This window comes from Zea mays, chromosome 1 (genome assembly GCF_902167145.1).
Source record: "Zea mays cultivar B73 chromosome 1, Zm-B73-REFERENCE-NAM-5.0, whole genome shotgun sequence".
In the NCBI taxonomy this organism is placed as follows: domain Eukaryota; kingdom Viridiplantae; phylum Streptophyta; class Magnoliopsida; order Poales; family Poaceae; genus Zea; species Zea mays.
Window position 1 is genome coordinate 6328897 of NC_050096.1, and position 71009 is coordinate 6399905.

Here is a 71009-nt window from a genome sequence, read left to right on the forward strand (position 1 = left end):
CGCCTTTGTATTTGAATCATAACCTAATAAAAACCCTTCTACAGATTTGGGAGCAAATTTAGAGGTTCTACCTTTCTTCACAAGAATGTAACACTTGCTCCCAAATACACGAAAATAAGACACATTGGGTTTGTTACCAGTTAGCAGCTCGTATGAGGTCTTCTTGAGGAGGCGGTGAAGATAGACCCTGTTGATGGCGTGGCAAGCCGTGTTCACGGCTTCCGACCAAAAACACTCGGGGGTCTTGAACTCTCCAAGCATAGTCCTCGCCATATCAATGAGTGTCCTGTTCTTCCTCTCTACCACACCATTTTGCTAAGGTGTGTAGGGAGCGGAGAACTCGTGCTTGATCCCCTCCTCCTCAAGGAACTCCTCCACTTGAAGATTCTTGAATTCGGACCCGTTGTCGCTTCTTATCTTCTTCACCTTGAGCTCAAACTCATTTTGAGCTCTTCTTTGGAAGCGCTTGAGGGTCCCTTGGGTTTCAGACTTATCCTGCAAAAAGAACACCCAAGTGAAGCGGGAAAAGTCATCAACAATAACTAGACCATACTTACTTCCTCCTATGCTCAGATAGGCGACGGGTCCGAAGAGGTCCATATGCAGCAGCTCCAAAGGTCTTGAAGTGGTCATCACATTCTTGCTGTGATGTGCTCCTCCCACTTGTTTACCTGCTTGACAAGCTGCACAAGGTCTATCTTTTTTCGAATTGCACGTTAGTCAAACCTATCACGTGTTCTCCCTTTAGAAGCTTGTGAAGGTTCTTCATCCCCACATGTGCTAAGCGGCGATGCCACAGCCAGCCCATGCTAGTCTTAGCAATTAAGCATGCATCTAGACCGGCCTCCTCTTTTGCAAAATCAACTAAATAAAGTTTGTCGTCTAGTACACCCTTAAAAGCTAGTGAACCATCACATCTTCTAAAGACAGACACATCTACATTTGTAAATAGACAATTATATCCCATATTACATAATTGACTGACAGATAGTAAATTATATCCAAGAGACTCAACTAAAAACACATTAGAGATAGAGTGCTCATTTGATATTGCAATCTTGCCTAGACCTTTCACCTTGCCTTGGTTCCCATCACCGAATATGATTGAATCTTGGGAATCCTTATTCTTGACGTAGGAGGTGAACATCTTCTTTTCCCCCGTCATATGGTTCGTGCATCCGCTGTCGATAATCCAGCTTGAACCCCCGGATGCATAAACCTACAAGGCAAATTTAGGCTTGGGTCTTAGGTACCCAACTCTTGTTGGGTCCTACAAGGTTAGTCACAATTGGCTTAGGGACCCAAATGCAAGTTTTATCACCCTTGCATTTTGCCCCTAATTTCCTAGCAACTATCTTCCTATCCTTTCTACAAATAGCAAAGGAAGCATTTAAAGCATGATAAATTGTAGAGGGTTCATTCATAACTTTCCTAGGAACATGAACAATATTCTTTCTAGGCACATGATGAATATTTTTCCTAGGCATATCTCTACCATGCATATAGGAAGAACTGGGAGCAAACATAGCATAAGAATCATAGGCATGTGAATCAAAAGCATTACAACTCCTATGAGACTGTCTTCTATCAATGTACATAAAAGCATGGTTCTTTTTAGTACTACTTGCCATAGGGGCCTTCCCTTTCCCCTTGGCGGAGATGGGAGCCTTATGGCTTGTTACGTTCTTGGCTTCCCTCTTGAAGCCAAGCCCATCCTTAATTGAGAGGTGTCTACCAATCGTGTAGGCATCCCTAGCAAATTTTAGTTTATCAAAATCACTTTTGCTAGCCTTAAGTTGGGCATTAAGACTAGCCATTTCATCATTTAACTTTGCAATATAAGCTATGTGTTCACTACAAGCATCAATATCAAAATCTTTACATCTATTGCAAATAACAACATTTTCTACACAAGTTGTTGATTTACTAGCTATTTCTAACTTAGCATTCAAATCATCATTAATGCTCCTTAAGCTAGAAATTGTCTCATGGCAAGAAGATAATTCACAAGAAAGCATTTCGTTTCTTTTAACTTCTAAAGCATGAGATTTTTGTGCTTCTACAAATTTGTCATGTTCTTCATACAACAAATCTTCTTGTTTTTCTAAAAGCCTATTCTTATCATTCAAGGCATCAATCAATTCATTAATTTTATCTACCTTGGTTCTATCTAGGCCCTTAAATAAACATGAATAATCTATTTCATCCTCATCACTAGATTCGTCCTCACTTGAAGAAGCATAAGTAGAGTTTCGAATACATACCTTCTTCTCCCTTGCCATAAGGCATGTGTGACGCTCGTTGGGGAAGAGGGATGACTTGTTGAAGGCGGTGGCGGTGAGTCCTTCATTGTCGGAGTCGGACGAGGAGCAATCCGAATCCCACTCCTTGCCAAGATGTGCCTCGCACTTTGCCTTCTTATAGTTCTTCTTCTCCCTCTTGTTCCCTTGATCCTGATCACTATCATTGTCGGGACAGTTAGCAATAAAATGACCAAGCTTACCACATTTGAAGCATGAGCGCTTCCCCTTTGTCTTGGTCTTGCTTGGCTGCCCCTTGCGACCCTTTAGCGCCGTCTTGAATCTTTTGATGATGAGGGTCATCTCTTCATCATTAAGTCCGGCCGCCTCAATTTGTGCCACCTTGCTAGGTAGCGCCTCCTTGCTTCTTGTTGCCTTGAGAGCAAGGGGTTGAGGCTCGTTGATTGGACCATTCAATGCGTCGTCCACGTACCTCGCCTCCTTGATCATCATTCGCCCGCTTACGAATTTTCCAAGGACTTCTTCGGGCGACATTTTGGTGTACCTGGGATTCTCACGAATATTATTCACCAAATGAGGATCAAGAACGGTAAAGGACCTTAGCATCAATCGGACGACGTCGTGGTCCGTCCATCGCGTGCTTCCGTAGCTCCTTATTTTGTTGATAAGGGTCTTGAGCCGGTTGTAAGTTTGGGTTGGCTCCTCGCCCCTTATCATCGCGAATCGTCCAAGCTCACCCTCCACCAACTCCATTTTGGTGAGCAAGTTGACATCGTTCCCCTCATGAGAAATCCTAAGGGTGTCCCAGATCTGCTTGGCGTTATCCAAGCCACTCACTTTGTGGTATTCATCCCTGCACAATGAAGCTAGAAGAACAGTAGTAGCTTGTGCATTCTTATGAATTTGCTCATTAATGAACATGGGACTATCCGTACTATCAAAGTGCATTCCACTCTCTACAATCTCCCATATACTAGGATGGAGAGAGAATAGGTGACTACGCATTTTGTGGCTCCAAAATCCGTAGTCCTCCCCATCAAAGTGTGGAGGCTTGCCGAGAGGAATGGAGAGCAAATGTGAATTTGAACTTTGCGGAATACGAGAATAGTCAAAAGAAAAGTTCGAATTGACCAGTTTCCTTCTCTCGTAGTCGTTGTGGTCGTCGTCCTTTTGGGAAGAAGTAGACTCATCGCTGTCGTCGTAGTAGACGATCTCCTTGATGCGCCTTGTCTTCTTCTTCTTCCCATCTTTCCGTCTATGGCCCGAGCCCGAGTCGGTAGGCTTGTCATCCTTCGGCTCGTTGACGAAAGATTCCTTCTCTTTATCGTTGATCACGATACCCTTCCCCTTAGGATCCATCTCTTCGGGCGGTTAGTCCCTTTGTGAAGAGAACGACTCTGATACCAATTGAGAGCACCTAGAGGGGGGGGTGAATAGGTGATCCTGCAAATCTTGAAAACTTAAGCCACAAAAACTTGGTTAAGCGTTAGCACAGTAAATGCCAAGTGGCTAGAGATGAGTCTCAACAAAACACAATAACCACAAGAAATCAATCACAGAGATGGCACGGTGGTTATCCCGTGGTTCGGCCAAGACCAACGCTTGCCTACTCCACGTTGTGGCGTCCCAACGGACGAGGGTTGCAATCAACCCCTCTCAAGCGGTCCAAAGACCCACTTGAATACCACGGTGTTTTGCTTGCTTTTCTCAATTCCGTTTGCGAGGAATCTCCACAACTTGGAGCCTCTCGCCCTTACACTTGAAATTCACAAAGAAGCACGGAGCAAGGGAGGGATTAGCAACGCACTCAAGACAAGAAATCACAGCAACACCACGCACACAAGTCGCAACGAGAGCTCACAACACAACTCAATGAGTTCACCACTCAACTAGAGCTCTAATTGCTATCGCAAAGAATCAAAGGCGCGGAATCGATGTCTTGGTGCTTAGGAATGTTGTAGGAATGCTTGGTGTGTTCCTCCATGCGCCTAGGGGTCCCTTTTATAGCCCCAAGGCAGCTAGGAGCCGTTGAGAGCAACCTAGGAAGGCTGATCTTGCCTTCTGTCGATTGGCGCACCGGACAGTCCGGTGCACACCGGACAGTCCGGTGCACATCGGACACTGTCCGATGCCCGATTTCCTTCCAAAATGGCGCAGTCGACCGTTGGCAGCCTGAGAGCCGTTGGCGCACCGGACGTGTCCGGTGCACACCGGACAGTCCGGTGCCTCCTTCTAGCCGTTGGCTCGACCACGTGTCCCGCGCAGATCGCGCGGCCGACCGTTGGCCCTGCCGATCGTTGGCTCACCGGACAGTCCGGTGCACACCGGACAGTCCGGTGAATTATAGCCGTACGTCGCCGGTGAATTCCCGAGAGCGACGAGTTCGCCTGTGAACGACCCACCGGACAGTCCGGTGCACCATCGGACAGTCCGGTGAATTATAGCCGTACACCGCCGTCGAAGTCCCGAGAGCAGCCTGTTTGCTCGAGCCAGCTTGGCGCACCGGACACTGTCCGGTGCACCACCGGACAGTCCGGTGCTCCAGACTGAGCAAAGTCTTGGCTGCTCGAGCCAAGGTATTTTCAATTGGATTTTTCCTGTTTCCAGCACTTAGACACAATATATTAGTCCATAAAACAATGTACTAAGTCTGAGAAACATACCTTTATCCTTGATTTGTACTTTGTCCACCTTTTTACACTTAGGCACTTGTGTTGGACACTAAATCACCAAAATACTTAGAAATGGCCCAAGGGCACATTTCCCTTTCAAGGTCACCGAACCAAGTTGAGCTCGACTCATTTTCAACCCTAGTCGTGATTACTTGTTGGCTTGTTGTTGGCACACTGCACTATTTTTTCTATAGACAATTTTTTATTGTACACTAGTAAAAAAATTATTTTTAATATAAATCTTCTCTATTTAATATTGGAGGTAATTTTCTATATGGTATTGTCCTTAGTTATGATATCAAGGTGTTAAGTTTTATGTGAAAAAACAATTTTACCTATATTAAATAATTATGTAGGTATGAATATTTGTAATAATTATTACAATTACTCATATATATAATTACTATAATATCGTTAATTTTTATTATAGTTATTCATATATAAATAATTATTTAGATTTATATTTAATCAGGGTAAAAACATTTTTTCATATGGAAGTTAACATCGTTAGATGCCAGAACTAAATATAGTGTTATATAGGAATCAAATTTACTAACATTAGAAAAGCTTTAGATTCTGAAGGCTAAAAATAAACTAGAAGCTTTATAATGTCAAATAATAAATGTCTTTTTTCGTGCTTCGAGGGCCACCGGCAATACATAACAATATTCAGTCTACACAATGCATAAAATATTTTATTTCACTTTTTCTTCAAAGAGATGCAAAAGCGGACGTTTCGGGAATCACCTCAAGCTTATCAAGGTCAGGATTGAGATCTTATTAAAAGCACACATTCACTTTACTAGAAGAATGTAGTCAACGCTAGATCCAGAAATAGATCAAATAAGGGGCTACTAAGATTAAGCACGCTGATAAAGGCGTGGCGACCGCTTTGAGGGCACCCACCGGAGTGGGTCGAGCGAGAGTGTTGCGATGACGTCCTCACATGCCTAGCATGCTAGCGTGCTGCTACATCCATCCTATAGGTTTGCCTGGTACTGGCCGCTGGGCACTTGTGCGCTGCTAGTTGTTAGAGATGTGTTGATCGTGTGTGATGGCTCGTGGTTGTCCCGCATTAACGGCATGGGTGTATATTGCTTCCCACCACCCTCCGTTGTGGTAGTAGTACCATTGCATTGTTGCAACATGGAATGTGATAGACGCGGATACACGCGCTGCCAGGTGCTGGTATGCTGATGGCGCAGACAGAGGCCAAATGCATGTGCTAAATGTCGTGCTCAGGAATGAGGTTGTGTCCTATTTTAGTTGATTTTTGTGGGTTAAATTTCTCATATCTACTGTACTTAGGGGTGTTTGGGATGGATGTGGTTTCTAGCTCCAATGTGGAGCTGTAGTTTATAATATTAATTTAAATAGTTTTAAAAATATTTTTTGATCTAAATACTAAATAAAATGACTTATTTAAATGTCTTCTAAAGGCTTATAGCTCTAGCTCCACGATTTTTTGAAACACCTAATGACTTGCTCCACCAACTCCAAAAAAATTCTAGAGCTATCCCAAACAGGGTCTTAAAGCACCAGTTTCGACGGTCATCCTGCGTCATAATTTTACAAAAAAAAACTTCTCAGTTTTCGTTCAAAAGAACCTACAGTCCACCCCTCCATTCGTCATCCTCCCCGCTTCTCCCGCCTCGACGAACTAACCCCCCTCCCCCCGCGACGTGCGCCCGCGGCCATCTCACAACTACCACCACGCGGATCGGATGAAGACTTATTCGATGAAAGCCTTATTTGCTACGCATCTGTTATCGACGTCAGACTACAAAAGGGAGGAGGCGAGATCGTCCACCAAGGTAGTCTCGTCGGACTCGCCAAGCAACAGCGGTGTGCAACGACATGGGAGGGGAGTTAGCGTACTGGTGGTGATGGAGGACGAGGACGAGGAGTTGTAGATATCTGTGGTTTACTCTTCATCGCGCGGTTCTCAAGCAGGCAGATTCGGAGACGAGCAAGCGTTGGGGCACACTTTCTTAGCAATCGCACAATCTCGCCAACGCTAAAGAGGTAGTTTAGGTGGTGGTTCTGTTTATTCTATCTAGGGGTGGTAATGGATCATGGCTTTAATACTTTGCTTCACAAACCAACAAAGCCCTTAATTTTGTTAGTTCAAAATTGTATTGTTTTATGATCCGGCTCTAACTTGATTCGATCCGTAAATTTGCTAGGCTAAATGATCCGTCAGAATTTCTATCTTGTGCTCCAAAGTCATTGCCAGGCTAAAAGCCAAAACCTTACAATAGATGATGGATCCCTTTTATATGAAACTAAGATTCTCAAAACAACTTTCATTACATACAGGTGGACCTAGTTACATCCAGTCAGCACCACTATACTTTGGATTTGGCTTCCATGCCCTACGACTCCTTAGCTTCTGGTCTTCAGCCACTTCAGCTTATGGGACTTGTCTTCCTTCGGTTGGGTCAGTTTCTGTTGGGTAGTAGCAGAACTCGTAGCTTGAGGATGCACTGTTGCAGATTTGAATCATTTTTTTGAGCCAATTTTTGGGTAGCAGTAGAACTCGTGGTCTCGAACCTAGCTGTCTTAGGTCTCGTGGACAAAAGGCCAAGCAATAAATTTGGCTCTGGAAGAATATATTTTCCCCTAATCTGAGTTGAATGAGTGTTCGTAGGTGGAACATGTTCTTCTTTTATGACTAAAGCGTTAGAGTGTAGCTTGAGGATGTAGTGTTGCAGATTTTAATCATTTTATTTGAGTCAAAATTTGTGAGAAGAACAATATGGAAACAAGGATATACATGTGAGTGAACCTGTAAAAGATACAACGTTCTATATCCCATGATTTGAAGCAGATCATTTGTGAATCTGAGTTGAAAGGTGAAGGTCAAGCGGATCATTTGTGAATCGAGGTACCATGGCTTAGATGAAGAAGATAATACTTGCAAGATGTCGATGGACTAATCAGATTATAAAGAGTCGTGTTGTATTGAGAATCACAGCAACATTAGAAGACATGATTTGAAGTCGCTGGTCTAGTTCCTTCCGATACATGGTGGCGGTCACACCACAGACTCGGTTGATTTGGTCTCGCAAGACTCTCGTTTCACTAAGTACAATTACAACGGCTCATGGAAGAACCAAGGGGTTTGTGCGGGTTTTCTAACCTCACTCAATCTACTAGGAAAAACCTAGAGCAATAGCAGTCTAACTAATCTAAGCACTTTAAGGCACCTACGATAATCACCGAGTATGTTGATTGGGCTCCCACTCCTTCACTTGGTAATGTAGATGTGTCTCACTTCACTTGGTATGTAGATGTGTCTCACTTCACTTGGTATGTTGATTGGGCTCCCACTCCTTCAAACAGTCGGTTGGGGGTTTATACATAGCCCCAACCCCAAAGTAGCTGTGGGAGGAAAGCATACTTTTTTTGCATCGCACCGGATTGGTTCGGTGCACCACTGGACCAGGTCCGGTGCCCTCCATATCATCTAGTCGTTGGTCAGCCTAACGGATTCCCTGCAACAATGTAGAGGTCTGGTTCGTCACCGGACCGGTCCGGTGACCGCCATGTCAGATGACCGTTGTTGATCATTGAGCTGAGGTTCTGTGCACCTCCGGACTGGTCCGATGCGCCACCTAACTCAAGTGCCCAAGAACACACTCTCTACGTAATCTGTCGGTATGCCACCGGACCGGTCCGGTGCACCAGCCGACAACTCATCTTCTTGGTCTTCAATCTTTTTTGCTTGGGCTCTTCTAGTCTTATGCCCGGACTTGTACTGAATATTTGTAAGTCTTCTATTGGTCTTTTAATGTCTTCTTTGAGGTGTTGCATCCTTAGGGCCTTAGTCTAATCACTTTGCATCTTGTGAATTACAAAACACAAACACTTATAAACTCGTTAGACCACAGGTTACGTTGATCATCAAACATCAAAACCACTTAATCAAATAGGCCGGGGTTCATTTTCATTACAATTATTATTACCCAATTAGTCATGCTATCTTTTTGTCCTGTCGTCAACCACACTTGGCTCATCCTTGATTTTTGCTCACAAACCAATCATTGTTGCCCCCATTATGTTGGAACAATCTCACGTTCCCTTATTCCCACAACTTTTCAAATATTTGCCTCTTATGTTGTAACAATCTCACAGAGTCACATTTCTTTCTTTCCACAATTTGGAAGAATGTCACATTCCTTTTTTCCACAACTCTCATGGTACAAGCAAAGTTAGACTCTTTATGGATTTTTGTAGAACAAACCTTATAGGGATGAAGTTTGACCGCAATATTTGCCCCCTGCATGGCCGCCATTTTGATGGCTAGAGTTTTGGCTAGGTAAATCAAGTTGCAACAAAGCTCCACAATCTCCTTTTGTAATGGCATTTGGCAAGTATGTGGTGTGTTGTTTTTATCACTTATGGGGACATAGATTACATAACGAGCTATATAGTTATCTATGTCGGGTGAGTCTAGCTTCCAATGGTCGAAACATATTTTTCGTAGGGTCAATCATGCAAATAATTTGCATAATACTAGCGGTGCCCGGCCTTCGAATTGGGTGTTGTATGCAAACTTTGCTGTGTATATGCCATCCGCTTTTAGCTTCCAAACAATGTCATCATGGTGGTCTAGATGAATGTTGATCTTGCATACTGCTCTCGATAGTGTGAGAAACTTATTGCGGTGTTTTTATTACATTCTTCTCGACATTGAGGTCTTAGATCTAGTTGTTATTTTATAAGGAATATATGCTACAATACATTTTGTGACCCTTTAAAATAGGGTATGTGAAGACTTGGTTAGCCCCTGGAACACTTGAAAATAGCTAAATATGTATGTGATGATGGAATGATTTATCTGGCTAATTTTGTTGGATAATCCTATTAATCAGTTATGCCGAGTCATCCCTCTGCAAATAGCCACTAGTAGAAAAGAGCTCATAGCCTGCGGCACCCATAAATTATCACTGGCGGTTTCAGTTATCGCGCGCCAGTAAAAAAACAAGGTGGGCCCGGCTTAGGAACCGCCAATGGAAACCTATTTCCACGGGCGGTTATCTTAACACAACCGCCAGTGGAAATAGGGTATTTACACTGGCGGTTGGTGTAACAGAACCGCCAGTAGAAACCAATTTCCACTGGCGGTTGGTGTAACAGAACCGCCAGTGTAAATACCCTATTTCCACTGGCGGTTGTGTTAAGATAACCGCCAGTGGAAATAGGTTTCCACTGGCGGTTTTTCAAGCCAACCGCCAGTGAACTATCTGTTATAAATACCCTCTTCTTCCCCGCGACAGTGAACTGTATGCTCGCAGCCAGCTTCCATTGGAGGCGATTTTGGAGGTCCAGATTTCACAAAAATATAAGGGGGGAGGTTTTGGTCTTCATTTCTTGGAAGAAGGTGGATAAGAAAGGTTGGTTTATGTTTCTTTGTCAATTTTTGTTCATTCTTGCTCAATTTTAGCCACATTTTGGATCTAGGGTTTTACATGTGAGAGAGAAGAGTATAGCTAGGTAATTTTCTCTATTTCCTCAAATGAGGTTGCATAAGATGGTTAGTTTTTGTCTATTCCCTCTCCTTTTTCATGTTTAGTTCTCAAATAAGTTTATCCATAACACATATTTAGTTGCTTAATGAATGGTGAATGTGTTGTATGGAAGGTTGGTTTAATTATGTTTCAATTGTGAGTTATTGTTTATTTTTGCTCAATTTTAACTACATTTTGAAACTAGGCTTTCACCATGTGTTAGAGATAGGTTTGGGTATTAATTTTTTTTGTTTATTAGTTGCTAGGAAAGTTTGGCTTATGTTTCTTTCCAAATTTTGTTCATTTTTCCTCCATTTTAGCCACATTTTGGATATAGGGTTTCACCATGTGTTAGAGATAAAGTAGTCTAACTACTTTTATTGGAAGAGATAAAGTAGTCTAACTACATTTTTGTTAGCGACAAACCGAAGCATGTAATTTTACACGACTTTCTAGAGAGGAGAGGGAGAGGGAGAGAGAGCTATTGTTGCCAATGCGCTTGGAGCAGGTGCAGCACTTACCGTCCGTGCGGATGCAGCACTTTGCACATCCAGAATGCCCGTTCTTGCACTGATTTTACACAGAGCAGAGCATCATGCTGGAGTCTATCGATCAATATGTACTGTATATATACATGCATGGTAATCTGACTTGCCATGAAAACTTCGGACTGGAAGGGTAGGCAGCAGATGTCGCACTCCAACGCGTCCTTCTCCATGGATAGTGTCATAGTCGCCTCTTCCTCATCCTCCAACCCCGCCTCTTCCTCTTCCTCCATAGAGAAGCCGTGGTCTTTTTCCCGGTCATGGTTTATCACCTAGAACGCGAGGTAAAATAAAAGCAGGGAGGACTATTCGACTAATATATACATATCAGGCAGTAAGAAACAAGCATCATCTTCAAAGAACATGTTGTGAAAGAACTTGGAAAGATGTTTACCAGATCTGATACTTGTGAAAGAACTTCACACCAATGGTGATGAGATACGCGAAGCCAGGAGACGACATAGTATTTAAACACTGCAAGAGGAGAGAGAGAGAGATAGAGGAGAGAGAGAGATAGAGGAGAGAGAGAGGATAGAGAGAGAGAGAGAGGAGAGAGAAAGAGAGAGGGTTTCACATTTTAGCCACATTTTTGGATATAGGGTTTCACCATGTGTTTTATGTTACTTTTTTACAGGTGATGATGGAGAGGATATCCTGGATGTATAACTTATCAAGGCTAGATCCATCATACATATCTGAGGTCCATAAGTTTATTGTTGTCGCTAAGAACCATGCTTGGAGAACAAAGACAAAGCACATATATTGTCCATGCATGGACTGCAAAAATGTTGTTGTATTTGATGACACAGAACAAATCATATCTCATCTGGTATGCCGAGGATTTGTGAAGGATTACATAATTTGGACAAAGCATGGAGAGGGTAGCTCTTCGCCTTATACAGCTGGAAACCCTGCGAACATCGACGACAGCTTTCAGTTCGTTCACGAGACACAACAACCTCTTCCACAGAGCGAACATGTAGTGCCAAATGTTACTGATCATGGTTACGCCGGAGGAAATGAACGTGAAATAACCCATGTTCTGCCAAATGTTATGGACGAGGAAGATGCAGAGTTGTTAGAGGCAATGTTGCGTCGTCATACAGATCCATCGATGTTCTTCATGAAAGGTATGGAGTCCCTGAAGAAGGCAGCAGAAGAGCCTTTGTACGACGAGTCTAAGGGCTGTACAAAAGAGTTCACGACGCTCCGGTCTGTGTTAAAGTTGTTGATGTTAAAAGCTAGATATGGTATGTCTGATGCTGGATTCGATGCGTTCTTGAGTATTGTCGCAGACATGCTTCCAAAGGAGAACAAAGTGCCTGCTAACACGTACTATGCAAAGAAACTAATCAGTCCACTCACTATGGGCGTGGAGAAGATCCACGCGTGTAGAAATCACTGTATCCTTTATCGAGGTGATGATTATAAAGACTTGGAGAGCTGCCCAAACTGTGGTGCAAGTAGGTACAAGACGAATAAAGACTATCGAGAGGAAGAGTGTGTTGCATCTGTGTCTAAAGGGAAGAAGCGAAAGAAAGCCAAAAAAAGACTTCAAAATCCACGAGCAAATAAAAAGAAGAAGTAGACTATTATGCGCTCAAAAAGATTCCTGCTTTGGTGATGTGGTACCTCCCCGTCGTCGATCGATTGAGGTGTTTGTTCGCTAACCCTGAGGATGCCAAACTTATGAGCTGGCATGCTTCTAATGAGCACAAAAACGATGGGAAGCTTCGACATCCAGCCGATGGGAAGCAGTGGCAAGATTTCAATGAGAACCACCGAGACTTTGCCGATGAACCAAGAAATGTTAGGTTCGCACTGAGTACTGATGGAATGAATCCATTTGCTGAAAGGAGCAGCAAGCATAGCACATGGCCAGTGATCCTCACCATATACAACCTTCCTTCATGGTTGATGCAGAAACGGAAGTACATTTTGCTAACCATGCTTATTTCTGGACCTACACAACCTGGAGTTGATATGGATGTATTTTTAGAGCCCTTAATGGAGGATATGAAAATATTGTGGGTAACGGGTGTTCAAATGTTGGATGAGTATCGTAAAGATTCATTCACGCTGAGAGCAATTATTTTTGTTATGATCAACAATTACCCTGCACTCTTCACATTATCAGGCCAGTTTAAGGGAAAGGTTGGCTGCACAGTATGCATTGATGAAACTGCTTACGTGTCCCTTACTGCATCTAAGAAGATAGTGTACATGAGGCACAGACGCTTTTTATTGGAAGGACACAGGTACCGCATGCGAAAGATGGATAAGTACTTTGACAATAATGGTGAACTACATTCTACTGCTCCATCGGGTAACAATAAAGGTCATAGAGTTTTTGAAATAGTCAAGAATAGCAAGTTTGTTTTCGGGAAGAAGACAAAAGATGGAAAAACAAGGAAAGATGTCAAACCAGCTCCGGGGGCTATATTCAAGAAAAAGTCTATTTTCTTCGAGTACTTGCCTTACTGGAAAGAGTTAGATGTGCGACATGCGATCGATGGTATGCACGTTCAGAAGAACGTGTTTGAAAGCATAATTGGCACCTTGCTAGACATAAAGGGCAAAACAAAAGAAGGGCTCAATTCACGCATGGACTTGGTAAATTTAGGCATAAAAAAGGAACTACATCCTGTTCTTCAAGAAAATGGGAAGTATCATCTCCCAGCAGCAAGCTACAATCTCAATGTAGATGAGAAACATGCGATGTGTGTTTGGCTTAAGAATTTGAAAGTCCCATCCGGATTCTACTCTAGCATACGAAGTATTGTGTCAATGAAAGACCTGATAGTCACCAAATACAACTCACATGATTGTCATGTCATGCTGACTACATTCCTACCTATTGCCATCAGGGCTATAAATCCTTTGTTTTTAAAGATGGCAATCACACGGTTGTGCTACTTTTTCAACAGAATTTCACAAAAGGTAATTGACCGTGATGAGTTGGCATCTCTTCAGGAATTCGCAGTGGAGACAATAGCACAGTTTGAGATGTGTTTCCCTCCATCGTTCTTTGATATTATGGTGCACCTTGTGGTGCACTTGGTGCCACAAATAGAGGCATTGGGTCCTATGTACTTGCATGAAATATGGACGTACGAGCGTTTCATGTCAATACTGAATGGCTATGTATCAACCCGTGCTCGTCCCGAGGCATCCATGATAGAGGGGTACTGTACCGAAGAGGCCATTGAGTCCGGAGGTCCATTCTGCAATAGTATCCTAAAAGATCAGGTTGCAATAGGTCTGCCTCCGTCACGACACGAGGGTAGATTGTATGGAAGCGGGAGGATGGGACGGAAATCTTTCATCCCACCAGATTACAATACAGTACTTGAGGCACATCACAGCATCCTACATCAGCTAGCGATAATAGAGCCATTTATCCAACAACACATCAATGAGCTTCACGAGCAAAATCCTGGGCATACGGCTGATTGGGTAATGAAACAACATAAGCAGCGGTTCAACACATGGCTAATGGTGAAGGACATTCCACGTGGTGAAACAATAGAAGAAAAAACCATCAAGGGGTTGGCATCTGGACCTTCACGCCAGGTCACAACATGGCAAACCTATGACATTAGTGGATTCACATTTTGTACAAAGTCCAAGGACAAAAAGAGCATGTCACAAAACAGTGGTGTTCGACGCGAGGCCATAGATGATGAAACTGGTGAGATTATTACATATTTTGGCTTTATTGAGGACATATGGGAACTAGACTATGGTACATTTCAGATCTCGGTTTTCCGATGTCAATGGGTTGAAGACAAACATGTCACGATAGACAACTATGGTGTCAGAGTTCTTGATCTAAGTAAGGTAGGTTACAAAGATGACCCATGGATCCTTGCTAATCGTGCTGCACAGGTCTTCTATGCTGAACAGATCATTTCTAACAATGAGAAGAAAAGCACCGACAAACCGAAGCATGTAGTTTTTCGTGGAAAACAACAAGCTATAGGAGTTGATGGTGTATCTGATTTAGAGGATTTTAACCAGTTCAACGACATGTCTCTTTTCATAGACCATCCAACCAAGATAAGGAACGTTGAGCGAAGCATCCCACGCAATTCGATGCCCTGGGTACGCCACGATGGACAAGGCAGAACAATAGCTCCCTAGATTATATAGTTGTCATGTAATTGATTATTGTTAGGACATGTCATGTAATTGATTATTGTTAGCGACAAACCGAAGCATGTAATTTTACACGACTTTCTAGAGAGGAGAGGGAGAGAGAGCTATTGTTGCCAATGCGCTCGGAGCAGGTCCAACACTTACCGTCCGTGTGGATGCAGCACTTTGCACATCCAGAATGCCAGTTCTTGCACTGATTTTACACAGAGCAGAGCATCATGCTGGAGTCTACCGATCAATATGTACTGTATATATACATGCATGGTATATATACATACATGAGGGAGAGGGGAGAGAGAGGAGCTAGGGAGAGGAGAGAGAGAGGAGAGAGAGAGGAGAGAGAGAGAGGGAAGAGATAGAGGAGAGAGAGGAGAGATAGAGGAGAGATAGAGGAGAGATAGAGGAGAGAGAGAGGGAAGAGAGAGGAGGGAGAGGGGAGAGAGAGAGAGAGGAGAGAGAGGGGAGAGAGAGAGGAGGGAGAGAGAGAAGTAATATATAAATATATATATATTATGTATACTAAATATATATATATATATATTTATATAATTAATATGTATAAAAATATATATAATTAATGTATGAATATACAATAAAAAATAATATACTAAAAACATTACTACTGGCGGTTCACAATGAAAACCGCCAGTATAAATTATTTCTACTGGCGGTTGTCGATGAAAACCGCCAGTAGAAATGGCCTCCACAGTCTGTGGATGGCATTTCTACTGGTGGTTCTCTATGACAACCGCCAGTAGAAATGATTTCTACTGGCGGTTTTCGTTGTGAACCGCCAGTAGAAATATCTCCTATATAAAGGAGCGCGCGCGGGGCCGAAAATTTTCACTAAGTCTCTGGCGCCCTGTCTTTCCATCTTCCCGCCGTCAGGCTGCCAAAAATTCGCCCGACGATTTTCTCCGCCGTGCGCCGCCGTCGTTCATGCCGTCGTCCACGCCGTCGTCCCCGCGCCGTAGGTAAGTTCTTCTCTCTCTCTATCCCTTTCTTCGACTATTATCGCTCGGGCATGCGCGCCGGCGCCGCCGTGCAAGCGCCACCGCCGTGCAAGCGCCGCCGCCGTGCATGCGCCGCCGTGCACGCGCCGCGGCTAAACCCTAAGCCTAGGAAGAGTGAGAGAGTGAGAGGGAAGAGAGAGGAGGAAGAGGGAAGAGAGGGAGACCCTGCGCGCGTCTCTGCAGAGAGAGAGAGAGAGGGAGAGAAGATAGAGGAGGGAGAGGGAAGAGAGAGGAGAGGACCTCTCCCTCCTCTCTCTTCTCTCTCTCTCCCTCCCTCCACTCTCTTTCCTCTCTCTTCTCTTTCCCTCTCTCTCCGAAGAGAGAGGGAAAGGGAAGAGAGAGGAAAGAGAGTGGAGGGAGGGAGAGAGAGAGAAGAGAGAGGAGGGAGAGAGAGTGTATATATAGGAAAGAGAGTGGAGGGAGAGAGAGGGAAAGGGAAGAGAGAGGAAAGAGAGTGGAGGGAGGGAGAGAGAGAAGAGAGAGGAGGGAGAGGGAGTGTATATATAGGAAAGAGAGTGGAGGGGGAGAGAGAGGAGAGAGGGGGAAAAGGGAAGAGAGAGGAAAGAGAGGGAGAGGGAGCGAGGGAAGAGAGAGGAAAGGGAGGGAGATTAGAGAGAGAGAGGAGAGAGCAACGGAGAGAACAACATATTCTATTGTATTTTATTGTAAACAATGTATTCCATTATAAACAACATATTCCATTGTAGTACTATTAGCTAGTGAAATTAGAAGACGACGTATGACACACTTGCGTTGTTTCGATTAAGAGCAACTCATCAGAACCCCACTTGACCAGAGCGAGTTCTCATCACCCCTCTCCCTCTCTCTCTCTCTCTCTCTCTATACGTTCTATACGACTCTCCATCTCCCTCTCTCCCTCTCTATACGTCCTATACGACTCCTCCTCTCTCCCTCTCTCTCTCTCTATACGTTCTATACGACTCCTCCTCTCTCCCTCTCTCTCTATACGTTCTATACGACTCTATACGTCCTATACGACTCCTCCTCTCTCCCTCTCTCCCTCTCTATATGTTCTATACGACTCTCCATCTCCCTCTCTCCCTCTCTCCCTCTCTCTCTCTATATGTTCTATACGACTCTCCATCTCCCTCTCTCCCTCTCTATACGTCCTATACGACTCCTCCTCGATAAGGGTTAGGGTATTTGTTAATACAAATTTAATTATTGCTTATGTTAATATGTAGCTCAATGAGTTCTCCAACCAAGGACCAAGGATTAGGGCCCGACCACATGGACAAGAGTGTTGCTCAAGAAGAATCCAGCAGTGAAGGATATGAAACGCCTAGCGACCCTTTTCCTACCACTAGGATAGATAGGGCCGCTGCGCGTGAGTTGCAACGTGACCCTACTTATGATCCACAAGAACATGAGGTAAATTACACATCCTTAATTTCGTGTGTGTACCTAATTAATTAGCTGATTTCACAATGTCTATTACACATGCATGATTTCTTGTGCATTTTATTACATGAATAGGAGGTCTTGTCTGAATTTCGTGCGATGCTCGAAAAAGCTGCGACACGATACCAAGACGCACCGGAACCGATCCAAGGCGCACCGGAACCGACCCAAGGTGCACCAGAATCGACCGAGACAACCACCGAGAGGTCAAGGAAAAGGAAGCAGAGCGATCGGAACAGAGGTGACAGGGGGCTAAACAAGTTTCCTGACAAGACATATAAAATCACAGACGTGAGCCCGAATGGTCAGCCCCTAGCTCCAGAAGAGGCACTGCCTAAGTTTCGGAATGCACTTGGGTTCTTAGTTAGAGATAATCTTGACATCACAATCCGACAGTGGAGAGATGTATCAGATGATGTCAAGAATCAAATGTGGAATAAGCTAGTAACGAGGTTCGTTTTGCCTGGGGGTTCAGAAGAACTCGTGAAAAAATACACGATGAAGCAGTTTGCAATAAATTTACGAAACTGGAGGTCTGAGATGAATACAAAGTTTGCAAAGAAAGGCCTAGACCCGACGAAAAAATATAAAATCTCAGCAGGTCAGTGGGCAGTATTTCTAGAGCAGAGGAGCAGCCCTGATTTCATATCGCTAAGTGAGGCATATTCAGAACTGTCTAAGAAGAACAAATACCGCCACCACCTTGGCACAGGTGGTTACAAGCGTCAGGTTCCTAAATGGAGACAAGAAGACACCGAGAAGAAGGTTGCAGGGTTGCCGACGCTGTCCGAGCAACTCGGTGAAAGGACAACTAATTGGATCCGTGCTAGAAAACCAAGGGAAACTGAGTCTGGTGTATCTTTTGATGATCCCGCTGTCGAAGAAGCGGCAAAAAACATATATGCAATTGCAGCTAAGCAGAGCGAAGGAACATTTAAGCCGCAAAGGGAGAAAGACATTCTAACGGCTGGTCTCGGTAACCCTGAGCATCCTGGTCGTGTACGAGGAATATCATCTAAGGAAGGATGGAAGGAAGGATTCGGACCACAATGGGAAGGTCTGTACAAGAAACGTGATTGATACAAGGAAGAGATGGCAAATTATTTTAAGGAGGAGGCCAAGAAAGAGTTTAAAGGCCTGATGTCTGAAATGCTATCGAATCCTCCTCCAGAATTGATGCAGCAATTGGCGATGGCGAGTGCGATGTCTGTTCAACAGATGACCACTCCACAGATGCAAATAATTCCAGCAGCTCAAACACCGGCTGCCACCGAGGGTACGCCCATCCCAAGCTCTGTCGCGTCAACGAGAAATAAGGTCCGCTATCCAGTTGATGACATCACAAGGCCTGTGGCATGCACACTAGTTATAAGATATGGTATTAACAATCAGCGTACAAGGAAAGTAGCCACAGGCCTTGTGAAAAAGAATTAGGCTTACACCTAGTCCCTAATTAATTTTGGTGGTTGAATTGCCCAACACAAATAATTGGACTAACTAGTTTGCTCCAGTGTATAAGTTTTACAGGTGTTAAAGGTTCACACTTAGCCAATAAAAGACCAAGAGTTGGATTCAACAAAAGAGCAAAGGGGTCAACCGAAGGCACCTCTGGTCTGGCGCACCGGACTGTCCGGTGTGCCACCGGACAGTGTCCGGTGCACCACCGGACATGTCCGGTGCACCAGAGGACTCCAACGCAAACTCGCCACCTTCGGGAATTTCCAGAGGCGACTCCGCTATAATTCACTGGACTGTCCGGTGTACACCGGACAGTGTCCGGTGCGCCAAGGAAGAGCGGCCTCAGGAACTCGCCGGCTTCGGGAATCTCCAACGGCTAGTTCGCTATAATTCACCGGACATGTCCGGTGTACACCGGACTGTCCGGTGCAACTCCGGAGCAACGACTATTCGGCGCCAACGGCTACCTGCGACGCAATTAATGCGCGCGCAGCGCGCGCAGAAGTCAGGCGCGCCCATACTGGCGCACCGAACAAGGTACAGTGCATGTCCGGTGTGCACCGGACATCCAGGCGGGCCCACAAGTCAGAAGCTCCAACGGTCAGAATCCAACGGCAGTGATGACGTGGCGGGGGCACCGGACATGTCCGGTGTGCACCGGACTGTCCGGTGCGCCATCGAACAGACAGCCTCCCAACGGCCACTTTTGGTGGTTGGGGCTATAAATACCCCAACCACACCACCATTCATTGCATCCAAGTTTTCCACTTCTCAACCACTTACAAGAGCTAGGCATTCAATTCTAGACACACCCAAAGTGATCAAATCCTCTCCAATTCCACACAAAGCCTTAGTGACTAGTGAGAGTGATTTGCCGTGTTCATTTGAGCTCTTGCGCTTGGATTGCTTTCTCTCTTTCATTCTTTCTTGTGTTCAATACTCACTTGTAACCGAGGCAAGAGACACCAATTGTGTGGTGGTCCTTGCGGGGAGGTTTTGCTCCCGGTTGATTTGAAGAGAAAGCTCACTCGGTCCGAGGGACCGTTTGAGAGAGGGCAAGGGTTGAAAGAGACCCGGCCTTTGTGGCCTCCTCAACGGGGAGTAGGTTTGAGAGAACCGAACCTCGGTAAAACAAATCCGCGTGTCTCACTTCATTATTCACTTACGATTTGTTTTGTGCCCTCTCTCGCGGACTCGATTATATTTCTAACGCTAACCCGGCTTGTAGTTGTGATTATTTTTGAGAATTTCAGTTTCGCCCTATTCACCCCCCCTCTAGGCGACTATCAATTGGTATCAAAGCCCGGTGCTTCATTAGAGCCTAACCGCTCGAAGTGATGTCGGGAGATCACGCCAAGAGGGAGATGGAGACCGACGACAAGCCCACTACGAGCCAAGGGAGCACTTCATCGGAAGAGTCCCGCACCAAGAGGAAGGAGAAAAAGAAGGACTCCTCCAAACGGAAGGAGAAAAGATCTTATTCCTCACACCACAAGGAGAAGAAGGAAAAATCTTCTTCCCACAAGTCGCATCGGAAAGGCGACAAGCACAAGAGGATGAGGAAGGTGGTCTACTACGAGACCGACACTTCATCAACATCCACCTCCGACTTCGATGCACCGTCCGTAACTTCTAAGCGCCAAGAGCGCAAGAAGTTTAGTAAGATCCCCTTACACTATCCTCGTACATCTAGACATACTCCATTACTTTCCGTTCCATTAGGCAAACCGCCAACCTTTGACGGTGAAGATTATGCTAGGTGGAGTGATTTAATGAAATTTCATCTAACCTCACTCCACAAAAGTATATGGAATGTTGTTGAGTTTGGAGCACAGGTACCATCCGTAGGGGATGAGGATTATGATGAGGACGAGGTGGCCCAAATCGAGCACTTCAACTCCCAAGCCACAACCATACTCTTGGCCTCTCTAAATAGAGAGGAATACAACAAGGTGCAAGGGTTGAAGAATGCAAAGGAAATTTGGGACCTCCTCAAGACCGCGCACGAGGGTGATGAACTCACCAAAATCACCAGGCGGGAAACGATCGAGGGGGAGCTCGGTCGCTTCCGTCTTCGCCAAGGGGAGGAGCCACAAGACATGTACAACCAGCTCAAGACTTTGGTAAACCAAGTGCGCAACCTCGGGAGCAAGAAGTGGGATGACCACGAGGTGGTTAAGATTATTCTTAGATCACTCATTTTCCTTAACCCCACTCAAGTTCAATTAATTCGTGGTAATCCTAGATATACTCAAATGACCCCCGAGGAAGTTATCGGGAATTTTGTGAGCTTTGAATGTATGATCAAGGGCTCCAAGAAGATCAACGAGCTTGAGGAGCCCTCCACATCCGAAGCACAACCGGTGGCATTTAAGGCAACGGAGGAGAAGGAGGAGTCTACACCAAGTAGACAACCAATTGATGCCTCCAAGCTCGACAATGAGGAGATGGCCTTAATCATCAAAAGCTTTCGCCAAATCCTCAAGCAACGGAAGGGGAAGGATTACAAATCCCGTTCCAAGAAGGTTTGCTACAAATGTGGTAAGCCCGGTCACTTTATTGCTAAATGTCCTTTATCAAGTGACAGTGACAGGGATAACGACAAGAAGGGCAAGAGGAGAGAAAAGAAGAAGTACTACAAGAAAAGGGGCGGCGATGCCCATGTTTGTCGGGAGTGGGACTCCGACGAAAGCTCTAGCGACTCCTCCGACGACGAGGACGCCGCCAACATCGCCGTCACCAAAGGACTCCTCTTCCCCAACGTCGGCCACAAGTGCCTCATGGCAAAAGACGGCAAAAGGAAGAAGGTAAAATCAAGATCCTCCACTAAATATGAGACCTCTAGTGATGAGGATAATGCTAGTAATGAGGAAGATAACTTGCGCGTTCTTTTTGCCAACCTTAACATGGAACAAAAGGAAAAACTAAATGAGCTAATTAGTGCCATCCATGAAAAGGATGACCTCTTGGACTCCCAAGAGGACTTCCTAATCAAGGAAAACAAAAAGCATGTTAAGGTTAAAAATGCTTACGCTCTAGAAGTAGAAAAATGTCAAAAACTATCTAGTGAGCTAAGCACTTGCCATGAGATGATTGACAACCTTAGACATGAAAATGCTAGTTTAAATGCTAAGGTTGATTCACATGTTTGTAATGTTTCGATTGCCAATCCTAGAGATAATAATGATGATTTGCTTGCTAGGATTGAAGAATTAAACATTTCTCTCGCTAGCCTTAGAATAGAAAATGAAAATTTAATTGCTAAGGCTAAAGAACTAGATGTTTGCAATGTTACAATTTCCGATCTTAGAGATAATAATGATATATTGCGTGCTAAGATCGTTGAACTTAATTCATGCAAATCCTCTACATCTAATGTTGAGCATGTTTCTATTTGTACTAGATGTAGAGATGTTAACATTGATGCTATTCATGATCACATGGCTTTAATTAAACAACAAAATGATCATATAGCAAAATTAGATGCTAAAATTGCCGAGCATAACTTAGAGAATGAAAAATTTAAATTTGCTAGAAGTATGCTCTATAGTGGGAGACGCCCTGGCATCAAGGATGGCATTGGCTTCCAAAGGGGGGACAATGTCAAACTTAATGCCCCTCCTAAAAGATTGTCCAACTTTGTTAAGGGCAAGGCTCCTATGCCTCAGGATAACGAGGGTTACATTTTATACCCTGCCGGTTATCCCGAGGACAAAATTAGGAAAATTCATTCTAGGAAGTCTCACTCTGGTTCTAACCATGCTTTTATGTATAAGAGTGAGACATCTAGCTCTAGGCAACCAACCCGTGCTAAGTTGCCTAAGAAGAAAATTCCTAATGCATCAAATGAACATAGTCTTTCATTTAAAACTTTTGATGCATCTTATGTATTGACTAACAAATCAGGCAAAGTAGTTGCCAAATATGTTGGGGGCAAACACAAGGGTTCCAAGACTTGTGTTTGGGTACCCAAAGTTCTTGTGTCTAATGCCAAAGGACCCAAAACCATTTGGGTACCTAAAGTCAAGAACTAAACTTGTTTTGTAGGTTTATGCATCCGGGGGCTCAAGTTGGATACTCGACAGCGGGTGCACAAACCACATGACAGGGGAGAAGAAGATGTTCTCCTCATATGAGAAAAACCAAGATCCCCAACGAGCCATCACTTTCGGGGATGGAAATCAAGGTTTGGTCAAAGGATTGGGTAAAATTGCTATATCACCTGACCATAATATTTCCAATGTTTTTCTTGTAGATTCTTTAGATTACAATTTGCTTTCTATATCTCAATTATGTCAAATGGGCTACAACTGTCTTTTCACTGATGTAGGTGTCACTGTCTTTAGAAGAAGTGATGATTCAATAGCATTTAAGGGTGTGTTAGAGGGTCAGCTATACTTAGTAGATTTTGAAAGAGCTGAACTCGACACATGCTTAATTGCTAAGACTAACATGGGTTGGCTCTGGCACCGCCGACTAGCCCATGTTGGGATGAAGAATCTTCACAAGCTTCTAAAGGGAGAACACATTTTAGGATTAACAAATGTTCATTTTGAGAAAGACAGGATTTGTAGCGCATGCCAGGCAGGAAAGCAAGTTGGAGCCCATCATCCGCATAAGAACATAATGACGACCGACAGGCCACTGGAGCTCCTACACATGGATCTATTCGGCCCGATCGCTTACATAAGCATCGGCGGGAGTAAGTACTGTCTAGTTATTGTCGATGATTATTCTCGCTTCACTTGGGTGTTCTTTTTGCAGGAAAAATCTCATACCCAAGAGACCTTAAAGGGATTCTTGAGACGGGCTCAAAATGAGTTCGGCTTAAGGATCAAGAAAATTAGAAGCGACAACGGGACGGAGTTCAAGAACTCACAAATAGAAAGCTTCCTTGAGGAGGAGGGCATCAAGCATGAGTTCTCTTCTCCCTACACTCCACAACAAAATGGTGTAGTGGAGAGGAAGAATCGAACTCTATTGGACATGGCAAGAACCATGCTTGATGAGTACAAGACACCGGATCGGTTTTGGGCCGAGGCGGTCAACACCGCCTGCTACGCCATCAACCGGTTATATCTACACCGAATCCTCAAGAAGACATCCTATGAACTCCTAACCGTAGAGCAAGTTGATTTTGATGAGATAGGTAATGAAGAGGCTCCATGCATCGCACTAAGGAACATGTCCATTGGGGATGTGTGTCCTAAGGAATCCGAAGAGCCTCCAAATGCACAAGATCAACCGTCCTCCTCCACGCAAGCATCTCCACCAACTCAAAATGAGGATGAGGCTCAAGTTGATGAAGGACAAGATCAAGAAGATGAGCCACCTCATGATGATGGCAATGATCAAGGGGGAGATGCAAATGATCAAGAAAAGGAGGATGAGCAAGAACCAAGGCCGCCACACCCAAGAGTCCACCAAGCAATACAACGAGATCACCCCGTCGACACCATCCTCGGCGACATTCATAAGGGGGTAACTACTAGATCTCGTGTTGCACATTTTTGTGAACATTACTCGTTTGTTTCCTCTATTGAGCCACACAGGGTAGAGGAAGCACTACAAGATTCGGATTGGGTGGTGGCGATGCAAGAGGAGCTCAACAACTTCGCTAGAAATGAGGTATGGCACTTAGTTCCACGTCCTAACCAAAATGTTGTAGGAACTAAATGGGTCTTCCGCAACAAACAAGATGAGCATGGTGTGGTGACAAGGAACAAAGCTCGACTTGTGGCCAAGGGATACTCCCAAGTCGAAGGTTTGGATTTCGGTGAAACCTATGCACCCGTAGCTAGGCTTGAGTCAATTCGCATATTATTGGCCTATGCTACTTACCATGGCTTTAAGCTTTATCAAATGGACGTGAAAAGTGCATTCCTCAATGGACCAATCAAGGAAGAGGTCTACGTTGAGCAACCTCCCGGCTTTGAAGACAGTGAGTACCCTAACCATGTCTATAAGCTCTCTAAGGCGCTTTATGGGCTCAAGCAAGCCCCAAGAGCATGGTATGAATGCCTTAGAGATTTCCTTATTGCTAATGGTTTCAAAGTCGGAAAGGCCGATCCTACACTCTTTACTAAAACTCTTGAAAATGACTTGTTTGTATGCCAAATTTATGTTGATGATATTATATTTGGGTCTACTAACAAGTCTACATGTGAAGAGTTTAGTAGGATTATGACACAGAAATTCGAGATGTCTATGATGGGGGAGTTGAAGTATTTCTTAGGATTCCAAGTGAAACAACTCCAAGAGGGCACCTTCATTAGCCAAACGAAGTACACTCAAGACATTCTAAACAAGTTTGGGATGAAAGATGCCAAGCCCATCAAGACACCCATGGGAACCAATGGGCATCTCGACCTCGACACGGGAGGTAAGTCCGTGGATCAAAAGGTATACCGGTCGATGATAGGTTCTTTACTCTATTTATGTGCATCTCGACCAGATATTATGCTTTCTGTATGCATGTGTGCAAGATTCCAAGCCGACCCTAAGGAAGCTCACCTTACGGCCGTAAAACGAATCTTGAGATATTTGGCTTATACTCCTAAGTTTGGGCTTTGGTATCCTAGGGGATCCACATTTGAATTGATTGGTTTTTCAGATGCCGATTGGGCGGGGTGCAAAATCAATAGGAAGAGCACATCGGGGACTTGCCAGTTCTTGGGAAGATCATTGGTGTCTTGGGCTTCAAAGAAGCAAAATTCGGTCGCTCTTTCCACCGCCGAAGCCGAGTATATTGCCGCAGGCCATTGTTGCGCGCAATTGCTTTGGATGAGGCAAACCCTGCGGGACTACGGTTACAAATTAACCAAAGTCCCTTTGCTATGTGATAATGAGAGTGCAATCAAAATGGCCGACAATCCCGTCGAGCATAGCCGCACTAAACACATAGCCATTCGGTATCATTTTCTTCGGGATCACCAACAAAAAGGGGATATCGAGATTTCATACATCAACACTAAAGATCAATTAGCCGATATCTTTACCAAGCCTCTTGATGAACAATCTTTTAACAAACTTAGGCATGAGCTCAATATTCTTGATTCTAGGAACTTCTTTTGTTAAATTGCACACATTGCTCTTCTATATACCTTTGATCATGTCTCTTTCATATGCTATGACTAATGTGTTTTTCAAGTCTATTTCAAACCAAGTCATAGGTGTATTGAAAGGGAATTGGAGTCTTCGGCGAAGACAAAGGCTTCCACTCCGTAACTCATCCTTCGCCGTCGTTCCAAGAGACTCTCCATCTTCGGGGGAGAGAGCAAAAGGACTTCGTCTTTGGTATAATCTTAACTCATGTATTTATGACCAAAGGGGAAGATAGCACTTCGTGGGCTCTAATGATTCCGCTTTTGGCGATTCATGCCAAAGGGGGAGAAAGTAAGGGCCCAAAGCAAAAGGACCGCACCACCACAAATTTCAAAAACTTCGTGTTTTCCAAAAATATTATCAATTGGTTTCCTATTGTGTTCAAAAGGAGGAGAAAGTAGTATTTCAAAAATGATATATCAAAACCCTCTTGAACACTAAGAGGAGGATCTCATTTAGGGGGAGTTTTTGTTTAGTCAAAGGAAAAGCATTTGAAACAGGGGGAGAAAAGTTTCAAATCTTGAAAATGCTTCTCAAAATCTTATTCATTTGCCTTTGACTATTTGCAAAAGAACTTTGAAAATGATTTACAAAAGAGTTTGCAAAAACAAAACATGTGGTGCAAGCGTGGTCGAAAATGTTAAATAAGAAAGAAATGATCCATGCATATCTTGTAAGTATTTATATTGGCTCAATTCCAAGCAACCTTCACACTTACATTATGCAAACTAGTTCAATTATGCACTTCCATATTTGCTTTGGTTTGTGTTGGCATCAATCACCAAAAAGGGGGAGATTGAAAGGGAATTAGGCTTACACCTAGTCCCTAATTAATTTTGGTGGTTGAATTGCCCAACACAAATAATTGGACTAACTAGTTTGCTCCAGTGTATAAGTTTTACAGGTGTTAAAGGTTCACACTTAGCCAATAAAAAGACCAAGAGTTGGATTCAACAAAAGAGCAAAGGGGTCAACCGAAGGCACCTCTGGTCTGGCGCACCGGACTGTCCGGTGTGCCACTGGACAGTGTCCGGTGCACCACCGGACATGTCCGGTGCACCAGAGGACTCCAACGCAAACTCGCCACCTTCGGGAATTTCCAGAGGCGACTCCGCTATAATTCACCGGACTGTCCGGTGTACACCGGACAGTGTCCGGTGCGCCAAGGAAGAGCGGCCTCAGGAACTCGCCGGCTTCGGGAATCTCCAACGACTAGTTCGCTATAATTCACCGGACATGTCCGGTGTACACCGGACTGTCCGGTGCAACTCCGGAGCAACGGCTATTCGGCGCCAACGGCTACCTGCGACGCAATTAATGCGCGCGCAGCGCGCGCAGAAGTCAGGCGCGCCCATACTGGCGCACCGGACAAGGTACAGTGCATGTCCGGTGTGCACCGGACATCCAGGCGGGCCCACAAGTCAGAAGCTCCAACGGTCAGAATCCAACGGCAGTGATGACGTGGCGGGGGCACCGGACATGTCCGGTGTGCACCGGACTGTCCGGTGCGCCATCGAACAGACAGCCTCCCAACGGCCACTTTTGGTGGTTGGGGCTATAAATACCCCAACCACACCACCATTCATTGCATCCAAGTTTTCCACTTCTCAACCACTTACAAGGGCTAGGCATTCAATTCTAGACACACCCAAAGTGATCAAATCCTCTCCAATTCCACACAAAGCCTTAGTGACTAGTGAGAGTGATTTGCCGTGTTCATTTGAGCTCTTGCGCTTGGATTGCTTTCTCTCTTTCATTCTTTCTTGTGTTCAATACTCACTTGTAACCGAGGCAAGAGACACCAATTTTGTGGTGGTCCTTGCGGGGAGGTTTTGCTCCCGGTTGATTTGAAGAGAAAGCTCACTCGGTCCGAGGGACCGTTTGAGAGAGGGCAAGGGTTGAAAGAGACCCGGCCTTTGTGGCCTCCTCAACGGGGAGTAGGTTTGAGAGAACCGAACCTCAGTAAAACAAATCTGCGTGTCTCACTTCATTATTCACTTACGATTTGTTTTGCGCCCTCTCTCGCGGACTCGATTATATTTCTAACGCTAACCCGGCTTGTAGTTGTGATTATTTTTGAGAATTTCAGTTTCGCCCTATTCACCCCCCCCTCTAGGCGACTATCACCTTGCGATCCCAGGACACAAGTTCCATGGAAACGACATTCCAGAAGAATATTGCAGGGTAGAAGTGACGACAGTCGTCCAAGGATACGAGGACGACATGCTAGACATCCCTGGGCCCGAAGGTATCGAGACACTTGGACAAGCTATCAAGAATTTTATCCTTTGGCCTCGAAGGGATGTCGAATTGGTTGATTGGTCGATTTCGTCGCAGGCCCAACCGTCTCCGCCTTCTTAAATTGTTGTTCCTATTGTACATCCATCATCACCTCCTCAAACTTCACATGCTGCTCCTCATCCTCTTTCTGACCCTCCTTCTCCTCATCCTCATGGTGGCCCACCGTCTCCGCCACATACATCGCCCTTCAGGGATCCACCTTCTCCACAGCCATCTCCACGACCATCAAAGAAATCTAAAGTTTCTATACCAAAAGTAGTGTCCCCGTATGATAAGAAAAAGAAGAGTAAATCCACTGCTGGCACTGTTCGTTTTTTGAAAGGGATTGGACGGAGCCTCACGTCAGACAATGTTGATTTGGCCGATCTCGAGGAGTCCGCAAAAAAGGCTGAGGCAATGGCCGCAAAGATAAAGAAGCCAACTAAGGCAGATTATAAAAACGTGCCAAAAAATATGTGCCGGGCAGACCACTACTCACTTTTGAGAAACTAAGGAAGGTCCCGGCTAATATTAAAAGGTTGCATGATTGGTACATGCGGGCATCTTCAGTTGGCATCGACACCATCAGTGTTAATATACCAGCCCATGCTTTTATTGGTTCAAATCAAAAAGCCGTTGTTACATTCGAGGACATGTGGTTAATGATGAACCTTCAGAGACTCGACGTGCAACTTGTAACCATATTTGCATTGTAAGTGTCACTCATACTCCACATATATGTGTTATTATTAGTGAGTTGTATAAATTTTCAATATCTGACATGCACGTGTGCGTTGCAGAATGCAACATGATCAGCAGGAGATCCTTTATGGTACCAATCCCAATGCTAGTGCCAGTAAAAGGGTTGGGTATCTCAACCCAATAAAGATATGCGAGGATAACCACACTTTTAAAATCGGAAAAGGCAACGAAGCATTACAGGGGCTAACAGACGAAGAAATTGAGGTGCGTATCCAGGATCTGAAGAAGGATTTTGAAGCAAGATACGCCACCTACATAGGACACGCAATGCTTCAATTTCAAGACAGGGAATCCATAGTGGCCCCGTACAACTTTAAGTAAGTGTGATTTTGCATAAATAAAATTAATAATTTTAATACACATGTATCACAAGTTTGATTCGTATAGGGATCACTGGATATGCTTCTTCATTTATCCTAAGGTTGGAAAGGTGCTGGTGCTCGACTCCTTGCACACTGAGCCTTCGGCCTATTCAAAATTCCTCAGCATCTTAGAGCTGTAAGCCTTTTCTATGCATGCATACTTATATCGATGAGAATTGTAGAATAACATGGTGATTCTATTTGAGATCACAGAGCATTTAGGTTTTATAAGCTACAAGGTGGAAAGTACGACACGTCCAAAAAAGGCGTGCCACTAGACATTCATTATAACTGGCCGGTAAGCATGTGAATTTATGAATACATATCATACATGTACGTACATAAGACAATGTTGCAACTAAATAACCAATCTCCCGTTATGTAGTGTCACAAGCAACCACCTGGATCGGTCCTATGTGGGTTCTACGTGTGCGAGTTCATGAGAATGAACGGACGATACATCACGAACCCTGACAAGGTATTATTAGTAATAGTCACGTATGTATTTATGTCATTAAAGATGCAAATGTGTTATTATTGAGTATAAATAGATGATGTTTATAAACTTCCTTTACAGCAATTTCAACAAGGAAGCCCGGAGAACTTGACTGAAGGTGCATTGTATGACATAGTTGAGGACCTGTGCACATTCATATTGAAAGAGGTCATTCCCGCAGAAGGGAAATATCACGATGCTTCCGGAACATTAGCTTTGCCAGAGTTTAGAATACTAACATAAATTAGTAGACTATCTCTTAGCCGAGATAGTTATTAGAGCTTAAATGAAAACTTTGATGTATATAATGTGTGATGCATACATGGTTGTAAACAAGACTTTGATGTATATATATGTATGATAGAATTTAATTCCATGTTGCTTTTAATATCAATACTACATGTTTATCAATATCAATACTACATGTTTATCAATACTACATGTATATATATGTTTTGTGTGTGTAAATATATATAAATTTCAGTACTGATTGAAAATTTAAAAAAAGGCGGGAAAACTTTCCACTGGCGGTTTTCTTTATAAAACCGCCAGTGAAAATAGCATTTCCGCTGACGGTTTCTTAAGAAAACCGCCAGTGAAAATAGCATTTCCACTGGCGGTTGCTTAAGAAAACCGCCAGTGGAAATGCTATTTTCACTGGCGGTTCTAGAATAACCGCCAGTGGAAATGACGATTTCCACTGGCCCCTAGCACTGGCGGCACTGAAAAGCGCCAGTGAAAACGTCTCTAGAACCGCCACTATAGAGGCTGTGTGTACTAGTGAGCTCGGACGACCCTGATTGATATTGCACGGACAAGCTTGGCAACATTGAGGAGAAAAACCAGGTTTCTACTAGAAGTAAAAAAACAGAGAAATATATTATGGCGTAACTCTATATATGAAAGGAAACATAAACTGGAGCAACAAGAGTTGCAACGTCACTAGAAAGAAGGGTTGTGAAAGGAGGCAAAGAACACAGGGAGGGCTGTCAGTTGTGAGCAAATTAAAGAACACATGAGAATGCACAAACACAGACCACCCGATCAAACATATCTGCGTACCGATGGCCCCAGAATCACGGACCACACGGGTCACAGGAAAAACAAGAGGCGTGCATCGTCCCGATCAATCAAATCGAAATGGCAAGAAAAGAAAAGAGATTAGCGGACAAGAAACTTAACAACCAGCAACAGCGACGCACACAGCGTGGCCCGTGGGAGAGATATTAGCCGCTCTCCTGCCGCCGCGCCCGCAAGCCGCCACACATCGGATATCGCCCGCCCGAACGGGTGGCTGCGGCGCATGCAATCGCCTTATCCCCCCGGCCCGCCGCCCCGCGGCCACAAGCGCAAGCAGTGAACACGGCGCCTCCTCGCTCGCGCGGCCACGCCCCCGTCGTCGTCTTCTCCCGGCAGGTACTACAGCGCATAAATACGCAGCACCGCCGCCCGGCTCGGTTCCCGTCTGGCCACCCATCCGATCCCACCCGGCAGCGGCGCTGCGCAATGGCCACCCACGCAGCTCTCGCCGCCTCCCGCATCCCCGCCGGCGCCCGGCTGCACAGCAGGGCGCCGGCGTCGTCCAGGCACGGCGTGCAGAGGCTGGACTTCGCCGACTTCTCCGGGCTCAGGCCGGGGTCGTGCTCCGTGAGCGCTGCCGCGCGGGAGGCGTCCTTCTCCGACGTCCTTGGCGCGCAGCTCGTCGCCAAGGTACGTATGCGTTTCATGCACGCGTGCGTTGCTGCTGCAGCTTAAGGAATAATATATAGCAGTATCGTCTGCTCACGGCAAAAGACGTTAATTGGCACTCAACAAAATACACCAGATGGCAAGGGAAAGTTAAGTACTGGTGCTAGATTCATGAATCACCGTGGATATGATAGCCTTCAAAGACTATAGACATACTAACTGTTCTTCAATTAACCAGTTGCTAGTGTTAAAACAACGAAACAACAGTTGGACGACAACAAATGCGTACTCGTATATTTTTCACACTGCAGTTGTTATGCAGTTAAGCTCGAATAGTATGCATGCTTAATTCCCTGCTTGCTGGTGACCCCTGTGACAGGCCACCGGGGAGAACGCCGTGAGGGCGCCCGCAGAGGCGAAGCTGAAGGTGGCGATCAACGGCTTCGGCCGCATCGGCCGGAACTTCCTCCGGTGCTGGCACGGCCGCGAGGACTCGCCGATCGACGTCGTCGTCGTGAACGACAGCGGAGGCGTCAGGAACGTACGTGAAGATCGGGCGCCAACTGAATCCGCACTCTTTCTTAATTATTCAGACGCTTTGCCACGAATTCTGACAGACTCGTATGCATGATTCCATTCCAGGCGTCCCACCTCCTCAAGTACGACTCGATGCTCGGCACCTTCAAGGCCGACGTCAAGATCGTGGACGACACGACCATCAGCGTCGACGGCAAGCCCATCACGGTCGTCTCCAGCAGGGACCCGCTCAAGCTCCCATGGGGTGAGCTCGGCATTGACATCGTCATCGAGGTACAAGAGAAATTGAACACGTACAGTACAGCAGGATCCCGCCTCCCGCCCCGGTGCAGAATACGACTGACATCGCTGAAATGTGTCGTATCGTACTCGTACGTGTAGGGCACCGGAGTCTTCGTCGACGGCCCCGGCGCCGGCAAGCACATCCAGGCCGGCGCGAAGAAGGTGATCATCACGGCTCCCGCCAAGGGCGCCGACATCCCGACCTATGTCGTCGGCGTCAACGAGGGCGACTACGACCACAGCGTCGCCGACATCATCAGCAACGCGTCCTGCACGACCAACTGCCTCGCGCCATTCGTCAAGATCTTGGACGAGGAGTTCGGTGAGACGGAGGAGCCTGCTGGTCACCACAGTCTGCTACTGCACATGCGCATGCGCAGCTGACTGTTTTTTTTTTATACAATATTGCAGGAATCGTGAAGGGGACCATGACGACGACGCACTCGTACACCGGCGACCAGAGGCTGCTGGACGCGTCCCACCGCGACCTCCGGCGGGCCCGCGCGGCGGCGCTGAACATCGTGCCGACGAGCACGGGCGCCGCCAAGGCCGTGGCGCTGGTGCTGCCGCAGCTCAAGGGGAAGCTGAACGGCATCGCGCTGCGGGTGCCGACCCCGAACGTGTCCGTGGTGGACCTGGTGATCAACACCGTGAAGACTGGCATCACGGCCGACGACGTGAACGCGGCGTTCCGCAAGGCCGCCGCCGGCCCGCTGCAGGGCATCCTGGAGGTCTGCGACGTGCCGCTCGTGTCCGTCGACTTCAGGTGCTCCGACGTGTCCTGCACCATCGACGCGTCGCTCAGCATGGTCATGGGCGACGACATGGTCAAGGTCGTCGCCTGGTACGACAACGAGTGGGGGTACAGGTAAGAAGCCATCGATCATTGCCCGCCGCCATAGGAGCTAGTGCGTCTAGCTTGGATGGAACATATATTATTATTGTTGCTGACCCCGGGCTTGTTGCGTGCAGCCAACGCGTGGTTGATCTGGCGCACCTGGTGGCGGCCAAGTGGCCCGGCGCGGCGGCGGCCGGCAGCGGCGACCCTCTGGAGGACTTCTGCAAGGACAACCCCGAGACCGACGAGTGCAAGGTGTACGAAGCATGAGGCCAGGGTTCTTTCCACGACGAAACGTACAGCACGGGCGCGAGGGTTCTTTCCATAGAGAATAATATACAGATTATTCGACGAAAGAGACGTATGTTATATATATATATGAGTTGTATGCAGTCACCGAACTGGCGGTACAGGCTTCCGCTTTCCATTTCCTGTTGGGAGTCGTGTAGTGTAATCCTGGGGTGTGTATTTGTTTCATCAACCATGCCTGCCGATTTGAATCTCGTTTCACCAGCATGGCAGCATTATCTGATTTGGGTATACAAGTATAAACCGCAACGAGCGATCTTGTAAAAAGAGAAACGGAGTTGCAGGGGGTTAAGGGTTTCTCTCCAAGATAGATACCTTGGATAGAAAATTTCATCTCAGAAGAAGACAGTGTGGCTGTAAACGTTAAATGACAAAATATGTCATGGTTTTTAAACGAAGGAAGGCTTTAGGCAAGAAGGTATGCTTTCGCTCCTCCTTTTTTAATATGATAGGAGATATGTTGGCTATAGAAATTAAAAGGGCAAATATGGAAGGACAAGCCGCTGGGTAGTGCGTGCCCCACTTAATAGATGGAGGCTTATCTATCCTTCGATATACGGATGACACAATTCTATTATTAGAACACAATATGAAAAAGGCTCGTAATATGAAATTATTACTTTTAGTATTTGAACAAATCTTAGGACTAGAAAGGAAACCATCTATCAATTAGGAGAAGGTGAACTTTAACCAACTTAGTTTTAAATAGTCTCACCTTGTATATGTTATCTTTCTTCATTTCAAATGGTGTCCCCTACTTCCGATCTCCCTTCTACTAGCAAAGTGATGAGAAAAAAAATCACCTTGCCAAATGAAATATCCTTTGTCAACCCAAGGACCAAGAAGGTATAGAGCACCATGGACCTCAAACTAAAGAATAGTCCTGCTAAGCAAACGATTATTTAAAATTCTTGCTATAAAATGAATGTGGCAACAGTTGCTTAGAAACAAATACATTAGATCCAAACCATTAGTTCAGGTTGAATGAAAACAAGTGGAGTCGCATTTTTTGTTAGGATTTATGAAGGTGAAGCAAGGCTTTCTTTGCTTTGGAACCTTTAAAATTAGTAATGGATCGCAAATGAGGTTCTAGGAAGATTGGTGGTTAGACATTATTGCTTTAAAAACCAAGAGCCCTCTTTATATAGTATTGCTAGAAGGAAATTGAAGATAGCTGAAGTAATGTTAAAATTAGATAGCATATCTATCTTGGAGGCGATCTCTAACTGGATTTAAGCTTGTTGCTTAGAATGGGTTATGCCATAAGGCTAGTAACATAGATTTAACACAAGATATGGACATTTTTCGTTGAAACGTGCGTTAAATGGACAGTTCTCGGTGAAATCTGACTATTTGGTCCTAATCAACGAGGATGTGCCAAACCTAAATAAGAGATTATGGGAACTTAAAGCACCCCTCAAAATCAAGATTTTTCTATGGTATCTTTGTAGGAGTGATCCTCACCAAAGATAACCTAGCTAAACGAACTTGGAAGGGAAGTAAAGCATGTATTTTCTGTCAAACCTACGAAACAACCAATCACCAGATTTTTGAATGTTGTTATGCTCGTCATGTTTGGAACGTGGTGTTCTGGGTGTTGGGAATCCCAAAACCAACATCCACCTCGAATATGTTTGAAAATTGGCTTTCACACGTTGAGAAAAAAATATATATAGCCCTATCAGGTGCAGCAACCATTTGTTGATCTGTTTGGCTTAGTAGGAACGATTTGATTTTTCAAAAGAAACATATTATGTCTCATTCACATATTACTTTTACTAGTACCCACTGGTTAATGTCTTAGGTTGTGCTATATAGCCACGAGCGATATTCTATGGTGGAGGCTTCACAATATTTGAAGTAGGTGGTCACGATGTTCTTATTATAGGTATATGGGTGACGATCTAGTCAGTCATATGTTTAAATACAATGAAAATATAATCATAGGATTTCTTTTACTTTCATTTCTAGACGCGGTGTGTATCTTATTGTTATAGAGACTATAAGAGATGTTTTGTATTAAACTTTTAAAATGCAATGAAAATCTTTCTTATAAAAAAGAGAAAGTAATAATTACAGGAATCGATAATAACACACTAGGCGTGCAGTAGAAAGATTCCTTATATATATACTGCTGTTTACCTGTTTTGAACAGCTAGATTAGACACCAGCTGGCAATTGCTATTCTGACCGCTGTTATCCCTTCCCCGGCTGTCACTAGCAAACCAAGTACGCAACCCGGAGGAGAAAACCCTCTCGCACGCCGCATCACGACAAGGGCACGGGGGTCCTTGGGGACAGACAATGTGTGGCGCAGACCGCCTCGCCGAGGTGAAGAGGACGTGTGGGTGGGCCAGCGGCCGCCGCCGTCTCCCTCAGGCTGCAGTACAGCTCAAGAACGCTAGTAGTACCACCGTCGTCTCCCTCAGGCTGCAGTACACTCAGAAACCTCACGAGCATGGATGGAGTACACACTGGCCGCCGCGCTCTTCCCAGTTCCCGTGTAGTACACTAGTACGTACTTCAGCAGCTAGTAGTACCACCACTGAAGCGAGCGAGCGAGCACAGACTGAATCGGTACTACTACGTACACCATTGCTCGCCCGCCTACAAATAAGTCACGAGTGATGAGTGGCCTGCAAAGCCATGGCAGGTTGAGCATCTCCTCTAGTTCTGGGATTAGGGATAGGAATCAGGGTCAGTTTGCTCTGCTGGCTAGTAGCAGCAGCGGTGGAAGGGGCATGCAGAGGAGGAGCACGAGCGAGGTGTGGCTGGAAGAAGCAGCCGGGGCCTGTGTGCTATATACCCCTCGCAAGCTCTCCTCACTCCTCTCCTGTGCCTGCCTCTTCCATTCCTTCTGCTACGCCATTATATGTTTGCAAGCGTCAGAAGTGCATGCTTCTGCGCAGTTGCCCTGTGATGAGGCAACCAACAGCCAAACATCGCTGGCATTCCATTCCACACAGCTCTACTGCATTGTGCTAGTACTAAAAGTTTCTCAGGCTCTGCGTTTGGTTTGCTTGAGATTTTTGGAATCTGCCTTTGGTTTAATTGCTAGATTCTACAGATTCAATTACATACAAGCACATTACCCCTAGGCATAGTAGTATCTACATGCGTTTGGTTCATTATGAGATATTTTTATCCGGATTCTAAAAACCCCATGAAAACCAAACAGACTTTCAGTCACTTCTGAATCTCACTCTCTGCTATGTTAGCACCACGGATGCTGAGTGTCGCTCCTGAAATGGAGGCATCTTTCCTTGCGCGTGATCATGCATAGGCGCATAGCTGTGGGTGTGAAAGTTCAGAGGGCAGGAAGCGTCATACCCCTTCAGGGGCCGCGGGTTCCGTGTTAATATAGGCGCCCATTGCGCAAGGATAACATCAGATGTAACAACCTTCCCTTGACCCGGTTACATGAGAGTAAATCTAGCTAACAGCTAACAAACAATCTATATCCGTAGCTAGAGGTTGTTACAAGGAGTTCGGGATATACATTAAATAATATGACTATTCTAATAGCCTCCCTCAATCACAGCCGTCGGAGGTTGAGATTGACTTTAAAGTTCTCCAGCAGTTTGACCGATAATGCCTTAGTGAAACCGTCTGCAATTTGTCCTTGGGAGGAAACAAAATCAATTTCTAGTAGCTTTTGTAGAACTCTTTCTCTTACAAAGTGATAATCCACCTCAATGTGCTTGGTTCTTGCATGAAAGATAGGATTGGCTGATAAATATTTTGCTCCCATGTTATCACACCAGAGTTTAGCTGTTCTCGGACTGCTAATATTTAGTTCTTTGAGTAAAATTTGTACCCACATAATTTCAGCTGTGGCATTAGCAATAGCCTTATATTCTGACTCCGTACTTGATCTAGATACTGTGGGTTGCTTACGAGCACTCCAAGAAATAAGATTAGATCCTAGAAACACTGCAAAACCTCCGGTTGATCTTCTATCATCAATGCTACCAGCCCAGTCTGCATCAGAAAATGCGCTTACCAAAGTTGAGGGTGATTTGTGTATATGCAGACCCAACTTTGTGCACTGTTTGATATACCTGAGGATTCTCTTTACTGCTGCCCAGTGAACAGTTGTAGGGGCATGAAGGAACTGACATACCTTATTAACAGAGAATGCAATGTCAGGCCTAGTGAGTGTTAAGTATTGTAAAGCCCCAACAATACTTCTGTATTGTGTGGCGTCATTGCTCCCCAACAATGACCCTTCATGCAGGGATAGCTTTTCACTAGTGGACAATGGTGAGCTAGCTGGTTTGCAGTTTGACATTCCTACCTTTTTTAATAAATCTGAAGCATATCTCTCTTGAGTAAGAATAATCCCATCATGTACCTTGTTCACTTCTATGCCCAAGAAATAATGTAGATCACCAAGATCTTTGAGTGCAAATTCTCCTTTTAAATCTCTTAGCAGTGCTGCGGTTGCTGCTTATGTAGAGCTTGCAACAATTATATCATCAACATAAACAAGCACAAATACTGTAGTGTTACCCTTGTTATAGAAAAATAAAGATGAATCAGCTTTTGATGGTGAGAAACCGAGGTTCACCAGCTTGGAACTTAGGCGAGAGTACCATGCTCTTGGTGCTTGTTTGAGTCCATATAATGCTTTATCAAGCTTACACACATATTGTTTCTTTTCTGGATCCTCAAAACCTGGTGGTTGTTGCATGTAGACTTCTTCTTCAAGAAAACCATGAAGGAAGGCATTTTGAACATCAAGTTGTCGAAGGCTCCAACCTCGAGAGATAGCCATAGATAGAATAATACGTATTGTAGTAGCTTTAATGACTGGACTAAATGTGTCTTCATAATCTATTCCATATTGTTGCTTAAAACCTTTTGCAACTAGGCGAGCTTTATATCTATCTAAGCTTCCATCAGCCTTCCTTTTAATTTTATATACCCATTTACAACCTATCACATTTGTGCCTTTTTTTGGTGGAACTAGATGCCATGTTTCGTTATTCATCAGAGCAGCATATTCCAGATCCATAGCATTCTTCCAATGAGAATTACTAAGTGCTTCATCAAGACATTGTGGCTCACCAGAGGACGTGAAGTAGCCATACCTGATTGTGCCATCAGTGTATATTTTCTCTTTCCGGATGCCGCTCCGCAGTCTCGTGTGTGGACGTAGGGACGTGTCAGCAGTATCATCATGGGCATGGACCGGCTCTGGCAAGAACGCGGCTGCTTCCCCTGTTTGCTGTAAAGAGAGTGCGTCCTGTATAGTCACATCAGCGCCTGTAGTAATAGGGGGAATAGGGGCTGTAGGTGCGGTACAGTGGAGCGGCACAGGAGCAGCATGCGTGGTACAGTGGTCCGGCACAGGAGCAGCGTGCGCCTGTACAGTGTCCCGGATTCCCTCAGATGCATGCGCGGTAGACTGGTCAGGTTCCTCCCCTGGCGTCAAACTTGCAACAGTGGGTAGTGATCCATCAATTCGGTGAACAGGACCCCCTGCATATTGATGTCTGTGCACTGCAGTATTCTCATCAGACAAGTTAGTATTAACAGGGAGAAAATCAGGAACATCAGTATCACGTCTATTAGCACCTATTTTAGTCGTGAGGGATGGCATTAAGAGAACTTCAGACTGTAATCTGGCGCCAGCATTTGGATGGAGAGCGGAGAAAGGAAAAACAGTCTCATCAAATATGACATCTCTAGAAATATAAACACGTCCTGTGGAGATATCGAGACACTTAAAACCCTTGTGAAGAGGACTATAGCCAAGAAAAGCACACTGCTTTGATCTGAATTGAAGTTTGCGAGTATTGTAGGGGCGCAAATTTGGCCAACAGGCACAACCAAAAACACGTAAAGAGGAATAATCTGGTTTTTGGTGAAAAAGACGTTCTATAGGAGTTTGATTATTAATGACTTGACTAGGTAGTCTATTAATAAGATATGTGGCTGATAGGAAAGCTTCATCCCAGAATTTAAGAGGCATAGATGCATGAGATAGCAAGGAAAGGCCGACTTCAACAATGTGGCGATGCTTTCGTTCGGCTGCCCCATTTTGCTGGTGTGCATGAGGGCAAGAGACTAAATGGGAGATGCCAATTTTGGTAAAGAAGGAATTTAATTTTTGATATTCTCCTCCCCAATCTGTTTGAATGGCACGAATTTTTCTATCAAATTGCCTTTCAACAAGACGTTGGAAATCAATGAATTTCTGGAATACCTCAGATTTTAACTTAATAAGGTAAATCCAGGTAAACTTGCTATAATCATCAATAAAGCTAACATAATATTGTTTTCTGCCCACAGACTCAATCGCAGGACCCCAGACATCAGAAAAAATAAGCTCCAAAGGAGAGTTCGATTTACTAGAAGAAATAGGATATGGCAGCTGATGGGCTTTCGCTTGTTGGCAAGCGTTGCATACAGACTCATTATTAGATTCAACTAAACAATGGAGTTTATTTCTATTAATAATTCGCCGAACTATAACAGATGAAGGATGACCAAGACGATCATGCCACCGAGAGATTGATGGCTGGCTGACTCCACAGGCGTGACGCTTTATTGATGATGACGAAGGAAGAGGGTACAGTCCTCGGTGACATGGTCCCCTAAGCAGCGTGTGCCTAGTTGCTTGATCCTTAATCAAAAAGAAATCTGGGTGAAATTCTATAAAGGCAGAATTATCTGTAGTTAAGCGATGGACAGACACAAGATTTTTCTTGGCTTCAGGAACATATAGAATATCTTTTAGATGAAGCTTACGACTAGAGGTGCTAACAGAGGAATTACCGATGTGGCTGATTTCCATACCTGTACCGCTTGCGGTGTGGATCTGATCTCCACCGTTGTATTTATCTCGGATGGACAGTTTCTCTAATTCACCGGTGATGTGATCAGTGGCGCCACTATCAGCATACCAGTTTGTGTCAACTGTGTATGAGCTGGTCGCGGCAGCATCATGGCGTTCTTCAGGGACATAGCTTTCATCAAATCGGTGCCAGCAGTTGACAGCCGTATGTCCTTTCTTAAAGCAAACTTGGCATGGGTCACCACTTGAGCGCCTGTAGCCACGTTGCTTGCCTGCCACAGTATGGCTGTCTTGTCCGCCAGGGCCATGTCCCTGTCCACCTGCTCCACGGGAGTCCTGGCCGCCCACACCTGCACCGCTGTAGCCGCGGCTAGGAGGCCGAGCACGCCCACGACCGCGGCCCGGTCCTCGAGAGCGACCTCCACGACCTGCAAGATTAGCGGATGCCTGCTGCTCTCCTTCATGAATTAGATCCATTCTTGTTTCGTAACTCAGCATCTGAGAATATAATTCTTCAACTGAGATTGGCTCCACCCTTGCAACGAGGGCAGAGACAAGTGAGGTAAAATCACGGTCCAACCCGGTGATGATGTATTCGACGAGTTCGTCGTCTTCGAGCGGACGTCCTGCGGCCGCCATATCATCAGCATATCCCTTCATCTTCGCGAAATATTCAGCAACATTCATGCTGCCTTTCTTGGTCGTCGAGAGGGCGATGCGGAGATTCACAGCCCGAGCCCGGGTCTGTGAGGCGAACATCGCCTGAATTTTTCTCCACGCATCTGCTGCAGTCTCAGATCTTGAGACGTGGACCAGGATTTCCTTGGAGATAGACGAGAGCAGGTAGCTGAGGACCTGTTGGTCCCGAGCATCCCACTCCTCGAACGCCGGATTTGACGTCTTCTTGCCATCAGCGTCGGCAATCTCCTTCTCCGGCACTGGTGTGGTTCCAGTAAGATGGCCAATGAGGCGAGAGCCACGCATGGCCGCACGAACATGGGCTTCCCATATGGCATGGTTTGCTCGGGTAAGTTTTTCGGATACTGGATGTGCAATGAGTGGATTGGAGGGGGAACTCGACATGGCTGATTTGCAAGGTGAACTTGGCTCTGAATACCATGTGAAAGTTCAGAGGGCAGGAAGCGTCATACCCCTTCAGGGGCCGCGGGTTCCGTGTTAATATAGGCGCCCATTGCGCAAGGATAACATCAGATGTAACAACCTTCCCTTGACCCGGTTACATGAGAGTAAATCTAGCTAACAGCTAACAAACAATCTATATCCGTAGCTAGAGGTTGTTACAAGGAGTTCGGGATATACATTAAATAATATGACTATTCTAATAGTGGGCGCTGCATGCATCATTCCAAATAGGGCTGGATATCGCTAGGCTACGAGCTCGCCAAAACAATATATATATATATATATATATATATATATATATATATATATATATATATATATATATATATATATATGCACTAAAATGCACCTGAGTGCATTTTAGTTTATGGATGCACAGACCCAAGACTGACCCAAGACTTCCTGTCCCCGTCGCCGCCTCGCGCCTCCCTGTTCCGCGCCGCCGCGCGCCTCCCTGTCCCGCGCCGCCGCGCGCCTCCCTTACCCGCCGACTCCTCCTTCCTCCGATCCTCTAACCCTAGATCCATGGCCCCACCGTCGCTGCCGCACCTTGAATCGCCTCGATGCTCAACCCCGCATTAGGTGTGATAGCAACTGCTGTATAATTGTACCCAAATATCTGTTAAAAAATGTAAACAAAATGATTGCAACTGCTGGTGTGTTGTAATTGCAACTGCTGGTGTGTTGTGGATGTAACTGCTGAGTTACTCTGATGTGATTGCAAGTACTGAATAACTCTGGGAAATTTTGTTAAAAAAATATGATTGCAACTGCTGGTCTGGTGTAATTGCAACTGCTGGTCTGGTGTGATTGCAACTTCTATATAACTATGTCCAAAATCTGTTAAACAAATAATGATTGCAACTGCTGTCTGGTGTAATTGCAACTGCTGGTCTGGTGTGATTGCAACTTCTATGTAACTATATCCAAAAATCTGTTAAACAAACAATGATTGCAACTGCTGTCTGGTGTAATTGCAACTGCTGATCTAGTGTGATTGCAACTTCTATATAACTATGTCCAAAAATCTGTTAAATAAATAATGATTGCAACTGCTGTCTGGTGTAATTGCAACTGCTGGTCTGGTGTGATTGCAACCTCTATATAACTATGTCCAAAAATCTGTTAAAACAAACAATGATTGCAACTGCTGTCTGGTAATTGCAACTGCTGTTCTGGTGTGATTGCAACTTCTATATAACTATGTCCAAAAATTTGTTAAACAAAACAATGATTGCAATTGTTGTCTGGTATAATTGCAACTGCTGGTCTGGTGTGATTGCAACTTATTTGAAGAGGTTGAGCCGTTCGCGGAGGAGCCGTTCACGGAGAAAGAGGGGCGGGGACGAGGAAGTAAAAAAGGTTCTGTCAAGAACGTGCGGGAGGGACGAAGACGGCCTGGGTGGGGCGGTTGGCTCGGACCTGGCGCGTAATTCGGCCTGGGTGCATTCTCTATATTGAATGCACCCAGGTGTAATATATAAAAACAGTATATATATATATATAAGAATCAATTTCTATTAATTTCAAACTAATTATACTTATAGTTTCATATACTACACCAAATTAATACAATTCATCACTCATCAATTCAATATTCACACACATGTTCATTGATTTAACTCACACTTATTTTCGCATAGACTATTTTAACACATAGACACAATTCATCAATCACTAGTTTAATTTATAGGCCATAAACATCATACATACATATAACATGTTTATCAATTGCTAAATAAATAATATGTATAGTTTTGTTTTGCTGAAATATGATAGCTCGTTTAGCTCACGACTTCGTTAACAAACAGAGCTAAGATGTCAGCTCAGCTCGTGAAAAATTCAAACGAGCCGAGCTAGGATGTCAGCTTAGCCCGTAAAAAATTTAAACGAGCCGAGCTGATCAAGAACCGAGCGATCCGACGAACCACAAACATTTTGTCTAGGTCTATTTCCAAACCCTGCAAAACTTGCATAAGTCACAGAAACAACACATATGAACTTCCCATACATGTTTTGTTTACATTACATCACATCACACATCCATGTTCTGACAAGTCTTGCAAAAAATTTAAATAAAAAACAGCTTCCTCATCAACCACGCTCCTCCTGTGTGTGAAAAAGACTGCATGCAAAGAGACGACAATCCAAAATAAGAGGTAGCAGCAACACCATATCAGAAGCATTGTCGAGCGTGCATATATGTCTCGATCGGCTGGGCAGGGCTAGGTAGTACAACGTACCTGCAGTTGCGCGGCACGGTCCAGGACACCTCGCGCTTCTCCTCGCGCGGCAGCGCCCTGTACCGCCTCCAGTCCTGGAGCATGGCGTTGAGGTCGCCGATCTTGCGGCGCAGGCCGACGCAGCAGTTGGCGTGCATGGTGCAGACCCTGCTCAGGTTCCGGCTGGGCTCGCAGAGGCCGCCGAAGAGCTCGGTGCTGAGGAACCTGATCCGGACGCCGAGCTCGCCCACGTAGGGATCGCGCTTGATGGCGTTGAGCACGTCCTGGTCGTGCAGCCCCGGGTGGCGCTCCCGCGCCGCGTACCAGAACCTGTAGAACTCGGCCGTCTCCGCGCTGGACCGCACGTACGCGAACCCGCCGTTGGGCGCGTTGTTCAGGTCGCTCGGGTCGCCCGTGAAGTGGTCGCACGCGATCTGGAAGTCCCCGTCCGGGTAGAAGTGCGGCAGCGGGTTCCTGAACCACACGATGTCCGTGTCCTGATCGAGACACGTTGCGTCGTTGCCCGTGCATTGGTTCAAGGAACAAACAATGCGTTGTTAATTGATGAACACAGGCACATCTCAATGTCTCGTCAGAGTTGAAGAACAACACAACACAACGCAACACATTGTGAGGAAGAATGAAGAAGACGACGTTTAATTTGCAGACGCATTACCGTGAACACGAAGCTGAAGCCTTTCTCGAGAACTTCCCTGAGGAAATCGACCCTCCTCCACATCATCCTGAGGTAGCCGTCGGTCATGAAGTTCTTCTGGCCCGAGAAGTCCACGCCGTCCGTGACGAGCGCGAAGCAGTGGCGGTGCACCTGCCCGCAGCGCGCGTGCGCCGCCGTGTCCAGCGACACGATCACCAGGTGCTGCAGGAGCTCCCTCGTGCTCTCGCCGGACCGGAAGCTCTCCAGGAACACGTCCAGCACGGACCCCGGCTCCGACCACGCCGAGTTCAGCGTCGTCAGGATCACCGTGTCGCTGGGCCGCCGCATCGCCGCCGCCGTCAGGACTCGCTCCAGACTCCCGTCCTCGCTGTCCTGCACGGACGCACGCAGCAGCAGCAGCAGCAATTGCAAGTCAGTTTGATCGCCTATTCACTCGCCATTGCTGCACCATGGTCGACGTGGAATCACAGAATTCTAGCATGCACCGAATTTTCACTTAGGCCTTGTTTGGGATCAAAGGTAATGGAGTGTATTGATGGGACTAGAATCCCTCACTACTTAATTTTAAATAGTGGGGGATTCTAGCCCCCTCAATTCCCTCCATTACTCTTTATCCCAAACAAGCCCTTAAAGAGGTGAGCTCCACCTAGTCCAGTGGTTTATAGTAGCGCTATTGGTTTATGCTACAGGAAATTGCCTGGACTAATTCATCATCAGTTTTCTTTTAAAAAGAAATATATTTCATCAGTTCACCCATTCTTCTGATGAAACTAAAAAATATTTAGCATTACTGACATAACTAATGAGCCAGATAAAAATCTGACTGAAACGCGTCGTATGGCCTTTCCCGATAGGACGCCGATGAACAAAAACGACATATATATGCAGGGCCGGTCCTGAGGGTATGCAGGGTATGCGACCGCTCAGGGCCCCCAAGATCAATAGGGCCCCTGTTTGTCCAGATTATGTCCAAATACATATATGTTACAGATAAATCTTTATTCTCATTTCTTTGTTGCATCTCTTTGATTTTCTGGACTCATCTCTTCGAGGTCGTGTAACATTCTGCCTATGACGAATACTAAATATTGATTGATGCGAGATGATCATAAGGTGTTGTACACCTGTGACTGTCGCGTTGTTTAATTCTAGCCTACTGGAGGGCCCACCCTGATAACCTACGTTGCTTAATTCAAGTTTAGGTTGCTGGAATTTGTTTTCAGAAAATTTTCTCTAATGTATTTAAATTTAGTTTACTGTGCATTTTAAGCTTTAGGCTAGTTTTGATAAATTAAAAGTAAAATACTCGCTCTCAAAGCAAATATAGAGTTATATTACATAATCTGTATAATTTTACAACTCATAAAATATTGTAACAGTCTTCAGTCATATTATTTTGGAAGAAATATGTAAATCATCAATTTCTTTGATTTTTTAGATATCATAGTTGAAAAAATAGTAAAATTAAACTTTCGTATAGGGCCTCTATATAGATTTTCGCTTAGGGCCCCTAAAATGTCAGGACCGGCCCTGTATATATGCCCAACTGAAACACAGATCACAAGACTTCGTCTTGAAAAAAGATGGATGCACTGAAACACGGATCAAAAAGATGGAGACACGTAGGGCCCCTCTTGCATCGCGGAGCGAGGTCACGTACACGTACTCACCAGGTCGGCGGCGGCGCGCCGCCACGGAATGGCGGCGGCGCCGAACAGGTCCCCGGGCGCCACGACGGCGCGGTGGTACAGCACGAGGCACGGGAGCGCGACGGCCGCCAGGAACAGCAGCGCCTTGGCCGCCCTCCTCCACACCTCCGCGCCCGCACCGCCGTGACCCTGCTGCTGCTGCTGGTCACTGGCGGCGGCGCGCGTCACGGGCAGCGGCAGCGCGGCCATGTGCGCGCGTGCGCGGGCGCGCGAGGAAGTCAGCCCGGCTAGGATCCGAGCGCTGGCGAACGCGCGGGTTGATCGGGAGGTTGATGATGCTTCCGATGACACGAGCGCTCACCAGTCGCCGCCGCCGCCGCCGCCGCCGCGAGGTTATACGGAGGCAGTACGAGGCTTGCGTGCGAGGAGATCTGGATGCTGCACATGGACGCGTATCGGCGTATGCACACAAATAGGAAGGGAGAACACACGGTGAACTGGTGAAGGAAGTCGAAACTGAAGGTATTAATTACGCTCAAGGAGAGCGAGAGGATACGACAAACAATTTAAAAACTGGAAGGGAGGAGATTCTATTGCAAGCAGGTAGTAAGAATCGTTTTTTTTTGAAGTTCTGATCAAGGTAGAAGCCCAAGGATACCCAATTTTGCAGGGAAAACCGTCAGGCAGGCTACAGAATTGCATGCCAATATGCCGTGTATAGGAGAGAATGAGAATGTGAACTGTGTTCCCTGAACAGAGGTGGATTTTCAAGCAAATTGACAAAATTCGTCGTAGTTTCTTGTGGAAGGGAGAGGAACCAGAAAATATTTCTGGGGGACACTGCCTAGTCAGGTGGCCGTTAGTGAAGCGCCCTTTGAACCTAGGTGGTTTGGGAATCGTCGATCTGGAGCGTTTTGCAAGAGCTTTACGACTTCGTTGGCTTTGGTTTGAATGGAAAAATCAAGAAAGAGCTTGGGTCGGTTTGGACATTCCCTGTAGCAAGGTTGATCGGGATCTCTTTCATGCGTCTACAGTGGTGACAGTGGGCAATGGGGTTAAAGCCTCTTTTTGGCATTCGTGTTGGATCGATGGCACGTCGGCACGATTGATAGCTCCCACGCTCTTTGCCAAGTCCTCACGGAAGAATATTTCAATTCTAAAAGCCACAACAAATAACAGATGGATCTTCCACATTTCTCCAGTTGTTGGGGCCAAGGAAATTAGTGAGTTCGTGGCTCTCTGGGAAGCTCTACGCGAGGTGCAATTAAATCCAGTGATTGAGGACGCCATTTACTGGCGCTGGACCAATGATGGTGCCTACTCAACCAGGAGTGCCTATTTGGCCCAATTCATTGGAGGGTATGCCAAGTGCAATCTATTACCAATTTGGAAGGCGAAAGTGGAGCCAAAATGTCGTTTCTTCGCGTGGACTCTGCTGCATAATAAGATCTTAACAGCTGAAAATCTCCAGAAAAGAGGTTGGAGTAATGATCCGATTTGCAGACTTTGCAAACAAGAACTAGAAGCTATAACCCACTTGTTCCAAAACTGTATCTTCACTAGGGCGGTGTGGGCGCAGCTTTCTCATTGGCTTGACCTCGCGTTGCTGCCAGGGATGGCACAATCTTCGTCAATATACACTTGGTGGAACAAGTGCAGAGCCAAAGTCGATAAATGCTCAAGGAGAGAGTTTGATGGTTTGATCATCCTTTTCTGGTGGGAGATTTGGAAAGAGCGGAACCGCAGAACCTTCCAAAGCCTAGAGAAGTCAGAGTGTGTGATTGCAGGGTTAATCAAGGATGTTTTTGGGCAGCAACGAATTGCTAATTCTTTTGACTTTGGTTGCTAGTGTCTCTGCGTAGCGTTCTTTATCCTTTTTTCTCATTCTTGAGTTCTTGGGTGGCTTTTTCGGAAGCTGTTTGGCTAGTTAAGTGTCTGTAAGTGTGTTCTCTTTTTCCTCTTAATAAAGCTTGGACGTGGCAATTCTCTTGCCGCGTCTTTCAAAAAAAAGAGAATGTGAACCAGAGCCGGATCTGGGCATAGGGCCACCCGCCCGGCCGCCGTAGGCCCCCAAATCCTAGGGGCCCACATCCTACAGTTAATTTTATAGATGACATGAGAGCTAACATTGAGTTAAATAATTTAATCTCTGAGTTAAAGAGTTTTGAGTATTTCAATAAGATGGATTTATGTTATAATGTTTTTATAGTTTATCGAATCTTATTTACTATACCTGTCATGGTTGTCATGGTGGCATCAACTAAAATGAGTTTTCGACGTTGAAATAATTGAAAAACTATTTCGTGTCTATAATTTTTTAGAACGATTGAATTTTTTGGCCACCTTATGTACAGAGAAAAAAATATTAAATTAGATTGATATCAATATAATTATTGATGACTTTGTCTCAATAAATGTTAGAGGCCTAATTCTTATGTTCATCCTAGGTCCTCGAAATCTCAGCTCCGGCCCTGAGAATGATCCGAGTTTTTGAGGATGGTATGCAACATGACAAAAATTGATACATATTTGGTATGAGCTGATCCTTGGATTCCAAGAGATTTGGCAAGAGAACCCTTGATATCACGAGACGAAGAATCACGTTGATAGTAGCGGATTTGAACGACCCAGTTAGTGGCTATTGGGATTTATGACCTGGCGGACCAAATCTTCTAGCAACAAGGGTCTATTTTGGAGGGCTCCCAAACCGGCTCTGGCTCCGCCCTTGCAAAAGCTCTCCCAAACAGTAAAAAAAAGAGTTCCCAACAAAGAGCATCGAGTAGCTAGAGCCATTTTTATAGAAAGGAGCCGGAGCCAAAAAATTTGGCTCCTAGCGGCTCCTCCTCTCACTCCCTTTCTCTCGCGTCAAATGGAGCCGTTTTGTCAGCCGATTTTTTTTTTTAAAAATACCTGCTCCTATAAAAGAGTTGTTCTTAAAGAGAAGCCAGAGTCGGAGTCATCTTTAGAGGAGCCAGATTTATGCCAAACGGGGCCTAATAACCTATAAGAGATGCGCGTGGTCACCAAATCAATTTCAAAATAAAGAACGAAGCGTGTGTATTCAGTGACAATGGTGGATAATTACTTCCTAACTTCACAAGGTTACTTTTTATAAAGAAAACTTTATTAATTTTAGACAATTATATCAAGATGATACAATAATAATAATATTAATCTCGCCCTCTATACCCTTTAGTGTACACAGCCAAAAAACAAAAAAGAAAGGAAAAACAAGAGAAACAAATTCATCGCTCTGAAGTCGACGAACCCGGGACCCATAAGTCCCACCAAAATCAAAGATCTCTAATCTTGTCTTCACCTTCTTTCTATGCTCATACCGGTATACCAGCAACTCTTGGTTAATATCAAACGACCATAAGTTCTATGACAACATTTAATTTTTAGGTAGACCGTCCTACGAAGAAAGAGTCTCGAACTAGACAATAAGCACACGAACATAGGTTGCATCTGAAAATAGAATATGTCCCATGAGCAAACAATTCCGTGAATCTACTCTAAAATGACTCTAGTCCTGGGCTTATATGTACGATACTTGCAAGATATGAAATCAAAAAAGCGAGAGATAGTCGCAGTTGCCCCGAGCTTGAATGCACAGGCTCTGGCAGCCACCGAAGGCCAAAGGGCATGTATAGACGGACGACGAACGAGAAGCAGGGGTCCGAGAAGGCGTCGTAGCAGGTGGCTGAGCACACCTTGGACGAGCTCATGGACGGTGAACAATGGAGGACATGTCGTTGCCGCTAAGGCTCGCCGCTCTGTGCAGGGGCCGAGCCAGGCCTCAGGCCACACAACGTGGATCACGTCGGAGAGCACAAGCACAACAACGATGTCGCCCCAACCCTTACCGTCCTTGAGCAAGAAGAGCCTGAGCCAAGAACAGACGATCGTTGCCAGCCTGGTGCAAGAAGGCTCCACCCGGCGGCCGTCGCTCGCGCGTGCTGGCGCTGGCTGAAGCACCTGGCGCACCTCGCCTTGGTCGCGTGGGCGCTCTGCGCCGCAACATCTGGCTCCATGCTAGCGCTCCTCCTCCTCGGGTCGCTCAACGTCCCCTCCTGATATCGCTTCTATCACCACCCACAAGAAGAGCCACCGTCGTTCCAGGTGCACGCGAAACACTGCTGCCCCAGATCTAGGCGTCTGGGCAAGAAGGGCCCCGCCGCCACCTTCTCTGGAGTCTAGACGACGTCTGGCAGCCTCCTCCTGACGGCGAGGAGGGAGAAAGGGGCAGGGAGAGGTGGCGACGGCTAGGGTTTAGGCCACCGCCACCCGAGCGAGAGCCTTAGCTCTCACTTCTCAAGGTTATTGGAAAATAGTGTCTGCGGAGTATTAATTTTATTGCTTTATGAAAATGATGAATTTAACCCTAACTTTACATTTTTAGGTGAAGCTGAGTTGTTGAATCCTATCAAAAAAAGCTGAGTTGTTGAAGTTGGAAGTATTTAGATAAAGGTTGAAGTTGGAAGTATTTAGATAGAGGTTTGTGAAGCTAATAAGTTGATTGTCGTGAAATGAAGCAGCCACAAACACCCCTAATGCCTTGCTTGAGAGCTATAAAACCCGAGGAGATTGAAAGGACTAAAATCTACTTCTTATTTAATTTTAAATAAAAGGAGGATTCTATGCTTCAATATCCTCGGGTTTTCTGGATTCTAAACTAACCTTAAGAGAAGGATGAATTAATCAATCTAATATTTTTCTAATCTGTAGGCTATTTTTTATATACCATGCATTTATATATGTAAGTAAGTGTTTGACTCCCTCAAGAGGACAGCGCGGGCACAGAAGGCGGGCAACTACCTCAGTTGGTCGGTTGTGTGAAGTATTTTGGGTGATTTTGTTATACGTTGGAGATCTGCATATGAACGTTTGCATCTGCATTCTATAACTTGCATGTTTCTGATGTCATGGTCTGTGGTTTAAGGTGATGGCAATAAAACGTACGGGTTGCTCGCTTCGGGTACGTAGCTCCCAATTAGGATAATATATAAAACAAACTCACACATTGTCAAACTTTGGGAGATGATGAATAAACAAAATTAAATTTAATGTTCAAAATAAAAAAAACAAACAAACGTAACTTGCGTAACAACTTAGCGAGGCAAGGTGGCCCCGACAAACTACTCCGCCCGTCTACACGCTGTAGAACGGCGATTTGATCGCGTTGAGGTCGACGCCGCGGAGCCTCGCCGACGACTCCAGCTGGCCCCTAAGGGTGTTCTTCTCGCGAAGCCTCGCGAACTCGGCTCGTCGCCTGGCCTGCTCGGCGACCTCCGACAACTCCACGAAGCTGCCGCTGCGCCTGCCGCCGGCCTCGGGCTCGGTCACCGGGAGGCCGTGCAGGCTGCGCTGCGTCGTCGCCCACTGCGCCATGCGCTCCTCCCCGCCGTAGTTCTTTTTCGTCGTGAAGGCCGTCTGTGTTGTTGAGATTGAGAGAGAGAGAAACAACAGAGCGTGAGTAATACTAAAGGATAGCATGAGATTGAAGCAAACCATGAACACGTACCTTGTTCTGCAGGAGATTGTTCCAGGCCTTGCCAGCCAACACGTAGCGGATGGCGAACTTGAACAGGTCGAGCGGGACGAAGGTGACGACGCTGTAGAGCCAGATGACGCCCGCCCACCCCCACCCGATTCCTCTGATGTGGGCGAACCCAAAGTCGGCCCACACTGCAATCAGAGTGGCAACCTGCAACCACAAAGCGGCGGTCAGGTCAGCTGGCTGGGCAGAGGTGAAACGAGATGGTGATCATTAGGCAGCAGGACATACGATCTGCGCGATCACGAACGCTGCGCACAGCAAGAAGCCGGGGCGTTCGGCGAAGCACCAGCTGCGAGACCGCGTCACGAAGATGAGGGCCTGGCTGATGATGCTGACTTGCAGGTACAGGGCAGACATCATCTCCTCGGTGCTGCCGCGCAGAGATCTCACGTGGAAGGTGTTCTGCGTTGACACAACGAGAGAGAGAGAGAATGGCAGTGAATAATCGCCCTGGCAAAGATCTAGGTTGTTAATGAAGGAATGCTTACAGAGAAGAAGTCTGTGCTTCTCATGGCCCAGAAGAACACCACGGTCATCACAGCCATGTAGGTTCCATACACCACGCCCGTGGCAAAGATCTCATTTAGCTTCCAGCTATCGGGGAGCGGCGACGGTTTGACTCTGTCCTTGGCAATAGTCATGATAGTGCCTGGAATCATTCATATAATAGCAATGCATAGAGATTAACGAACAGTACGCATGCAATTGAACAACGCCTCTGATGAAGTAGGGGGCAGTGCAAGCTCACCATCGTTTAGAATGGCGATGACCAGGATCATAAATGGCGAGAAATCAAATTTCCATATCAATGCAATCAGCAAGAATCCGAGCTGCACGTTCACAGTTCATAAGAATTTCAGACAATACTCTCTAGATTCTTTGCAAGGCCTATGTCAAAACAAAAAAAAATTAACTTACCACAATACGAATAGTGATCGACACCGCGTATATCTGACCAAAAACAAGAGAACGGATTAGGGTCAGGTCAGAATTGATCGACACAATCGCCAGAGGAAGAATGCTCACAGTGTAGTTCTTCATTCTCTGGAAGATGGCCCTGCTGGTGAGCACGGCACTGATGATGACACTGAGGCCTTCTTGGGTAAGAACGATGTCGGAGGCGCTCCGTGCCGCATCAGTGGCTCCCGCCACGGCGATTCCGATGTCGGCTTTTTTCAGGGCGGGCGCGTCGTTCACCCCGTCTCCCGTCATCCCGCAGATGTGCTTCATCTCCTGCAGCCTCTTTACGATCTCGTACTTGTGCTCTGCATCAAGAACGCACAGCACCATTGACAATTGTTATAGCAGTTCATGCACATTGCAATGCAAACCCCCTCCCCCTCCTCCCTACCTGGGAAGACGCCAGCAAAGCCGTCGGCCTTCTCGATCAAGTCGTCCACGGGGACCGAAGCGGTGGCTTCATCTTTGCTCTGCCCGAGCAGAGCGGACGACGGGTACATGTTGGTGCCCATCCCTAGCCGTCTCCCGGTCTCCTTGGCAATGGCGAGCTGGTCACCTGCAATGCAAGCAAAGCAGGTCAGAACATAGCAACGTGAGTGAAAGAAACCTCTCGGAATGCGAGGCGTACCGGTGATCATCTTGACGTTGACACCGAGGTCGAGCGCGCGCTTGATTGTGTCGGAGCTGTCCGACCTCGGAGGGTCCAGCAGAGGAAGCAGACCAACGAATTCCCATGGATCTCCGAGGCTCTCTTTGCTCTTCTCCGGAACTTGCTGTAGGAAAGCAGGATAAAGCATTATATTTTTTTCAAGTACCATCGACTGCAAACTCTGAGAGTCATAAAACCATACCTGTCTTGCAACCGCAAGAGATCGAAGACCACGCTCGGCATATTTGTCTATCACAGTGTGAACCAAGTTGCACACGTCGTCTCCACAGTTGCAGAGAGCCAGTATCTGTGTGCCATAGGAGAGTAACATAAAAAAAAGCTCAGGAATGAATTTTGAAATTCAGAAAATAAATAACAGAAAAACGTAAAACTCCTCTATTCTCGGGCACCGAATGCATGGCTGCTCCAACAGAAAATCCATCTGATCTCATGCATCCGCATGCACAGGGTCTCGGAAGAAAATCCAACAGAAAATTCAGAAAAAAAAGAAGAGATGCATGAGAAAGCCATGCACGACTACGTACCTGTTCTGGTGCACCCTTGCTGACACGGTGCCAGCTCCCATCGGCCAGATCGATGTAGGTGAGAGCCGTTCGCTTGTCGACGGGGTTGAACGGGAAGAAGTGCACCTCCTCGATGCCGTCCCTGGCCTCCTTCGGGTCACCCAGCATACCGACCATGGCGGCGTCGATGGCGTCCTGGTTCTCCACCCTAGACGCCCTGGCGGCGAACAAGATAACGTCGTCCTTCGTAACGCCCGCGGCGAAGATCTCAACGAGGGTGCGGTCGACGCTGAGCTTGTTGAGGGTGAGCGTGCCGGTCTTGTCGCTGCAGAGCACGTCCATGCCCGCCATCTCCTCGATGGCGGTCATGCGCTTGGTGATAGCGCCCTGCAGCGACAGCTTGTGGGATCCGATCGCCATGGTGACGGACAGCACTGTGGGCATGGCGATCGGGATGCCGCCGATCAGCAGCACGAGGAGGTTGTCGATGCCCTCGCGGTAGCGGCGGTGCTGGACCGCGTACATGACGACGACCTCGACGATTACGCCCATGGCGATGGCACCTATGCAGAAGTTGCCGATGGCCTTGAGCACCTTCTGGAAGTGGCCGACCTGGTTGGTGCTGTCGACGAGGTGCGCCGCCTTGCCGAAGAAGGTGTGCACGCCGGTGGCGATCACGACCGCCTCGATCTCGCCCTGCTTGCACGTGGACCCCGAGTAGACGCTGCTGCCGGGGCTCTTGGTGACCGGGAGGCACTCGCCGGTGAGCGCCGACTGGTCGATCTTGAGCGCGTCGCCCTCCAAGAGGCGGGCGTCGGCCGGGACGATGTCGCCGAGCTTGATGCTGATGATGTCGCCCGGGACGAGCACCGCCGCGTCCTCCTCGCTCCATTGGCCGTCCCGCAGCACCTTGGTCTTGGGCGCGAGGTTGGCCATGAGCGCCTCCGCGGCGCTCCCGGCGTTGTTCTCCTCGACGAAGGAGATGGTCGAGTTGATGACGAGGAGCACCACGATGCCGACAAAGTCCTGCCAGTCCGGCGGCCGGTTGTCGCCGTTGGCGAGCGCGATGGCCATCACGGCGGCCATCTCCATCACCCACGACAGCGGGTTCCACATAAACATTAGGAACTTGAGCACCTTGCTCTCCTGCAAACACACACGAGGATATCGTAGATTAATTAATACCTTTCTGGAACACTTAATTTAATCAGATTGTGTGTCGGTCAGCTACAAGAATGATCTAAGATAAAGAGACGATGAAATATAGGACCTTTCTTTCTTCTAATTTATTGGGACCAAACATGAGGACGCGTTTCTGGGCTTCCTCGGTGCTGAGCCCTTCCTTGCAGCATTTAAGGAAGGCAAACACTTCCTCCATAGAGATGTTCTCCTGCATTTGTCAGATCGAAATAAAGAACAGAACTAAATCGATTTTTGTCGAAAATAAAACACATAGAACAGATCAATCCAAAATATATAAGCGTTAATCTAACCAGATCAACGGCCTCTTTCCTGATCTGCTCAAGGCTAAGCTCCATGGCGGAGGTCATCTCCATTGATGTGCGCAGCGATAAGATACGCGGCCGCCCGCAGCCAGCCAAAACCTCACAGGGTAGTAGAGATGGAGAGCTACGGTGCCTGTAGAAGAACTCTCGTGGCGGCCCGAGGTAGATATATATATGCAGAGCCACGGTGTCAACTTGATAAACTCAGAAGTACATAAATAACAGAAAAACTCCTCTATTCTCGGGCACCGCATGCACGGCTGCTCCAACAGAAAATCCATCTGATCTCATCCGCATGCACAGGGTCTCGGAAGAAAATCCAACAGAAAATAAAAAAAAAGATGCGTACGGTATGAGAAAGCCATGCACGACTGCTTACCTGTTAAGCTGTCCGATTTTTTTTTGTTTTTTACTCATTATGCGACAAAAATGTACAATTAGACCCCAAGAAATTTTATATGTATTTTTCGACCCGATACTCAGCGTCATAGTCTATGGCGCCGAGGTAACACAGCTCGGCGCCATAGCCTATGGCGCCGAGCTCTGACGTGGCACTAGCGGCTATCTGCGTCTTAGAGCTGACGTGGCGCCGACGCGGCCTCGTAGCTCGGCGCCACAGATCTTAGCGCCGAGCTACGGAGGCCTATAAAACCGGCCGCGCTGCTGGCCGAGAAGACCTCATCTCTTCTCAATTCAAAACTTCATCAAAAGTTGTTGTATTCAAAGTTTCGAGTTGCAACACTTCGTAGACCAAGGTATGGTGTCTCACTGATTCGTTTTATATATTTGTCGGCGTTTCGGACCCGCGAGGACCGTCAACCGACCAGTAAATTTATTGTTGCGTGTCCCTGCCCAGATGGGTTGATGCAAGATGGAACACAAGAGGGAAAATGAGGCTTATGTTATCTCGCACCGGGGTGCTCGTAGTAGGGGTTACAAGCGTCACGAGAGAGCGAGGGCGAGAGCGAGAGAGAGTGTCTCTGCTTGCGTCCGTCTCTGCCTGTCTCGTCTGCCCCACCTCCCACTATGTCGACGTCTCTGTGTGTGTCCACGTATGTCCACCTGAACGTGTGTCAATGTGAACGTATCTCTACCTGGACCTCTTCTGCGTGAACCTGCCTTCGGAAGGCCCTGGTCATCCCCTTTTATAGATACAAGGAGATGCTCAGCTGTACAATGGGGTGTAGCTATGTGCTAACGTGTCTGGCGGAGAAGCGTCTTGAGCCCTGTACACGAGCTAACGTGGCCGTCGGAGAAGTGCCTTGAGCCCTGTAGAAGCACAGCTGTCGGGCGGCATGGATCCTGCTGACGTTGTCTTGCTTCCGTAGGGGGTTGAGAGCAATCCGACGTCATGGGCGCACGCGGGGAACCAACATTACATGTTACCGGAGTAACCTTAGATGGGACACCGGTCTTGTTCCTTCGTAGCCTGAGGCAGCTAGCTAGGAGTGGGGTAACGATGCATCCCCTGTAGCGTAGTCGGTCCGAGGCCCAGATCGGGCGAGGCGGAGGCTTCTCCTGAGGCCGAGGCTGAGGTCGGGCGAGGCGGAGACCTTCTCCCGAGGCCGAGGTTGAGGTCGGGCGAGGCGGAGACCTTCTCCCGAGGCCAAGGCTAAGGCCGAGGCCTAGGGTCGGGCGAGGCGGAGACCTTCTCCCGAGGCCGAGGCTGAGGCCGAGGCCTGAGGTCGGGCGAGGCGGAGCTCCCTGTTGCGCCCGAGGCCGAACTCGTGGGAGATCGTGACTCAGTTTTACCCTGGTGGTTGGCACAGTAGCCGGAGCGGGGCGAACAACGCTGTTTTCCTGTCAGATCGGTCAGGAAAGGGGGCGAAGTGACTACGGTCACTTCGACCTTGCCGACTGAGGCACGCGTGTCAGGATAAGGTGTCAGGCGATCCCCGCATTAAATGCGCATGCGATACGGTCGGTTGGTAGGGCGATACGATCTAGGCTCCAAGTGAGCATAGGGTGCGCTCACTGCCTGAGGAGGCCCTCGGGCGAGGCGTGAATCTGCCCGGGACTACTGTTCCCGCCCGAGGCCGAGGCTGGGCTCGGATGAGGTTGCCTCCCTTGGTAGATGAGGCCCTAACTTGAACCGCGCTTTATCAGCTGTTTACGGTTTGTTCTGAAGATGTTTCCCAGCCGGATTAAGGAGCATTGGGGGTACCCCTAATTACGATACCCGACAGTAGCCCCCGAGCCTCAAAGGGAGTGCGGGTGCTAGCTTGGAGGTTCTGCCAGATGTTTGCAAGGGGACCTAGCCCTTCTCGGTTATATTTTGTTCCGGTGGGTGCGCGCGAGCGCACCCACCGGGTGTAGCCCCCGAGGCCTCGGAGGAGTGGTTTGACTCCTCTGAGGTCTTAATTCTTTTTGCGATGCCTCGGTTGGCATTGTTGTTCTCTCATGCGGCCTGGCCGTAGCCCGGGTGCGCGGTCAGGCTCCGAGTTTTCACGCTGGTTTGTTGACGTGGTCAACGGTTCGGCCGTAGCCTGGTGCGAGAGCAGCCCCCGAGCCTCTGCACGGAGCGAGAGGACGATCAAGGACCGTCTCGACTTTTTATTGTACGCCCCTTCGTCGCCTTTCCGCAAGGAGGAAGGGGGAAAGCGCCATGTTACCCTCGGGGGGCACGAACATGGTGTTTCCAGTGAGTTGCTAACGGGTGATCCGAGTGGACGCCCGAGCCCCGTTCGATAAGGGTCGGCTAGTGGCCCAGAGGCGCGCTCCAAAAGTACATGCAGGTGATTTGTCGGACCCGGTCCCATTCGATAGGGTCCGAGGGCTCGATGCCTCCCTCTGGTGGGATTCCGTTACAAAATCGTTCCCGCTGGTCTCGGAAAAGTCCTAGGGTACCTTGGGAGCGTAGCCCGAGCCTCGGCCATGTAACGGACGTACCCAGGGTCATCCCTGACTCTGCGTGCTCTGGGGCGGCTGTCGAACCCTTCCGAGGGGCCAGCCTTCGAACCCCTAATCAGTAAAGGGCTCGGAGCCCAGGTGCTCTAGGGCGGTTGCCGAACCCCGGAGGGCGCAACCTTCGAACCCCTGATCAGTAGGAGGGCTCGGGGCCCGTTCCCTTCGCTGGGAAGGATCCTTTTCCAAAATATCCCCTTTCCCGGTCCCTGTGGCAAGAGAGAGAGAGGGAAAGAAAAAGGACATGAATTTAAATAAGGCGACGCACCTTTTTTGACGCGGTCATCATGACGGAGGTGAAACGACGCCCGCTTCTCCTGCCGGAGGTGTCGCTTGCCCTGCCAAGGAGTTAATGCGACGGGACGGGCGATTCGCGGGGCGTCTGTTGCGCGTGCGCGAGCCATTCGAGGAACGGAACACGGGCACGTCGTCTTTACTCCGTGGGAGAGGGCTCCCCTGCCGTTTTAGCAGAGGGTGCGAGCCTGTAGGTGATTGGACCGCTGCTTCCGCCCGCCTGTTGCTACAATTACTGTCGGCCTGCCTCTGGTCATATCAACCGTCGTGCCTATCCCCGCGGCTGACTGACCCGTGATCGTTGCACTCAATTGGCACTGTTGGGTCACGCGCAGGGTTGCCTCGAGTCGCGGCACTGGTTCTGCAGTCGAGAAGACGTGACATTGGCGCGAGTGGCGGTGCGGTTTCCTTGCACGTAGTAACCGTTGCGCCGGTTACATGACATGTGGGCCCGAGCCTCCATGCTGGACCGCTGGATGCGGCGAAGCCGAAAGGGCGCACAACCGTGGTGCGGTTGCATGCTTTCTGCGTGCGCGGTCCGCCCTTTCGACCGCTGGTTTCGGCGAGGATGGGGGAATGTTTATAACCGCAGGGCGATTACATGCTTCGTGTGTGGCGATTTGGCTTCTTCTGTTTCAGGTCAGCTCGCATGACGTGTGGGACCCAGCCCTCGCGTCGGAGGGCGAGAACCCTAGAATGCGTCGGTGGAGACTTTGCCCGTGGCGCTTGGGGGTGCGAGTGAGGAGATCTGCCTTTAAAAAGGGGTCGATCCCCGGGGCAGTAGCCATGCCTTCACACTTATGGCATTCATCGCGCCCTTCCACCTTCCGGGCCCCCAGATGGGGTGCACCTGCGTTGCCTTCTTTTTGCTGCTGTTTGAGGAGCGCGACCCCGTGGGGGTTGGCACTCTTCAGTCACCGCTCGGCTTCAAGGATTTTCATCATGCAGCTCGGCTGCAGTCCCTCACCAATGGTCACCCGTAGGGATGATCACCAGCCTTGTGGTGGGGAGAAGCAAGCCGGGCTGCGGCCTCTGCCCCGCCCTCAGCTTCAAGGATGTTCATCATTCGGGCTGGGCAGGAGGGCGCACCGAGTTGGGGCCGCCTCCGCGTGGGCCGGTGGCCCGCTTCTTCCTCCAACATTCGGGGGAGAAGGGCATCCTCCAGCCCTGCGGAGGAGGCATCCTCCAGCCATGCGGGGGAAGGCGAACTGCTACTACCTTGTCAGGGTGCAGCTGTCCGTCCTCCATCCGGGCGACGGTCGCGCCGTGCGCAGGTGGCTGCTGTCGCCGGTGCTGAAGTGGTGGCCGCCGCTGGGGAGGCTTCCCACCGCAGCGGTGGTTGCTTCCGCCGACGAGACCGTCAGTGCCACCTGCGCTCCGGACCTCCGACTCTTTGGATTTAATGGCTGGTTCTCGTCCCCCGTGAGGGGACGCGAACAAGGGCCTTTCGGTAGTAGCGTTTGCCTTGAGGCCATCGCTACTGTTGTCTAGCCGCCCGGGACGGAGGTCATTGTCGCGCTGCTGGTGCGGTGCTCACCGACGAGCCACCTGGAGTTTGTTGTCCCGTAGGCCTTCCGATATGGAGGTTGTTCATTCCTGCGGGATTGGACCCGGAGTCCCGTTTGTAATGGTACCCTCTTGAGAGCAAGATGTAATAGCTTTAAGTACTAAGACATCTGCCGTTGGTCGGGAGAACCACCGAGGGTGCTGCCGACGTCTAAGTCTAGGTACCATTGTTACCCCAAGTACGTGTGTTTGTTCTTTGTGACTGCTGAGGCCTGAACAATAGGGTATAAAGCCGTGTTTCTTTCCTCTTGTTTCGAGCATTAGGACTTGTTCGTCGGTAGCAGAATCACTTATCCGAGCGTGAGCTACCTTTTGCGGAAGGTGACGAGTGAGGTATTCGTATCCCGGAGGCGTAGGAGTCCCTCGGCTCGGTCGGCCTTGCCATTCAAGGTCTCTCTCGCCCGTCATTATGATTCCGTTATCGACGCAGTCGAAAGGCGCGAAAGTCGTTTTGGCGAAAAACTTTTCCGAGGAAAGATTTTACGCAGAGGGGGCTTCCCTCTTTCTAGACCCGAGGCGACCGCTCGGGCCGGGACCCTTGCGGAGGGTCTGGCCGTGGTCGTCGGGTCTGCCCGAGTCATGGCCTCACAGCAGCGTGCCCGGGCCGAGGGTATGTCTTGCCCGCTCTGTGACTTTGTTTTTGTCTCCATTCTTCTCCTTGTGTCTGAAGAATGTTGTCCTGCTGTCTGCAGAGTTTGAGACGGCTCTTGACGAGGCCGTCAAGAACCGCAAGGCGCTTGCCGAGGCGGCTGAGCAAAAGGAGGCCGAGCGCGTGGCCATCTCGGCTTTCTGCCAGGCCTTTGGACTCGACGGCGTCCCCTCGGGTAGCTCCCCCCAGAGTCATCTACGGGCCTTGGGCGACCATGTGCGCGACAGACTCCGCGGGCCGCTGCACCACGGCGTTAGGCGGGCCTTCGCCGTGCTCGCTTCCCACTACGACGTGGATCTGGAGCGGGTCAGCGAGGGGTACTGCTTACCCGACGATGAGGAGGCTGCCTTAGCCGAGGTCCAGAGGCTTGACGCGGCTGTCGAGGGCCCAAGTGCGGTACTGGCTTCCTCTTTTGAGGTGGAGATCCTTCCGCCCGTGTCGCCATTTGAGGCCGTGCCAGATCCTGCTGAAGGTGGAAACAACGTCGAGGGTGCCGCTCCTCCCCCTGCCGATGTCTGAGCCTGCAAGAACAGTTTGCTTTGAAGTATGCGTATGTTTTTCGCGGTCGCTGAGGCCTAAACATTTTAACATCAGATTATAAAGTTGTGTTTTGTTTCCTCTCGTTTCGAGCGTTAAGACTTGTTCGGTAGCAGAATCCCTTGTCCGAGCGTGAGTCACTTTTCGCGGAAGGTGATGAGTGAGGTATCCGTATCCCGGAGGCGTAGGAGTACCTTGGCTCGGTTGGCCTTGCCGCTTACGTGGTCCCTCGTCGTTTTTAGGATTCCGTTATCGATATAGTCGAAAAAGCACGAAAGTCGTTCTGGCAGAAAAGTTTTCGAGCGTTAGGACTTGTTCGGTAGCAGAATCGCTTATCCGAGCGTGAGTTACTTTTCACGGAAAGGTGATGAGTGAGGTATCCGTATCCCGAAGGCGTAGGAGTCCCTCAGCTCGGTCGGCCTTGCCGTTCAAGGTCTCTCTCGCTCGTCTTTAGGATTCTATTATCGACGCAGTCGAAAAGCCCGAAAGACGTTCTGGCAAAAGACTTACCCGAGAAAAATTTTGACGCAGAGGGGGTTCCCCCCTTCTAGCCCCCGAGGGAGGGTCGGGCTTTGCCGAGGCAAGGCTGATCCTTCCTTGATGGTTAGACTTTATTTATGCGTGTAAAGAAAGTGAGATACATGAACGACTTGAAACATTTTAAGGGTAAAAGTGACGTAGCTGTTGGATGTTCCAAGCATTGTTGTAGACCTTGCCTTGATCGTTGGCCAGCTTGTATGTCCCGGGCTTCAAAATCTTGGTGATGATGAAGGGCCCTTCCCAGGGAGGAGTAAGCTTGTGGCGCCCTCGGGCGTCTTGTCGCAGCCGAAGTACCAAGTCTCCCACTTGGAAGCCTCGGGGCCGAACCTTTCGGACGTGGTAGCGTCGCAGAGACTGCTGATATCACGCCGAGTGTAGTAAGGCCATGTCCCGAGCCTCTTCCAGCTGGTCCAACGAATCTTCTCGGTTGGTCTGGTTGCTTTGGTCGTTGTAAGCCTTTGTCCTCGGGGAACCGTATTCTAAGTCCGTGGGTAGGATGGCCTCGGCCCCATAGACTAGAAAGAACGGTGAGAAACCCATGGCCCGGCTCGGCGTCGTCCTCAGACTCCAAACCATCGAGGGTAGCTCTTTTATCCATCGCTTGCCGAACTTATTGAGGTCGTTGTAGATCCTCGGCTTTAGTCCCTGTAAAATCATACCGTTGGCGCGCTCCACCTGCTCATTTGTCTTTGGGTGAGCTACGGCGGCCTAGTCCACACGGATGTGGTGGCCTTCGCAGAAGTCCAGGAACTTTTTCCCAGTGAACTGCGTGCCATTGTTGGCGATGATGGAGTTTGGGACCCCAAAGCGATGGATGATATTTGTAAAGAATGCTACCGCCTGCTCGGACCCAATGTTGGTTAAGGGTTGGACCTCGATCCACTTGGAGAATTTGTCGATAGCGACCAGCAGGTGCTTGAAGCCCCTAGGTGCCTTCTGCAGGGGACCGACGAGGTCCAGACCCCATACGGCAAACGACCAAGTGATGGGTATTGTTTGCAGGGTCTGAGCGGGCAGGTGCGTCTGTCTCGCGTAGAATTGACACCCTCGGCAGGAGCGTACAATCCTAGTGGCGTCGGCCACCACGGTCGGCCAGTAGAAACCTTGTCGGAAAGCGTTTCGACGAGGGTCCGAGGTGCTGCATGGTGATCGCAAGCCCCCGAGTGTATTTCTTGTAATAGCTCTTGTCCTTGGGCGACGGATATGCATCGTTGGAGAATGCCTGAGGGGCTGCGGTGGTACAACTCTTTTCCATCACCCAGTAAAACAAACGACTTGGCACGCCGAGCCAGTCGCCGAGCTTCGGCCTTATCGAGGGGCAGCTCTCCTCGGAGGAGATATTGCAGGTATGGGGTCTGCCAGTTTTGGTTTGGCGCAACCCCATTTCGCTCTCCCTCGATGCGCAAGGCCTCACCCTCGTCGGCCGAGGGTACCTCGGGCTGGGCCGAGGTCTCGTCGAGTTCGGGCGCGTCATCCAATTTCACGGATGGTTGATATATGTCCTTGGAGAAGACGTCCGGGGGAACTGTCGTTCGCCCCGAGGCTATTTTAGCCAGCTCATCCGCGGTCTCGTTGTACCGTCGAGTAACATGGTTGAGTTCCAGCCCGTGGAACTTATCTTCCAAGCGCCGAACTTCGTCGCAATAGGCCTCCATTTTTCAATCGCGGCAGTGGGAGTTCTTCATGACTTGGTCAATGACAAGCTGCGAGTCGCCCCGAGCGTCGAGGCGCCGAACCCCTAGCTCGACGGTGATGCGCAACCCGTTAACCAAAGCCTCGTACTCGGCCACATTGTTTGACGCCGGAAAATGGAGGCGCGGCACGTAGCGCACATGTTTCCCGAGGGGTGAGATGAAGAGCAAGCCAGCACCTGCTCCTGTTTTCATCAGCGACCCATCGAAGTACATGGTCAAAGTTCGGCCTAGATTGGAGCTGTCGGCAATTGGGTGTCGACCCATTCAGTCAGGAAGTCCGCCAAGACTTGGGATTTTATGGCCTTCCGAGGGGCAAATGAAATTGTTTCGCCCATGAGTTCCACTGCCCATTTTGCTATCCTACCCGAGGCCTCTCGGCACTGTATGATCTCTCCTAGGGGGAAGGATGACACCACAGTCATCGGATGAGACTCGAAGTAGCATCGCAACTTTCGCCGCGTCAGAATTATTGCGTACAGTAGCTTCTGGATTTGTGGGTAGCGGATCTCGGTCTCGGATAGCACCTCACTGTTGAAGTAGACCGGCCTCTGGACGAGCAGTGCATGCCCCTCTTCTCGTCTCTCGACTACGATCGCGGCGCTGACCACCTGAGTGGTTGTGGCTACGTAGATCAAGAGGGCTTCTCCCGCAGCGGGGGCACCAAGATGGGCACGTTAGTAAGGAGTGCCTTTAAGTTTCTGAGGTCTTCCTCGGCCTCGGGGGTCCAAGTGAAGCGCTCGACCTTCCTTAAGAGGCGGTACAAGGGTAACCCTTTCTCGCCAAGGCGCGAGATGAAGCGGCTCAGAGCCACAAGGCATCCCATGACCCTTTGTACTCCTTTTAAATCTTTGATGGGTCCCATGTTGGTGATGGCTGCGATTTTCTTTGGGTTGGCCTCGATGCCTCTTTCGAAGACGATGAACCCCAGGAGCATGCCTCGGGGGACTCCGAAGACACACTTCTCGGGATTGAGTTTTACGCCTTTTGCACGCAGGCACCCGAAAGTCACTTCGAGGTCGGAGAGGAGGTCGGAGGCTTTTCTTGTCTTGACAACGATGTCATCGACGTAAGCCTCGACCGTTCTGCCGATGTGCTCCCCGAACACATGGTTCATGCACCTTTGGTAGGTTGCACCTGCATTCCTCAAGCCAAATGGCATAGTAATATAACAATACATGCCAAAGGGTGTGATGAAAGAAGTCGCGAGCTGGTCGGATTCTTTCATCTTGATTTGGTGATAACCTGAATAGGCGTCGAGGAATGACAGGGTTTCACACCCAGCAGTGGAGTCCACAATTTGATCGATGCGAGGCAGAGGGTAGGGAACGTTCGGACATGCTTTGTTTAAACCAGTGTAGTCTACGCACATCCTCCATTTCCCACCTTTTTTCTTCACAAGCACATGGTTAGCTAGCCATTCGGGATGGAATACCTCTTTGATGAACACTGCAGCCATCAGCTTGTGGACCTCCTCGCCTATGGCCCTACGCTTCTCTTCATCAAAACAACGCAGGTGCTGCTTCACGGGTCGGGCACCGGCTCGGATATCCAGCGAGTGCTCGGCGACATCCCTTGGTATGCCTGGCATGTCCGAGGGACTCCACGCAAAAATTTCGGCATTTGCGCGGAGAAAGTCGACGAGCACTGCTTCCTATTTGGGGTCGAGCTCGGAGCCGACCCTGACTTTCTTGCCGGCGTCGTTGCTGGGGTCGAGGGCGACGGTCTTAACCGCCTCGGCTGGTTCGAAGTTGCCGGTGTGGCGCTTCGCATCAGGCGCCTCCTTGGAGAGACAATCCAGATCGACGATGAGGGCCTCGGACTCGGCGATGGCCTCAGCGTACTCCACGCATTCCACGTCGCACTCGTAAGCATGGTGGTACGTGGATCTGACGTTGATGATTCCCTTGGCGCCTGGCATTTTGAGCTTGAGGTACGTGTAGTTGGGAACGGCCATGAACTTGGCGTAGCACGATCTTCCCAACACCGCGTGATAGGTTCCTCGAAACCCGACCACCTCGAACGTGAGGGTTTCCCTACGGAAGTTGGAGGGAGTTCTGAAGCAGATGGGCAAATCAAGTTGCCCAAGGGACATGACGCGCTTATCAGGGACGATCCCGTGAAAGGGTGCCGCACCGGCCCGGATCATGGACAGATCTATCCCCAAGAGCCCTAGGGTCTCAGCATAGATGATGTTGAGGCTGCTACCTCCGTCCATGAGGACCTTGGTGAGCCTGGTGTTGCCAATGATGGGGTCGACGACGAGCGGGTACCTTCCTGGGCTCGGCACGTAGTCAGGGTGGTCGCCTTGGTCGAAGGTGATGGGCTTGTCGGACCAGTCTAGGTAGACTAGCGCCGCTACCTTCACCGAGCAGACCTCCCGGCGCTCTTGCTTGCGGTGCCGAGCCGAGGCGTTCGCCACCTGTCCACCGTAGATCATGAAGCAGTCACGGACCTCCGGGAACTCCTCTTCCTTGTCGCCCCAGTAGGATCTAGGACACCGGCTAGAGGGGGGGTGAATAGGCGGTTTTGACTAAAATAAAAAACACTAGGTAAATTTAATCAATATAACAAGAGGAATAAATTCTCTAGTGACAATAAGTAAACAATGTATGAGAAACAACTACGGTGATTGAATACTTGAGGAACAATATGCAAAACACTAATCACTTGCAAGGCAATAAGTAATGCAAGAAGGTAGAGACACCGAAATTTATCCCGTGGTATCGGTGATTTACCGATCACCCCTAATCCACGTTGAGGTGGACTTCAAGCTCTCACTTGCTCCTCTATCAAGACACGACTTGATCTTTGAGCCAAGTAAACAAGAAATCACTCAATACCTCGATTCCACTAATGTCACCTTTGCCGCTCCGGCGAGGTAGGCGCGAACCCCTCACAATCAACACCGCGGCTTCTCCACAATCTTCTTGGAGAGCGCGACGAAGACAATCACCCGAGCCGTCTAGGAGGTGGCAACCTCCAAGAGTAACAAGCCAATGACGCTTGCTCGGTGTACCACCTAGTGCCTCAAGAATCACCAAATGATGCAAATGCACTAGAAACCCTCAATCTCTCACTAGAATGCAATTTCAAGCAAAGAGTGTGAGAGAGTGAGTTGGAGGATCACAAATGAGCTCAATGTGTGCAAGGAATGGCCAAGAGAGCTCTCTCACACGAGCTACCCTTCTATTTATAGTCCCCCATCAAAATCCAACCGTTAGTGCAAAAAGCAGCAGTTATGCGCACACGCGGACGGTCCGCGCCCTAGGGCCGGATGGTCCGCCGTACATATAACGACTATAATTCCTGTTTGAAAACTGTCAGAGCTGTCAGAAAAGGTGGATCCGGACAGTCCGCCCTCCAAGGCCGGACCGTCCGCGACCTGGCAGCTTGAGGCACCCGAGCCTCGGACCAAGAATAGTTAACACGCGCGGACCGTCCGCCTTTATAGCCGGACCGTCCGAGACCTGAGACAGTACTGTCCGGACTAGTCCCCCGGACAGTCCGTAGTACAAATCTACAAAATCACACAGTCCCTGTCCAAAACATGTTTGACACTTGCGGACTGTCCGCCCTTCATAGACGGACGATCCGCGCTATAATTCAGGGACTGGCCCGAAGCCAGCCTTCTCTGGTCATGACTGCGGACGGTCCAGCCCTAAGGCCTGGACGGTCCGCAGTGCAATGGAACAAAGTGGCTTCCGAAGTGGTCAGACTTCGGACCCCTCTGGTGGATCGCGGACGGTCCGCCCTCAAGGCCCGGACGGTCCGCGCATCCAAGACTTTGCAATTTTCAAACTTGCTTTTGAAAGAACTTTTAACTCAAGAAATTTGAAGCGCTGTTAGTCCTCATGCAAATGCAACTACTTGATGCTCTATGAGGCACTAAGTTTTACACAGATCAAAGTCATTGACCCCTCTTAATAGTATGGCTATCTAGCCTACTAATTCGGTCAGGTATCTTCTCTAAACTCCTCAAGACCGGCAAAAAACGAAACCTATATTATACCTTTGCCTTCATCTGATCCACAACCAATGCTTATGATTCTCCAACATTTCCTGTTCTATGTGGTCCAACCCTGCATTCTTATTTCTCGAAGAATCGTTAGTCCACAAGCAGTTGTCATTAATTACCAAAACATCACCAAAGGGGCCTAGATGATTCACAATCTCCCCCTTTTTGGTAATTGATGACAACACTACATAATATATTAAAGAGAAGTTTAGTTTTTCCAAATCTCCCTCATACCTAAGGTATAAGATAGATTTTGGAGATGAGTTTCATAGGACTTATCTTGCTTTGAAGTTCTGTCCGAGAGATAGATAAATCCCAATAAAAACTTAGTATGTAAGAAAGGCTCCCCCTAAGTGTGTGCAAGATTATTTGAAGCTGAAGATATAACACACATAATATATCGGAGTTTGATGGAGACTTTCCTACAATCATGGTTATCGAGGCATACAAGAGATGATACGTAGAGTAAGCGCAGCAATTATAATCACTCCTCGATTAACCACACACAGAGTAATTTGAACTAAAACATAGTTCAACCCACAGAATATTACAGATAATTGTCCACAGACATACGACATAGAGTTAACAGTTCAAGCCAGTTTCAAATGCATAAGACATAAACTAATGCATGCGACATAAAAAAGTAAATATGCATATGCATGGTCTTAATGTCCACATAGACCAACAACTCCCCCACAACTTCTCTTCTCACCACTTCTCTCCCCCTTTGGCATCAATTGCCACAAAGGTGAGGCCTCACTGATCACTGGGCGGAGGATGCATGTTGTAGTAGTGAGTGCTGAATGTGTCAAATAGAGAGGAGAACTGGCCAAAATCTTGCTGGAGTTGCTGCTGCCTCTGACTGATATCATGCATGCTGTCATTTGTAGAAAGATTGTCAAATTGGCTGGAGAGAGCGCCCATGTTATCTTGAAAACTCTGCTGCATATTATTCAGCCTGGTCATGATAGGATAAATGACATTAGTGTGAATGTGATCACGAAACTCAGAAAACTCAGAGTTGAGTGCATCCCAGTTACTGTCAAAGCGAGACTGCATGTCATCTAAGCGGTGATCCACATGTGTCATCATGCCCTCAAAGCGAGTATCAATATGGGTCTCAAGCCCTTGCTGCATATTGTGAAAATAGGGATCAAAGTAGCCTGGACCAGGCTGCCAATACTGTTGAGGCTGAGGAGGAGGTGGAGGAGGAGGCATCTGCTCGGCCTCAACATCAGGAGCTGCTCCTGCATTATAGCCAGGGTCTTCCTCATCATCTGGGAAGGGAGTGAGTGGCCTGGTGAGAAACCCTATCTCATTCTTAAAGGGTCTGAATGGTGTGTGAACAATCTCGCAGGCCCCCTCAAATCTTGTCTTGGCTTTGATGAGAGCCATAATATAAGGAGCATATGCTAAATTTTGGTTCTTGTCCATCTTCAAATCATTGAGCTGTCTCATCATGAATAGAACAACATTCATTACCTCACCGTTCATGATGTGATGGATAATATTCCAGAATTTGTCCTGTATTTTGCTCTTATCCCCACTCTTGGGAAGAATAGTGACTCTAGCAATTTTGTTGATCACAGCAGGATGATGCCTGAGTCCTGCTGTCTCTCCAATCCTCCTGGGTATTCCCAGCCGTGCTGGCTCATAGAATTGCACAATATCCTCAAAATTATCCTCAGTGTAGAGATCCAATCCAGCTGAAATGGTGCCATAATCCAGACTGTTGGCAGTGGCAAAGTCAGCAAAAGAGGCAGAATAGCGCTTGAAGCCAGTCATCCAGGTGATGGATTCTTCTTCTATATCAATCTCTGAGGTGGCCAGGAATTGCTTGACAGCCATTTCACTGAAGTCTGTTCGTTGCCCCATAAACTGATACAGGCCACACGTCTCAAACTTAGGGATCAGACCCTCCATGACTGATTGACCTAGCATGAAGGTCCAATCAATCACCTGATGTTTATGAAAATTTGTATCCACCAAGGTGCCCCAAAAAACATCAAACTGCAGCTGAGTGTGGAAAAATTGAATATTGGTGTCAGATGGCAGGGTGTATTGGTTCACAGTCCGCCTTAAGCAGTACTCAGCCATAGAAAACCTCCGCTTTGGATATGTCCAGCCTGAGGTGTCAATGGGATAATTGGGATGAACATGAGGAAAGTCTTCAGCATCCATAGATTCAGTGCCCCCAGCTAAGGATTGGGCCTCTGAATCAGTGGTTGGTGTATAGTCAGCATCATCTCCACGATGGCGCTTTGATTTAAAGCGACCTGCAAGTTTCTTGCGTAAACCACCAAAACCACTGCAATAATGTGACAGACATCCATAGATTAATAGTTGATACCAATCACCACAATAAAAAGGAATAGAACTGCATTGCTCTGCCAGGGTCCGGACGGTCCGCGCTAGGGGGCCGGACTGTTCGCGCCAGAGGCCCGGACGGTCCGCGCCCACCAAGCGGACAGTCCGCGACCGACCAGGGGCGACTCCAAAGAACCCTAGCCGCCACAAATGTTGAATTGATGATTTTGCAGAGAATACTCATCCAAACGAGTTCAAAATTTTGCACAGCATTCACAGTGAGTAGAACTAACAATCCCACCAATCAGATTTGTAAAACTACTGCTCAATTTCAGATCAGAGAGGAAACCCAAATAATCTCAAAATTGAAGAGATTTGATGAAATCCACAAGATTATGAAATACCGTGATGAAGATATATTGATTGAACGTTGCCACAAGCTGTCGGACTGTCCGTGCGCAACGTCACTTCTCCGTCCGCGCACAATCGACAAAGGAGACTATTTGGCGAGTGGATAGCAAGAGAGAAGGGCCAAGGAACACAAATGACAAGTCTGCGGCCTCTGCCCGATTTTACTGCCTGTCGCGGACGGTCCGCGCAGGGGCGGCGGACGATCCGCGCCCTGATGAGGTCAGACGGTCTGCATTGCTGATCGGACTGTCCAGTTCCTGATGCTGCGGACGGTCCGCGGTCCATGGGCGGACGGTCCGCGGCCTGATACTCAGTTTTCCAATGTCTGTCCACTTTCTGATTTTGAATTTCAAATCTGAATTGGTGCTCATATATGGACATTTCGACCAATCCAAGAGTTAGTATGCATGCATATACATATTATGTAATTGAGTAATGCAAATTTTTTGTATTAAACTATCTAGAGCAATTTAGAATGAAAAATGCATCAATAATACCAAATAAATAGCATAAAGAGCATATTTAGAACCGAGATGCAACACGACACATGCGTGATCAACTTCAAGCCACATTTGAGAGATCGATCACATTCATTTCACTTCTTAGAGAACAAAATCTTGTTTCATCCAAAGGCTTTGTAAAAATGTCTGCTAATTGATCATCCGTGCCAATGGAATAAATAGAGATATCTCCCTTGCCAA

The 71009-nt window shown here is 47.6% G+C and overlaps 3 protein-coding genes and 2 non-coding genes across 5 annotated transcripts; 2 read left to right on the forward strand and 3 right to left on the reverse strand.

Moving 5' to 3' along the window:
• Positions 1 to 31305: 31305 nt before the first annotated feature.
• On the forward strand, positions 31306 to 33963 carry LOC542290 (glyceraldehyde phosphate dehydrogenase B1). Its single transcript, NM_001305859.1, has 6 exons — positions 31306 to 31756; positions 32115 to 32276; positions 32378 to 32545; positions 32654 to 32876; positions 32966 to 33422; positions 33527 to 33963. Exons 1-6 carry the CDS (start codon positions 31553 to 31555, stop codon positions 33660 to 33662), a joined length of 1350 nt encoding a protein of 449 aa, NP_001292788.1. The 5' UTR covers positions 31306 to 31552; the 3' UTR covers positions 33663 to 33963.
• Positions 33964 to 36431: 2468 nt separating this feature from the next.
• On the forward strand, positions 36432 to 36554 carry MIR528a (microRNA MIR528a). The gene has a single exon (NR_121174.1). It is a non-coding gene; the product is annotated as a microRNA MIR528a (primary transcript).
• A 4431-nt stretch (positions 36555 to 40985) lies between these two features.
• LOC111590720 (small nucleolar RNA Z247) lies at positions 40986 to 41124 on the reverse strand. The gene has a single exon (XR_004855761.1). It is a non-coding gene; the product is annotated as a small nucleolar RNA Z247 (small nucleolar RNA).
• Positions 41125 to 43570: 2446 nt separating this feature from the next.
• On the reverse strand, positions 43571 to 46619 carry LOC100216832 (Nucleotide-diphospho-sugar transferase family protein). The gene is made up of 4 exons (NM_001143226.1): positions 46215 to 46619; positions 44545 to 44916; positions 43890 to 44365; positions 43571 to 43771 (listed from the first exon to the last, which is right to left on the reverse strand). The coding sequence occupies exons 1-4, from the start codon at positions 46440 to 46442 to the stop codon at positions 43741 to 43743; spliced, it is 1107 nt and encodes a 368-aa protein (NP_001136698.1). The 5' UTR covers positions 46443 to 46619; the 3' UTR covers positions 43571 to 43740.
• A 4613-nt stretch (positions 46620 to 51232) lies between these two features.
• LOC103631462 (plasma membrane ATPase) lies at positions 51233 to 55512 on the reverse strand. Its single transcript, XM_020544964.2, has 13 exons — positions 55380 to 55512; positions 55157 to 55276; positions 53908 to 55032; positions 53565 to 53669; positions 53342 to 53486; positions 53105 to 53269; positions 52780 to 53018; positions 52672 to 52704; positions 52502 to 52583; positions 52242 to 52402; positions 51982 to 52155; positions 51718 to 51900; positions 51233 to 51626 (listed from the first exon to the last, which is right to left on the reverse strand). Exons 1-13 carry the CDS (start codon positions 55440 to 55442, stop codon positions 51345 to 51347), a joined length of 2877 nt encoding a protein of 958 aa, XP_020400553.1. The 5' UTR covers positions 55443 to 55512; the 3' UTR covers positions 51233 to 51344.
• Positions 55513 to 71009: the final 15497 nt, after the last annotated feature.

Bases quoted from the DNA above. Each gene is read 5' to 3' on its own strand.
- LOC100216832 (NM_001143226.1), bottom strand. From the start codon at position 46,442: ATGGCCGCGCTGCCGCTGCCCGTGACGCGCGCCGCCGCCAGTGACCAG. The intron at 44,917-46,214 runs GTGAGTACGTGT...GCGTCCGTGCAG, and splicing joins GGCGCGCCGCCGCCGACCTG to GACAGCGAGGACGGGAGTCT. The intron at 44,366-44,544 runs GTAATGCGTCTG...TGTCTCGATCAG, and splicing joins GCTTCAGCTTCGTGTTCACG to GACACGGACATCGTGTGGTT.
- LOC542290 (NM_001305859.1), top strand. From the start codon at position 31,553: ATGGCCACCCACGCAGCTCTCGCCGCCTCCCGCATCCCCGCCGGCGCC. The intron at 32,277-32,377 runs GTACGTGAAGAT...ATTCCATTCCAG, and splicing joins ACAGCGGAGGCGTCAGGAAC to GCGTCCCACCTCCTCAAGTA. The intron at 32,546-32,653 runs GTACAAGAGAAA...TCGTACGTGTAG, and splicing joins GCATTGACATCGTCATCGAG to GGCACCGGAGTCTTCGTCGA.
- LOC103631462 (XM_020544964.2), bottom strand. From the start codon at position 55,442: ATGGAGATGACCTCCGCCATGGAGCTTAGCCTTGAGCAGATCAGGAAA. The intron at 55,033-55,156 runs GTCCTATATTTC...GTGTGTTTGCAG, and splicing joins ATAAATTAGAAGAAAGAAAG to GAGAGCAAGGTGCTCAAGTT. The intron at 53,019-53,104 runs GTAGGGAGGAGG...TTCTTGATGCAG, and splicing joins CTTTGCTGGCGTCTTCCCAG to AGCACAAGTACGAGATCGTA.